The sequence below is a fragment of the Cyrtonyx montezumae genome, unplaced genomic scaffold (genome assembly GCF_038088225.1).
Source record: "Cyrtonyx montezumae isolate F1298 unplaced genomic scaffold, pur_monq_1.0 scaffold_2, whole genome shotgun sequence".
In the NCBI taxonomy this organism is placed as follows: domain Eukaryota; kingdom Metazoa; phylum Chordata; class Aves; order Galliformes; family Odontophoridae; genus Cyrtonyx; species Cyrtonyx montezumae.
The window spans coordinates 51,522,549-51,594,119 of NW_027071936.1; the positions used below are offsets into that span (position 1 = coordinate 51,522,549).

General features: G+C 40.7%; 2 protein-coding genes across 3 annotated transcripts; one reads left to right on the forward strand and one right to left on the reverse strand.

Moving 5' to 3' along the window:
* Positions 1-1,448: 1,448 nt before the first annotated feature.
* CCDC149 (coiled-coil domain containing 149) lies at positions 1,449-51,408 on the forward strand. 2 transcript variants are annotated; one of them, XM_065735717.1, is made up of 13 exons: positions 1,449-1,522; positions 9,331-9,492; positions 10,011-10,049; positions 20,708-20,815; positions 26,149-26,265; positions 27,596-27,768; positions 29,232-29,304; positions 30,541-30,625; positions 32,317-32,461; positions 38,759-38,835; positions 43,856-43,963; positions 47,856-48,449; positions 49,036-51,408. In XM_065735717.1, exons 1-12 carry the CDS (start codon positions 1,475-1,477, stop codon positions 48,446-48,448), a joined length of 1,728 nt encoding a protein of 575 aa, XP_065591789.1. In that variant the 5' UTR covers positions 1,449-1,474; the 3' UTR covers position 48,449; positions 49,036-51,408. The 2 variants fall into 2 exon arrangements, with proteins under 2 accessions (XP_065591789.1, XP_065591790.1); XM_065735718.1 differs by having other exon boundaries at positions 47,856-48,356.
* Positions 51,409-52,607: 1,199 nt separating this feature from the next.
* On the reverse strand, positions 52,608-54,083 carry SOD3 (superoxide dismutase 3). Its single transcript, XM_065736137.1, has 2 exons — positions 53,952-54,083; positions 52,608-53,521 (listed from the first exon to the last, which is right to left on the reverse strand). Exon 2 carries the CDS (start codon positions 53,494-53,496, stop codon positions 52,780-52,782), a length of 717 nt encoding a protein of 238 aa, XP_065592209.1. The 5' UTR covers positions 53,497-53,521; positions 53,952-54,083; the 3' UTR covers positions 52,608-52,779.
* Between the last annotated feature and the right edge of the window lie 17,488 nt (positions 54,084-71,571).

Genomic DNA, 71,571 nt, shown 5'->3' on the forward strand with positions numbered 1-71,571 from the left:
GTGCAGGACTGTGATGTGCTGAACACGTGACAATGTGTGCAATAACAGACCACAGAAAAATATGATCAGAGAGGAAAGATGAATGTACCCTCTAGAGCACTTAAGTTACAGAATGCCTAGGGATGACAAAAAGCTAATTTAGAAGAAAATGGACTATAATGTGGAGAAAATGTCTAAGTTTGATTTACAATTTGCACCTAAAATGTATGAACTCTGCGTATTTCCTGTTGAACTACAGCTCCATACTAAAGTCAGCTATATATATATGTATATGCAGGTAACCACAGATATTTATTAGACTTGTTGATCTTAATTCAAAGAGAGTTCCCATTCAATTTATATGTGGCCTGTTTTTCTTCCCATGTAAGCTGCTAATTACTCACCTGGAACAGAAAAAAGCAGGACCAGAAGAAGGCCATGAAAATGACCAGAGGGCTGGAGTACCTCTGCTGTGAGGTAGGGCTGAGAAATTTGGGGTAATTTAGTTTAGAGAAGGCTCTGAGGAGACCTTTCAGTGTCTAAAATTTCCCAGTGTCTAAAGAGGACCCACAGGAAAGATGAAGAGAGCCTAGGGATAGACAAGGGGCAATGTTATCCATGTTGAGTCTGAGGAGTCATCTGCTTGAAGGGCTGTGAAGTTGTAAAACAAGGACCTCTTGACTTTTTTAGAGAACAGAATGACACTGTTACTAGATGCCAAACCACAAACAACATCCTAACAATGGAGATACTGAGGTAAGGAATGATATGTGTTATTGTTTTGCCTTTGTTTGTTTGCTGTGTTATTTAAAACAAAGAATAATTGTGGGGGGCAATCCCAACATCAGTACAGGCTGGATGACAAGTGGATAGAGAACAGCCCTGCTGATCAAGAGTTGGAGGTAGTGTGGAATGAGAAGCTTGATATGAGGTGGCAACCTCCCACTCTGCTCCACTGTTATAAGACCCCACCTGGAGTGCTATGTTCATCTCTGAGAACCCCAAAATAAGTGGGACAGGGACCTGTTGGAGCGAGTTCCCAGGAAGGGCACGGAGATGATCAGAGAGCTGGAGAACCTCTCTGACGAAGACAGACTGAGACAGTTGGGGTTATTCTGCTTGGAGAAAAGAAAGCTTTGTGGAGACCTTCCAGTGCTTTAAAGAGGACCTGTAGGACAGACAGAAAATGGACTCTTCATTGTGGATTGATCCGATAGGAAAAGGGGTAGTTGTTTTAAGCTAGAAGAGGGTAGACTTAGATGAGATGTGGGGTTCAAATACTCAATACGATGGTGGTGAGGCGCTGGAACTAGCTGCCCAGAGAAGCTATGGATGCCCCATATCTTGAATTATTCAGGTTCAGGTCGGACCCCGCGCGGCAGCCACACAGCGCGGAGGCGGCCCAGGCCCCGCTCCGCGGCCCGGCCAAGGCCCCGCCTCTCGTCGCGGGCTGCTCGGCGGAAGGCCGCGCCGGGCGGAGCCGCTCGCCGGAGCCATGGGCTCCCACCGCAGCGAGAGCGACTGGCAGGGGCTCGTGAGCGAGGTGAGGCGGCGGGAGGGCTCGGGGCGGCCCGGCGGGGTGAGGGGCAGGCCGCGGTGCGGCGGAGCGACAGGGATGCGGGCGGGGAGGTGCGAGCCGGGCGGGGCCGCTGCGTGAGTCCGCTCGGCGCTGCCTCCTCCGTGCCGGGGCCGGCCCCGCTGCTCAGGTCGCCTGCGTGAATTCCCGTCCGATTGAAATGCAGGCGGATCTGAGAGGCCTCGGGCCTAAGTGAAGCGGCGAGGTGCGGCACCTGCAGCCAGCGTGGCACTGCGGGCGTGGGGCGCGGCGCTGAGCGGGCACTTGGGTGTTCGCAGTGCCGTGAATGGCAGCTTGTCATCCGCGGTGCCGTCGTGCAGCTGCAGCGTGGATGTTCAGTGTAACGATTAGCAAGCGCTAACTGTTGTTTCTACTTTAGAAGTTCCCCGGTATCTACAAGCACACGTGAGATACGGCACCAGGATCATTTAAAGGGGTATCATGAATGATAAGCCTGTTTCATAGGCAGTACCATGCTGTTCTGAGCCGTTTTGCTATGGAACATCAAAACACTATTTTAACAATATAACTTTGTGTGAAAGGCTCGTGTCTAAATGAGAACCTAACTGTTGTACAGTACTACCCACGTGAATGAACTTCCTCCTGCCAGAGGGCTTTGCCTCAGTTATGTTCTTAAACATGGCCTGAGGCCCTGACCTATCAGAAATACATGTGTTCAGCCCCAAACCTGACACGTGTCCCGATGAATTCAGAATTCATGAAGGTCAACACTGTGCACTGCATTCAGAACTGGAGTCACTCTGTGCACACCATGCTTTAAAACACAGAAGATAACCCATAAGAAAGTAAAAAGCATACTTTCGGTACCTCGCTGTACAGTGTTGCACCTGACATCTCCCTTCCCAAATGGGAGTTTTGTTTGTGGGTGGGGTTAGTATTGCATGATGGGGAAGGGTAAGAACTACTGATAGAGCTAAGAATACATCTTGTGAACTAAATACCATCTAGAGTTACTGTAGAACTTTCTGATTTTTGTTATGATTTAACCTAGAAATCCAGAAATTGAATGCTTATTTCTGTTTTGGGGGTTTCTTGGTTGTAGCAAAGTAACAACTGTGCTAAGTGATGTTCTTGCAAGTACTGTAGCATACCTATAATTCCTGTTTTGTTGTTGTTGTTGTTGTTGTTGGTTTTCAGAAGCTGTTAGAGACACAGTGACTTACATTCCATTTTTTCCTTCACTTCTATCTGTTGCTGCAGCAGGATTACATCCCTTTTTTCTAAGTGAAATCTGTGGAGCAGAGTGACAGGATGTAGGCTTTCCTCTTTTGTCTTGCTACTTCTTTGATTGTTGTGATTAACTTTGTGTGATCTACCCATTAACATACTAGGGGGTCTGAGAAAGTGGCACTAACTTATGATGTAACTAGTAATATGTTTTTCTAATTTACTCTATTTCTCAGCATGAAATTTCAGGGGAAGTTGTGGAGGTTAGTTTCCAGACATTTTGGTTTTAGTTTGGTAACTGAAGATTTGTTCCCCACACATTACCTGAACTTTTTGAAACATTGTCAAAGTGTAGGGTTTAACATTGGCAAGAGCTCTAAACAAACACTCTCACATATCTGATGGACAGTTAAAACAGAATGGGATTTAAAATCTTGACCTAAAAGACCAGAAGCCAGTGGGTTCAAATCCTAAATTTGAAAGCTAGAAGGCACTTCAGTTGAAATACTTGTCAAAGCAACTGTAAGATTTTTAAGTCTGGTGTTGCAGGTGTTAGGAAAAGTGGTAGCATGCAGTTTTGGTCCTTACATACACACATATTATATATATATATATATACACACTCAAATGCTTGTACACACAGCTGTATATCTCTGTAGTTTGGTTTTTCATTCTTCATTAGAAAAAAGAATGCTTGCATATTTTGGAGTTTTCTTTTTCTGTGTTTACGTTTTTTGTCCTTTTTACTTTTGTTACACTTTGGCACCTTTTACTGTGTGTCCTTTCACATCTCCTTTGCTGCTTTTATAATGCTCATCACCAACTTCTTGCATGTGTTCAGCCTCCATGCTTACAAGCTGTTCCCACTTATGCTACAGCCTTTCAGGCTTAGTGTGCACCTGGTTCAACACTCTTTGTGCCACAAGTACCTTGAATAGTCTTTAACTGAATAGGTTGACATAGAAAGGCATACTGGGACAAAGCCAACTTTGCAAATATTGAAAGAACAGAAGGAGTCATTCTTTCCACTGATAATCTTGCAAACTAAATACAAAAGAGAGAGCTGCAGGAGTGAGAATCTACATAAATTTTGCCCACTCCTGAGCAGAGTTCAAGTATTCTTCATGCATAAATATATATAAAGGTGAAGCTCTCTGTTATACTACAAGATAATTTTTGCCTGGAGTCTGGATTTTTGTCTAACATTTGCATTACTGCATAGCTCACGTTTAAGATATTTAAAAGACAATGTAAAGTTGTAGGATTAATATCTAGTCAATAACTGACACGAATGCCATAGCATGAATTTTCTTTCTAAGATGTCTCTTATTTAGGAAACAAACAAACAAAAAGCCACACTGAACTCCATGATGCAAACAGGTTATCTGTCCTGCCAGGAAGAGGCTGAAAAAAGGGAAGTATGGAAGATATTGTTTGGCTGAGTGCTGCTAGAAAGCAGTTATGGTAAGATGTTATACAGAACTCTTTGCTGAAAAGAATTCTTGAAAATAGTTTTGATCATCAGAATCTTCATTAAGTATTTTTAAATGTTCATATTTACTTCTCAGCCTGACTTGGTGTTTGTGGATAAGCTAAGTTTCTAACTTAGGCAACTCATGCAAGTCAGTTCCTTACTGGCTCAATTCACTTCCCTGTATAGGAGAGAGGAGGCATAACTAAATGTTATTAATAGGAGTGAAAGCCATGATATATGGATGCTGTTTGAAGATAGATGAGGTAGTTATGTTTTGAGAGGTTGTAGAAGCTTCTGACTCTAAATGTTCTGCTGTAGAGAAGAGTGATTTCAGTTTTTGCCTGAGTTCCATGTAATCTGCCTTGGAATCATTTGATCTAGAGATAATGACAGAAATAGCGATGGGGAAATGACTGTTAGCATGGTCATGGGGCGGTGAGATGAGCTGAACAGTATCAGAAGATCATATGTGATAGGGAAAAACTGCTTTTGCATAGTCCAAGACCCCCTCTGTCCTTGCTCTAGAGAGCTGACTTCTGTGAGTTTAGTCTGCTTTGTCCTGAAGTCAGTGACTGTTCTCCCATTAACGTTCCTGAGAGTTGGCACCAGTTGCAATGTTATCCTGTTTGGAGAACACGTGCTTTTGGCAGTGTTTGCCACTGAAAGCAGGAAGGTTTCTTAGGAAACTCATTGGTTAGATTGGCTGTCCTCCCTTCTTTCTGTTGGCTTCCCTCTTGCATTTCCCAATTTTTAGAATTAAATTCAATGTCAAAATGGTACTCTCCTTGTTTCCTCCCACAAATTGCAGCATATACTTTATGCTATTACAGCTACTCATACATGACTGTGCTTCCTAAAATTAGCTGGAAGAAATTTAGTCTCCATTTAATTTGTCATTCTCAGGAGGCTATTTCTTGATTATTAACTGTGTATGATCTTTGGCACTGTGGAGGGAAGTAATATGGATGTGCTCTTGAGCTTCCTTCCCTAGTAAGTACGAGCTTAAAACTTGGAGGAATAGTTTTGGGGAATGATTTATCTAAACTACAATTATTGAGCAGTATTGAAATAGCTGCACGGACTGAGTTAGTCATAGAGCCATAACATCATAGAATCCTGGTCACAAGGATACAGGGGAACAAACATGGAGAAATTCGTAATGCAGGTATTAGTATGCAAACGTAGGGCTGGGTCACACTGTGAAATGGTTCTGAATAACCAAATCAGATGACTTGACATTAATTCTTCAAGGATCAGTGAAGATGGTGTGGTGTAATACTGTCACCAGGACAAGATCTGGTGTTCTGGGCAAGCTGCTCACATTGCAGTGAATGATACCAACTTGCATCAAACTTCAGCAGTTAGAAGGTGGCAAGAGGAGGAAGTGCTGGGCAGCAGGAGTTGGTATTGTGTTACAACCAAGGTAACTACTTTGTTTTGGATTTTATTGGGGATGGGGGAGGCAAATAGACAGTAATTGTATACTGCTTTGACTTTGAGGGCTTGACTCTTGGAGACAACTTCAGGTTAAACTCTTCCAACTTGAGGAAAGCAACATTACTGAAACCTGACCGGCAAACACCCCAGACATTGATGTTGCAGTGCATCCTGGCACTCTTCAACTTGTTGCTTACACAACAAAATTGCCTCCAAGAGCACAGTGGAGGAAATATCTTTGCCTTTAGCCTCGGGTATTTTCCTTCTTAGCATCGATTGCCATGAAATAACCAAGTAGATGCCAGTAATTTGTACAAATTTAAATTATTTTGTGATAGGAATTTGATGTGTTTGTTTGTTTTAAAAAAAGAAGGTTGAAAACCTTGACATGTCCCAACTTCATTTGATTATTAGGCCACGTCTGTGGTGCCATTAATGAGATCTGTCCGGATCTGTCACTAAAAATAGCAGTGGACAAATAGTAAGTGTTTGATGTAGAGTCACCTTGGAGCAGCTCCTCTCTCCTGTAATGTCGGTCTCTTTTTACTCAATTTCACTAAAGTAGTTATCTGGCTGTAAAGCAGTTCAGGCAGTAATGTAGGATGTCATATATATTCTTTTAATTATTATGATCTTCCTTGTAGCAATTATAATTTGCTTTATTACAGATAACAGCAAGTTGGTAGATAAAAGTCACTAGACAGATATGAGAAGTTGTACATAGTAGCTTCTAGATTGAAAGCGTAGTAGCTGGTTCTTGTTTAACTTTGTTTTTTAAATTCAAAGATTCTTTTGAAACGTCAGTTGAAAGGAAACAAAAAATAACAAGAATATACTGTATTCTTACGATAGATAACAGAATGCACTTGTTTGTCTCTCTGATAGGCTGTATGTGAGACACAGCCTTCTTTTGTCAAGTGCAGAGGAAGAAATCTGTATCTGAATGTCAGAAGCATCTGTTGAATTCCTCTTCTTAGATTGTTTTCCGTAGTGCTTGCATTGCTCCATACTTCTAAATTCCTCTGTTCCTTTGGAAAGCATACAAGCTAGCTTTGCTGCGCTCCTTTGCTCATGTGTAGAAGACTGTTGATAGGACTCAGTTATTTCTTGAAATATAGTTCTTTTCTATTGCACATGGGTTAAGTCAGCTTATGGTCATTGGTACATTTTTCCTTGTTTCTTTTTTTTCCTTCTTTTTTTTTTGTAATATATATTCTGAAGCATATCCATATTGAATAACTTCCTCGAGGTCTTTCTTTGTATAATTTGTTTTTCTTTCAAAAATGGTAATTGGAATTGGAAGCATAACTCTGCTGAATAATCAAATTCCACAAAAATGCAGTGACTTTATTGTTTCTTGTACCATAAACCCGTGGAAAGAAATTACTATACATTATTGCTATTTTTATGCCATTTATTTGGGAAAGTCAATATATGCAAAAGACAAAAACTACTTCAAAAAGCCCACTGGATGCTGATTTGTGTAGTAAAATCCGAAGTGTATCAGTGAGAGATGGTAGGCTACTTTCTTCTGCATGGTGCATCATCAGCATTTAATTCACCAGGTTAAAACTTACTTTAGGAAATGATTATTGCTCTTCCTGTCGGCCCCAAACACCACTGATCCTGCGGTCTGCTTAGGGTTCAGCCACTGCTGACATAACAGATAATGGAAGGTCTCCTTATCCTCACCAATGCTGCTGTGACAGATGAAGCCCCACTGTTGTGCCGTGGAGGTGTGCATCCTAGAGGCCTGAGATTTATGGCAGAAGCAGGTTTTGTTTATCACTGTGTTTCCTGCCTTGTAAGGATTCTGTGGCCTTGCTCACAGTCCAGGTCAGTTTCTGACTTTGACTCAGCATCCCATGAACAGCCATTTGTAGGAATGGGCCTCGTTCAGGGTTTGGAGTTTTTGCTTTGTTCTGTGTGTTTAAGTGACTGGGGAATTGTTGGTAATTACTGTGTCAGGTTGGTCTTATTTACAGAGAGTTTAGTGAGGGCATATTTTAGAACAGTCTGAGGTGTAAGATGAAACTGGAAAAAGAGAAAATAGATTGTCAAAGACAAATATTTCACTGTAAGTGAAAGAATGATTTTATCAAGTTTAGGGCATTTTACCACGTCACTATAATCTCTTGCTGACAATATTAAAGTTTAGCTTCTGATGCCGTTCCGTGTTTTATCAGGGGACTTGACATTTATGTAAGGTATCAGTAAGGACATAAGTACAGAGTTACAGTTGCCTTTGTAAAGTTGATGTGAAGGCATCATAATCCAGAAAATTTATGGCAGGATTTCAACTTCAGTAGTGCCAGAAATAAAATTAATCCAAGGTAGAAGTGTCCTTTTTGAGAGTTCAAATCCTTCTTGGAATTGCTTTTCTCATTCCCTTTCGACTTTTTTGCAACTAAGCATTTACCATTTTTGGAAAATGTTGTCTGTACTACTGTACTAAGCTCTCCTTTCCCTTTCTCATTTCCTTGAAATTGAGGTTAAGAAAGTCAGTTCCAAGTAAGTACTACATGCGGGTGATGATTTTTATCCCGAAGAGTGGCAGTGACTTCAAGAGTAGGAAAGTGCTAATGCTTTTGCTTTGTGCAAGAGCCCATAATGACAAAGTATTCTTGTCAGAGTACATAATGAAACTATAAATTGTTTTCATGAATGCTGTGATATTTGGTCTCTTGCAGAGCACATTCAGAGTGTATTTAGTGCCACATCTCACGTGAGTAACATCAGAATTAGAAATATTACGTAGCATGAATAATGTCAGGAGGTGGGTGAGAAGAATCTGCTGACTGACCACTGTGTTAAATGGAAAAAGTTGCCTGAAGCTTCTGATAGGTAAAATTCAGCTGCTGCAGGAAATAGTGATGTAGATGGTGCTCTCTCTTTCTCTCCACAGGGTAAGGCAGTAAAATAGATGAGATGAATGTGGAAGATCTGAGATTTGTAAGCTCAGCTTCTCTTTGTGTATAAGCCCTACACGTACGAGGTGGTGAAAGGAGAGAAAGTCTCACTTCTGTCTTCTCTCTCCTTCCAAATGTTTGCAATATTCCTGCATTATTTCACATTCTTATGCCTCAACAAGCATGTGTAGTATTGCAGCACACTGAGGCACTGAAGTAATTTCTTTTATCTGCACCTATAGGTTGCACACTAAAATTGATTCAGGTTATTTTTTTGGTAGCCGCTCATACTATTCTTTTGGCCACAGCAGGGCTCTCTTTCATTGCTAGGAGAGAGAATGAGTCCAGAGGACATCTCTGGTAGTTGGGAGGAGAGGGAGGGCAGGGAGAAGGAGGTGGGAAGAGCTGGTAGTTAGCTGGCTCTTGTGGAGGCAAGTAGAAAAGGGCATTTGAAAAAGGCTGCTTCTTCCTGCAATCTTCCTGAGCTTTCAGGCCAAATTGTGAGACTTCTCATACTATTATATATCAGGGAAAAAAAATGGAAATATGAATCGCTTAATTTTGTAACTCATGGTGATTGGGAGAGCATGTGGCCTTGCAAATGGATTTTCATGATTCTGAAGTAACAAATTTCTTTCAGTGTTCAATAGTAAGCTAAGAAGCTTTGTAACAGAGTTATATTCTGTGCAGTGAAAAACTGGAGGCTCTTGAATCTAGTACTGGCTGGAGTGGCTTCTAACAGCCCTGTTGTTTTTTCTCCTCTGCAGTACCTGGTGTGCAAGAGGAAGCTCGAAAGCAAAAAGGAGGCACTGCTGATCCTCTCCAAAGAGCTGGACACTTGTCAACAGGAAAGAGACCAGTATAAGCTCATGGCCAATCAGTTACGGGAACGACACCAGTCTCTGAAAAAGAAGTACCGGGAGCTGATTGTAGGTTGTTCTTCTTGTATACCTCATGAAAAGGGGGCAAGAAGCAACTTGAAAATCAGAAGCAGTCTGTAATGAGTGCTGTAAAAAGCATTTAGGTACTTGTTTATAGTAGCCCTGCAGTCGTACAGTCCTGATCGTATTATTACTCATTTGTTCCGCTCTGATGAGGTAGTGGCTGTTATATAAGACACAGAAAGACAGTTTGTGCTTGGAGAAAATTAGTTTCAGTCATAATTCCATTTAAAAACTGACTGCAGTATTATTATTCCACAGCAACTTAATGTACCGTTATGAAAAACAATGCAAAATAAATTTGTAATGACCTGCTGTTTTAGAAAGACAAAAATATCTTAAGCTTTAGAAAAGAATGTAAGGTGAAATTAATATTACTGGTATTAATCAAGATGCAGTATTTTTGAAACAATTTTTAAAACATTTTACTTAAAATTATGTTTTAAAAAGTGATCCTCAAAGCTTAAGAAATAAGTTGCCAATAAGATGTATCTGTTTATTTGTAGGATGGGGATCCGTCCCTTCCCCCTGAAAAGAGGAAGCAGGTAGGATTTATTTTTCATTTGACATTACTAAATCTGCTTCAAAATTTTTTTGCAAAAGTATGAAAATGCTAGCTATGAAATCTGGTAAACAGCAAACATTTCTGCAAACCAAAAGGTCAGTTTTTAAATTGAGACTTCTTTTGCTTGTTCTAAACATTTAATCCTGAAATATCTGAACTATCATTAATTAGAATATATGGTTATTGCTTTTATGTTCACCTAAGACTGAAATTGGACAATGTATGAAGATGTGAGATTGTTCTCCTCGTTTATCCTTCTTGCACTGAGCTCTAAAATGGGTTCATGGCTGAACTTCTCATACTTCAGAAACAGATTGGGAATGTGTTGTCTGTATCCCGTAATTGTTAATTTATTGTTGTGGGTACTGTTTTCCATTAGGTACTCTCCCAAGTCATTTGAGTTCTATGGGTTTTAAGTGGTAAGAACAACAGTAATTGGATTTTATGGTTCCCCTGAAAATCTTAATGCCTATTCACTTTTTCTTTCTTTTTTTCCCAGAGATCTATAAACAGTGTCCCTGTTGCAGGATGTTGTTTGTCACACTCTGATGTTATCATAACTTGTAGAAAAAAAAGTAGTGCCCAAAGCAAAATATGTGAGAATGGAGGATAGGAGTATCCAAAAGGACAGAAGTTGTTCCTGTAATTGCTTGTCTTTAAAGACGCAGACTTGAACTGCTTAAACCATAGATACTGCATGCATATTAGTGGCAGAATTTGCACTGATCATCTTTTCCCTTAGAGTTTGAATGTACTTCTTTCTGTTTTATTAAACTTCCAGGGTCGTAGAGTTTTGGTTGTTTTAAACTAAACTTTCAGAGGCAATGTAATTACTCCTTCATGCTCTTAAACAAATAGCTGCTGAGAAGTTAGTGTCTCAGTGCAGAATCATTTAACTTGCTTGTTATTTTGCATAATTTATTTAAATTCTATTAACACAGTTCTAATGAAAGTTTATGACCAGATGTGGGTTTGAGTATTGTAACTACTCAAATTGGGACTGAAGAATATACAATAAAATGAAAAAAAATAAAATCAGCAGTGTAGTATATGGGTCATTACAGAGATGAATAGGAAGGGAGACTTGGCAGCATCCCATAGATGCTGTTCTAATTCCTCTTAGGTTTTTTCAAAACAAATAAAGCTGACACTTGTTTCTAAAGTACCAGTAGAATTTATTCTTAATTCAGATGCTGTGACTGTGTTACGTTTTGGCAAATTTCATCATGATGCTTGGAAAGTCATTTAATCTAGCTAGGAGTCTTTTTCTGGGAGGAAATGATGTATTATTGCTAGATGAGAGAGAGAGAAAGGAAGAAAATCTTGTTTCCAGAGAGGGTCATTTTAGAGTTTTCCCCCAGGGACAGTATAGGCTGTTAGAGCCCTTCCTGAGTTTTCCTTTTCTCAGGAATCATGTCTATAGCATACAGGGTTTGTAGTCTAAGAGTAGTTAGGCCAACCTTTCTCAGGGAGAGAATAGTTTTACTTTGAGAAATGCACCAAAGCATAATAAAATAAAGCTGTATTTTTTCCACTATTACTGTAAATGCCTTTATTTGAATACATTTTCTTATTCAAGAAAGAGTTACATTCTCTGTGCTCTTCTGGACTTTTCTCATCCCTTTTTTTGCTCACAAAATCTAGCTGCCTGCTGGGAGAAGTTTGTTACTTCCCAGCCACTTTATAAAAGATCCTGATCGCGTAATGAATTTTGTGTGACACAGCTGTACATGCTGTTCTTGTGGTCAGGAGTGAGATGAAAACATCACTTGCTGAACAGTTCACTGTCTATTACGTTTCTGTACTGCAAATGAGAAATTATTGTTAAAACTTCAGTCTACAACCCGGTGTAATAGGTGGGTTGGATTTGCTACTTTCTTCTTCATTTCTTCGTTTTTCACCTTTATTATGCTTTGTAACTTCTTTTCTTCAATTGCATGCCTTTTCTCATTTGTCACAATGGAGTTCTCTTGCCTGGAAATCTCATGTAACTGGGCAGTTTCAATCAGCAAGCAGATACAGACTACTTTCATTTAAAAGGTATCATAATGTGCAACACTGCATTGTTTTCCCTCTTGAAGCCATGTGTGTGGTGCTACACATCTGTGACATAATCCAAACATCAATCTAGATGTATACCATTCTGGCAAGCAGCAGAAGTGGGAACAGGAAATTCTGTTGCCATAATCTCTTCTCCTACAGTAGGTGTTTTACCATTAGTAGTGCTATCACAGCCTATGAGCTATAAATGCATTCTTGATCCCTCTTTACACCAAACGTTCACTATTAAGTTCTGTACCTGAAGTTAATGTAGTTTTGTAATGTCACGTGATGTCAAATGTAGAAGTAATTTCTGAAGAGGTGGTGGTGTGATGAAATGTTTCAGGAAGGTAGGAATAATGAAGAATTGATACTTGATGTTAGAATTCACCAGAGATGGTAAACAATAGACATTTCCCGTTTTGAAAGGCATGTTAAAATATTACTGTGCCTACAGAGCCTCTGTTGTGTATCCTATGTAAGTTGAAATTCTCCTGTTCTGCAGTGAAATGCATTTATATGCATTTGCTGTGATACAGAACGTTTTGATGATGTTGACATTTTGTGACAAATACTGGAAATCTGTTGGACAGTGTAGCAGGGCTGGAAAAGTTAAAGAAAAAAAGATCAGTGGGATTTCTAACTTGATTTATAATGGGTGTTATATTCTTCTATATTATTTAAATTTTCAGTATAACTTCAGTCAGAGAGAAGCTTTGTTGTTGTGTGTCAAGAGTAAAGCTGCAATGTATATGTTCCCTGGTGAGGTCTTATGTTTATATTTTAAATGTGTGAAGTACCAAATTAAATTGGAATAAACATCTCAGAATCAGAATGGTTGAGGTGGGAAGTCACCCCTTGAGATCGTCTGGTTCAACCCCCTGGTCAAGCAGGATCATCTAGACCAGATTGCTCAGAGCCCTGTCCAGCTGGGTTTTGAACATCTTCATGGAGATTCTACAGACTCCGGGCACCCTGTTCCAGTGTCTCACAGGTTTTGTGTTGAGGTAGAAATTCACATTTTAAATTGTGCTCATTAGTTCTGGCTCCTTTTTCTTCATTTCCTCTGTTGTGTATTTATAGACATTGGTGGGATCCTACCTGAGCCTCCTCCAGGCTGGATAGTTCCACCTCTCTCAGCTTTTTCTCATGTGAGTGTAAAAGATGCTCCAGCTTCTTAATCATCTTAATGCATCTTTCTTTCGTGGTTGTTGAGTACTCACTCTCTCTCCCCTATCAGCTCTGCTTTAGTCAAGTGGGTCTGGTGTTTTCCAAGCAGCTCTTGAGCCTTGGAGAGGGTCCTATGCACGCAACACCCTCACTATTGCAAATCTTGTAACTTAGTGGTGGCACGGTGTAGTTAATCTCTTTGTCAGATCAGAAGGCTCATCAAGAACCTGTGTGCCTCTTCCCTGAAAGGTGTGGTGCTTTATACTGTTATAGGTATCCATAGATCTCCCAAGGTGATTCATTCAAGCCAAAACTCACTGCTTCAGCCATGATTGACATCATGGAGGCACGTTAACCACTCACTGGGACTTTGTTTAGGCAGCCTGACTTCTGCTAATGTATAAATTAATGAACGTGGCAATTTGAGCCAAGCAGAACATCAGAAGGGCTGGAGGTTCCAGACAGAAATATGTTGTGACATGCTGCACATGGGCCCATTTCGATCCTTTTCACTTCTGCTTCCAGCTTAATGTACTCAACTGTCAGTGCAGTTTCAAAACAAACTTCAGGGATTGCCTCATGACCGTTTTTGACATTGTTGGAAAAAAATGATTACTGCAACTGTTTGTTCATTAATGAATTCAGGAAGTTTTGCTAGCCTTGTGCTGAGGCACAAAAGCTGCATTCAGACTCCTGTGAGATAAAATCTTCAGATAAAGCACTGTACGGGGTAAGCAATCATTTTGTATTTATCTCACACGAGTGCTGTGAAGATTAATGTGATTTCCTCCTTTGTTCAGAAGGTTTGAAGATGAAAAACATTATGCATGTGCCAGATTGAGACCTGCGTGCTTTGCTGTGGTTTGTAGGTACATGTTTGACTGCCACGGTGTGAGGCAGCAGGTGCAGAACAGTGAGATCGCTCGCCTCTGCAACACTTCAGAGAACAATATTCCCGTGGATTTCAGAATGCAAGAGCATGGTCGGGGGAGAGAAGCTGTTTTCTGCGTGCTGACATTTGGCATTCTGTTGATTGGAGCAGGTGACAGAATGCAAAATCAAGGATTTCCTGGACATGCTGTGAATTATGTTTTTTGAAATGACACTGTTGTTTCTTCAACATGTAGATCTTGCAGCAAGCGTGGGGCTAGGAGAGATGAAATGCTGATTCTGACAGATGCGACAGTCGCTCTTTAAAATGTTGAGTGCTATTCAGACCTGATGTTTATCACATGCTTTGCTCTTCTGATTGCTGTCTTGCCTTGATGGAATAGAGATACTTGTCCACACCTCTGCACCTGAATACTCTTGATAAGTATTCTGTTAATTAGTCAGGGCACTCAATGTGTTTAAGAGATTTTGATTCTTTCTTTGTCTGCATTATAACAAAGTTTAAGTTGTCCCTAGAGTCTCAAAGCAGCCATTTCTGAAGCAATCTTCTGTCCTACTATGGTAGTCCTTCTATAAGTAGAAATTAATCATTTCTCTTTGAATACATTCATCTACTGTCAACAAAAAACTGACTCTCTACTCTTGCCTGTATGAAGTATGAGGGAACTGAAGAGCATTACTGAAACTTCACATTGAAGAAATTTCTGCCAAGTAACTTCTCATGATATCTGAGAGGTGAAGTTGTGAGCTCACAACCCATGATTTTGGGAGAGCAGACTTTGGCATCTTCAGGGATCTGATTGGTGGAGTCCCTTGATGCATCCTAACACAGAGGAAGCCAGGGAAAAATGCCAGGAGGATTTTGTGGATGAAGAAGGAGGTCCTGGACAAACTGAAGCACAAAAGGAAAGCCTACAGAGAGCAACAGCATGGACAGGTAACCAGGGAGGAGTATGGACACGTTGTATGAGTAGCTGGGATGAAGTTAGGCAAGGTATCAATTCCACGCGGAGTTGAATCTGTCCACAGGTGCTAAGGGCAACAAGAAAGGCTTTACAAGTATATCTGTTAGTTAACACTAACACCTGCTGCTGCTGCTGCTTATGATGTGTGTTAGCAAGTTGCTTTGCAAAAACTGTCCTCTTAAGAGTCTGTAGCTAATGGTAACATTTCTTTGTCTCCCTTCAAGTGTGTGCCTTAGGTTTGGCTGGGTGATGTTTGATCCTGTGTTAACACTGTTCTACGTAGAAACCACACAGAAAACTCATTGTAAAGGAGGGTAGGAGTATTTGGTTTATATGTCTATTGATACAATGGCTTTCTGGTTTTATCAAACAACTTGATAAAAAAAAATCATAAGCAAGAGTGCTGAGTGTTTTGTAAGTATATGAATGTTAGCAAGCTTTTCTCGTATAGCAAAGCCTTGACAGGTTTTGACTGCTGCACTTCTGTGGTGGGATTTCTTCCTGGTTCTCAGAAGTGCAGGTACTCAGAGCAAGAGTTATTCCTTCTTTTTTTTTTTTTTTTTTTTTTTGACTGCTTGGCAAGGCTTGACTTTAGCTGTTTTTCTTGGGGAAATATGACTCATTTTGTATATTTTGTTTCATGCGCCCAGAACCTATAAATGTAGAAGTCTTCTGTGCATAATCTTTCAACTTAAAAAGAAAGACCATTTTTGCTTCTTTATTGTAAGGAAATCATAGTGAACAGCAGTAGTTAGTAAGCCAAACAGGTTTTTTCTGTATTAATTCAGCCACTGCAATCATATAAAAGCTCTGCAGGAGAAACTGCAGTTAAATTTGTTATCAGTCACACCAATCAAGTGTGCTTAATGTTTCATCACACATTTTTTTTCCACCTGTCCTATAACTCAGTGTTCTTTGTTCAAAGGTGTGGCTAAAAGAGACAGTAAAGACAGTATGCTGTAGTATAGAAATAATATCTTTTTGTATTTTAAAATATTTTTAACTGTAAAGGTATTTTGGAAGTTCTCCCCTCTCCCCCTTGCCAAATTACTTTTTCAGACAGCATCTAAAGGCAGAAAGTCTTTTATTTTTTTTGAAATGTCAGATAAGATTTATGTGCAAGAGGATTGAGAGGTATATTAAAGACTGTGTTACTATCCATCATTTTTTAAAGTGGTGTGAAGAAAAATAACACTGTGTGTGTGTAGCTAGATTTGCAAAATTGTTAAAGGATCCAAACTCAAGGGTAGCGTGTAATGCCAGAGATGACTCTTTGGAGTTCTGTGTTATTTGTAGTTTTTCTCTGGGGTCATCAGTTCAAATTCTGTGGGTCAGTAATGCGCAAAGATCTCTTGCTGTCTGACAGCTGTTTACTGGCTTGCATCAGTAAATTTGTATTTGTAGGTATTTTTGTCAGTAGTTTCATCCATAGCTGAAAGTAAGGCTGTCTTCAACCTTCTACCCTCAAAGTATTGAGAATTTTAGCAGAGGTCTAAGTGGAAAAGCTTTGTGATCCCATCCCATTGAATCTTTTTTCTCTTTTGTTTGCTCTGATTTATGGTTTTTTTTTTATTTTTATTTTTCCCTAGTTAAAAAACAATCAGGTGCTTCCCAAGGGGCACTGCCACATCACACTTTTCCTCTCACCTTCTAGTGGGATCTTTGCCATTTGTTGCGCTTCTTTTTGGTTAGCAGAAAAAGCAATATTGGCACAGTTTCTTCTGTCCACTACTATAATGTGGGGTTGGACTGTGCACGTACAAGAATGCTGCAGAGGCTCAAGAAATCAGTGTTGAAGTCAGGGGCGGACATACTTGAATGAAACACTGTTAATTAGTAAAACAAATGGCTGCACTGGGAGAGGGTAGGAGATGCAGTTTCCATTCTTTTGGGTTGTTGCAGAGGCAATAAAAGATGAGGCTGCAGAAAGATATCGACCTTTGCATCTTTCCCTTTCTCTGGGTGAGGAAGATGATTGTCTCCCTCTATTCTGCCCTCATGTGGCCCCAGCTGGAGTTCTGTGTCCAAGTCTGGAGCACCTGACACAGGAAAGAAGTAGAGCTTTTGGAGGGGCTCCAGAGGAGGGCCATGAAGATGATTCAGGGGCTGAATTACCTCTCCTGTGATGGCAGGCTGAAGGAACTGGGCTTGTTCAGTCTGGAAAAGAGTAGGCTGCAGGGAGACCTCATTGCAGCCTTCTAGTATTTAAAAGGAGTTTATAACATGAGGGAAATCAACTTTTTACATGGAAGAGTACTAGTAGTACAAAGGGGAATGGTTTTAAACTAAAGGAAGAGATTAGATTAGAAATCAGGGGGAAGTTTTTTACTGAGTGAGTGGTGAGGTGCTGGAACAGGCTGCCCAGAGAGGCTGTGGATGTCCCATCCCTGGTGGAATTGAAGGCCAGGTTGGATGGGGCCCTGGGCAGCCTAAACTAGTACTTGATCCAGTGGCTGGCAACCCTGCCTGTGGTGGTGGGGGTTGGAATTTGATGATCCTTGAGGTCCCTTCCACCTCAAGCCATTCCATCATTCCCTTCCTTTAACCACAGCTTATAAATCTGCCTACATCATTTGAAGATGCAGCTTAGGATGCTGTGAGTGAAAGAAGTGAAATCTCTAGCAGTTACAGGATATTTTCTAAGTTTTCACTTAGAATCAAACTGTTGAAGAAACTGACAATAGGGAAGCTGAATTTGAGAAATTTTCTGGGAGTTCTGTTTTACAGGTAAATGAAACAAACTTTAGCTTCCCTACTAAAGTAGCTTCTCTTGAATTTCTAAGTAAATCCTATATTTGTTCTATGAATATTGAGAAGTTGCCAACTGGAAAAATGAATCACCTTTCTCCTTCCTTAGATTACTATTTCTCCCTTTTCTTCACAAAATATATTCTTAGAGGTTCTCCATTGTTAATTTTATCATCTTTCAACCATATGGTATGTTCTTTTCTATGTGCCAAAGTATTGGTAGCAAGTCCAGGTGCTGTTCAAAGTATTTTTTGGCTGGCTCTCTTGAAGCCCAGTAGAGCACCTGAAAATCAAATAATTCTCCTTCTACCCACATTTAACGGAGAGCTTTAATGAGGTCTTGCCAAAACCTTTAAAACTGGGAACAATCTAAATTACATGTTGTATGGTACTTCTAAGCCAGGGAAATGAGTAATTGCTGGAGACTACTTCTGTGACATAGCTCAGTTGTTTTAGTCTAACACTGGTACAATAGAAGCTTTGCGTTAAAGAACAAGTCTATACTTAGCTTGTTGTAATGCTCTTAGTATGCTTAAATGAAGCTGTTTTATTTTGGTGTCTGAAATCCTTCGTTTAAAGTTTCTTCCAAAATACCTGTCTCAAGTAGAAAGGTTTTTGTCGTGTTATTTATATGACTGAAAAATAAAATTCTGCATGGAATCACACTGCCAGAGAAATGGTTTTAAAGGAAATAAATCTGAGCAGGACGATTTCGTGTAGGCATGGTAATGCATTCCTGGAGTTGCTGGAAGCTGGGTCTTGACTACTGACTGCTGCAACCCTGGTGTCGTAGCTGTAAGCACTGATTAGTAAGTCTGAGGTCTTCCCAGGTGTTGAAATATGCTGTTGCAGTGTTAGGAGTTGTTCAGACTCATCGTTAAAAGGGACTTTATGAATGGGATTTTTTTTCAGAGAGGTTAGTGCAAATAGGGTTCCTTTCAACTGGTTCGGGGTAATGGTTGGATTGAGCTGATTGAAATTCAGCTTTCTTCCAAAAAATGGCATCTGAGCATAAGCTGGGGATACTTCAGATTAAATACTATTTCCTGTAAGCAAAGGGATTTTGTTCTATTTCTTCTAAGCAGTCATTAAGAAGTACCTCTCAGAACGCTGACTGAATGCATTCTGAATTTCCTTGGTTTATTTAGTACATAAATGACTTATACTCATTTGTTTAATGCATAGGAAAAAAAGAAAAAGAAAAATCCTACCTAAGCATACTTGAGGAACCGTTTATGGTCCTTAAGTGATTGTTGTCTTGAAAATAAAAGAACAAGCAGGTAATACTGTCCCTGCAGGTGGATATTTACAGTTTTTACAATTATACTCATTTCTCACATCATTTATTTGCAGTCTTTAGGTTTATCAGTAAGTTACAAAATGCTTTAATCTCTTCCGGAGTTGTGGGAAAGTTACTTTCTTCTGAACCTTTGATCTCGGAGCAACAGAAAGGCAGAAATTGTAGCAGTGAATCAGGCTTGAATCACTGAATCTAGTAGGAGATATCACCGTCCTATTTTTCCTGTATAAAAGTTAGAAGCTATTGCTATTTTAGGCCAGTTTGGAGCTGGCTTCTTTGTGTACCGTTGTACAAAAGTTCTAGTTCAGTGGTCTAATCCTGGGAATGATCAGGTGCATGCATAGCTATATTTGTGTTAATAACTGTCTTAAACAAAAAAAAATGAAGAGAGATCAAAATGGAGATATGAGGGAATAAAAAGAGCAACAAAGAGGGTCACGAAAACTGAACTTAAATATTCAGAGAGAACTGGGAGCAGTCATTTGATGCACTGGCCTCAAACCCGGGGATTCTGTGTAGGGATAATTTAGAAATATTGCCTCAGAAAAGCTGAAAACTCTTATTCCATTTCTTTTTATACCCTTCAGATTTATGACAACAGTTGACATACCTAGCTGGCACAGGCCATGTTTTTAAAGGCTGCATATTAGCTGTCACAATTATAATGCTCTTAGAAGAGATGTCATTTTGATGGACTTCCTGTGCAAAGTCAATATTTGTGTATTTCTGAGTTATTTTGGGGAAAAAAATACAGATAATTCATTGGTAGTATAGTATTTGCTTCTTTTCAGATATCCTAGATAGGAAAGGAAGATATCACTTGCTTTTTTGACTAGTAATCAAGTGGGTGGAATTGCAAAATTTTAGACCAGATTGCTCACCTTAGTGACTTTGTAAAGTAACGTGCATGATGACTTTTGACTTAGTTGGGAAGCTTTCCCCCCTCAGGTGAATTCATCTCTAGCTTTCATTTCTGCTCTTCATGAAGTCTCTGTGCTAACTAACACAACAAATCAGGCCACGTCTGAAGTTTTGTGCTGCTAGTTATGGAGCAATTCCACACAGGGGCAGTGACTCTGGATGGCATCTGCCTTACTGGATAGGAATCTGCTTTAAAGGCTATTAAAGAACATAATTAGATCATAATTATTTCTCAGCTATGCCATTTGTCTAATTGCATGTATGTTTAAAACTATAATTTTGGCAGCTTTCTATAAATGCTGTCAAAGTACTCTGTTTTTCTCTTGGCACCAGCCAAGATACCACAACTAGTGTAAATATTTTCATTTTATTTTGTTTAGGTTTTGCATGCAGTTCTGGAAGAGCATATGCATGCATGCTATGTGTATTTTCTGCTATTAAAGGTGAAGGAGCCCTGGTGACTCTCCAGTGAAGCATGAAGTCTGAATACCAATAAGTGTAACAGTAAATATTGTTGGCAGATAAGGACTATACCTAGTGTTTCTTTGCAATCACCACTTAGAATAGGCACTAACTTTTGACTGATCCTTGCTTCTTTTCTAGGCAAATCTTACTCAACTGCTGAGTGAGGCTCAAGATCAAAATAAACACCTTGGAGAAGAGATTAGGGAGCTTCAGCAGAGACTCGGGGAAGTACAGGGGGACAATAAGGTATTGTAAACTTAATTTATCAGTAAATGGACTGGAATGTTTAAACAGGACTGGAGTTTTACATTTGCTTCTTAGGAAAACAAAGAAATAAATCAAAACAATGATTCATTTCTAGCACTTCTAGAATATTTAAATTGCAATAAATGCTCAAAACAGACAAACAAAAGAAGCCTGTATAGGAGACTACTAAATGCAGCTCATTAGTATTTTTATTTACTGCTTTGGTTCATTTGTCCTTAACTGTAAGTATTGCACCCAGCCTTGCTTTAATAATTTCAGGGTTATTTTTTTAATATATTTTATTAGTGATGTTTCCTCTTACATGCATAAGCATTTCATCTTCACCATGTGATGTTTTTCACTGCAATGAAAATGGAAGATATTAGTTGATAAAACCAGGAAGGTGTATTTTTCCCTGCAAAAATATGGAGCAGGTCATGATAAAAATATATATTTAGCTTTGTACTAAACCCTCCTTCTGTTACATAACCAATTTATTTTATTGCTATTTAGCAAGTTATGTGGAACGTTGCTCAAAATCTGCCATTTGGTATTAATCAATCTCCTGTTGTCTCTGTTAATTGAAATATTTAAACTCAAGCCAAATGTGTGTAATATTCACAGCTGGAGCATATGCAGAAGTACCTTCAGAGATCAAACTAGTGAAAGGTTGAATTTGAGACCAGTTGAGTCAGTTTGCCAAGTAAAAAATGAAACGTGGGATAACTGTCCTTCCTCAGCTGAGCTTTTGAAGTTACAGGGTTTAAAGATGTGCGTAGAAACAGTTTTCTTTCCGTTTATCAGGTTAGATTTGTTCTTTCCATTTAATTTTATTTCAAATGTGATCTGTGATAAAGCAGTTTTATGCATTGTTTGTCACTAAGAACTTCTTTAGAAACGTGAATGATGTTGGTGAAATTGCTGTATGAAGCCTGAATTTTTCACGTGCATTGCATTCAGTATAACTTGCTCAAGAGTTAAAAGACCTTTTCCCCCAGGTACTTTTTATTCGTATATATAGTCCTCAATTGTTAACAAGTGTTTGTTAATCCAAAAAGAATGCAAAGGTCGTACAATTAAAGCATATTTAAATATCAAAGTTATGTACTTATTCTAACTCCTAAAGACATGATCTTGGTAACACGGAATCTCCTTCTTTGTGCTTGAATTGGCTTTGATCAAACCTGCCTTTCCAAGTTAACAAGTAGCTGGTTGTCTTTGTGATAGCTGTATTCTCAGAGTGGGTTATAATTCACAACCCTCGTAAGGAATGGAATACAAAGAGTCATTCTGCCTACTGTGTCCCTGTTCAAAAGGTGCAAAATAGTGCATCGCTTAACAAAGAGGGGTGGGGAGTGGGGATCAGGAATTACATCAGACAAGGATGAATTTAGACTGGGACTTTCATTTTTGGAACACGTTCTTTACTTACCTAATAAATGAGAAATAAAGCTTATTTTCAAGGCAGGTTACACTTTTTCATGTTCCTAAAAAAGCACTGCCATCCCTCTGAGGGGTTTGACATTTCCCTCCTGTATCAGATTTTTCTTCCTTCTAACTCTGGTGATAAAATTCTACCCTTGTTCCTGAAGCCATTCTGTTTTGCTCATCAGTTCTCCTGTGCTGGCAGTTGGGTTACTTCAGACACCGAAGTCCAGATAATACATGGTACATGAAAAAAAACAAAGAACTATAATAATTTGCTTGTTCTTACATTCTTCTCTGCATTCTTCTGTCTGCTTTTTCCAAAGTGAGGGAGGGCATCCTGCCCAGCTGGTCTACGTCAACCTTACTTCTGGCAAGAGATGAACAAACAGCTGCTTTTGCAGCAAGTGAAGCTGCTTATGGATGAACAATTCTGCCTATGTCTGAGCAGGGATGACTCATGCAGGCTTTGTCACTGAATGGCAAGAGCTTTGTAGGACTAAAAAAGAAAGAAAAATCTTTAAATATCAAACATTAGCTCTATTGATAAAGAAATGTTTTGATGGCTTGACTTGTTTTTGACTGCTTTCATGTTTGCTGCTAGTAGGGTACAGTTACTGGGATCGGCAAGAAGATCTTACAGTGACCACATTTTACCTTTTTTTCCTATCACGTTAAGTGTGTTATTAGGCAATGACAAAGTACTTGAGTTTGACTGAAGTGGTCTAATTTTTTTCCCATTTATTTTCAACTAGAATCAAATAGGCAGAAATAAAACTTCTTTAGGCAGTCTCTGGAAGGGTTTGTTGCTGCGGTTTCAGAAGTAGAGCAGTAGTCAGACTGCAGCACTCCAGCAGCAGATATCTAGGACTATTATTTTTATGATTGATCGCAATCTCTTATCAGCTCTGACACATGAAAACTATTCTATGTTTACGATACAATTCTTTGTAAGTCCTTTTCCTTTCTAATATTCTGGCAGCAATACTTGGAGAACGATTACTGAAACTTGGAGGGAGGGTAGGTAGGAAATTTTTTCTCTCATAAGTGGAGAAAATGGAAAGCATGAGAGAAACTGGAGGCTTCTGGAAGACTAGATGACTCAGTTGCCTTCACTTGAATTCCTACCCACGCAGAGAAATGATGTAGGCTGTCGAGAGCAGTGCTAAGTGAGAGGAAGCTGCATGGGAACAATAGCTGTGGTATTACTGACAGTTTGTTATTGTAAGGCAGGAACAGTGCAGAATGTTAAATGTGTTGCATGTGTTTTGGCAGAAAGGGGACTTAAAGTTGCAATTCTGCATAGTCCTGGTCTGCTTCTTAAGATGTTACAGGCAACGTGGGAAAGGTAACGGTTGTCAGTGACTGTAGCTAAACGTGATGTTTTCTGCCTTCCATGAAGAATTTACTGTTTGTGCTTATTTTTTTCCCTTTGCATGTTTTGTTGATAATCAGGGACATAAAACTTTGGCACAGGCATTATCTTTTGTCTCTAGCTGGCATAGCAGCTCTTGCAGTTTCTAGGGCACTGTGTTAGTGCTATGGAACTGCTGCTTTATGAATAACCATTTGAGCTGACACTGATCAGAAGAGAAGTGTAATATATATATTGGTGGTATATATATTGGACTGGTGGCTTGCTGCACCAGAATGTTTGGGTTAACAATGTGTTGTTTCTTGACAAACAGGAGCTATCTCTGGTGAGGTGCTTCTAACTTAATTCTGCTGTGCTGTGAATGCTGTTTGCAGGTTCCTGAGGGGCAGCATTAACCTGTTCTGTGTCTGCAGAATGAACTGGAGTGATTCTTTACTCAGTGATTTCTGAATGATAGAAATAAAAATACAGCAGCCAGAGGACAAGTGCATAAAAATTATAATAAAGCACTAAAATATGAAATAAACCCTTAACCCTCTGGCATAACACTTAGTGTCTGTTTGGGTCACAGAGTTTTAAGTGGGAATTTTACAGCAGGTGGTGCTGCCTCGTGAGGCTTTTGCAGTGCAGCATTAAAGGACTTGGCCTGTTGTGCCCTGCCAGCTCTCTCATTGGCCAGCTGTCTGGGAGAAGCACTGTCGTTTTATGGCTTATGTTTTACTTTGCTTTATGTAAGTTTGTAGTGCTTCTTTTACTGACAGAATATGGGGTTGTGAAGTATTCTTTTTGTGAGACTTCATGCTTTTTTTTTTCTGTATCTCAAACTTCTTAGTAAACAGTTTTCATTTTACTGGCAGACTGTTTGACATTGCAAGTACTGATTGCTCATGGATATAATTGCATCTTATGGTCACCCCTCCTGTGCAGGAGGAGAGTTGCCCTTAGCACACAGTCACGGCCCTGATACGTTCCCAGCCTGGTGCTGCTGTGCTGCAGGCACAGTGCACTGAAGCAGCAGGCACCAAGGCCTCTGTAATCTGCAACCCTCTTCCAGTTGTTCTGAACAAGGTTGAGTCTTAAAATGTTACTGTATTTGTTTCTTACTACCTTTCTCGCTGATTATCTGAGAGAAAGGTGATAGAAATGTAATTAATGTAACTGCATTAAATCACATTACCATGACTTCTGCTTATTGACCTTCTGGTATTTAAAAAAATAATCCCCTGGCTTTGAGATCATTCCAGAACTTGCTAGTTGCCTGCTTGACTTAATACTTGTTTTTATTTTTATTTTTGTAAAGAAATTACCAGGAATTGTATCTTCTATGATCCATTCATCCTTCCTGACTGTGCAGTAGTTTCTTTATGGGGACAGGGAAATATATACCCCGGAGTTAGTTCTGGGGGCAGTGCTTCTCCTGAACAAGTGAGCTGCCTATCAGATAGAGTTGTACAAACTTCACTGGACTGCACTAAACTGTAGCTGAAATAAGCAGGGAAGGTGATTTTGCTAGCTTGTCTTGTATCAGCAGGATTTTAATTGACATGTTGTACCTATGGTGACTAGCATCCCATAAATACCAAAGGCAAATTTTAATGTACCATCTTCTACATCAGAAGGTTTTGGTTTTTTTTTGTTTTCTAACTTTGCGCTGTAGTGAAGTACATTATTTGACTGTACCAAGGAATTACAGGGAAACTCAGGCTGGTTATCATAGTGAGCTTCTGCAGTCTCAGTGGAGGGCCTACAAGTTAGGCCCTAGGGAGGCCACACTTTTGCCTGGCTGCACACAGTGTAAGCAGCTGCAAATGCTGAATGCCTTATAGACTCTTATTTTAATACTTTATAATTCTCAAAGGTAGTTGCTATCTGCCTCAGATATTGCCTCAGCTGTGTATTAATTCAAGACAGGCTATTTTCAGCAGGCGCAAAGCTGATGAGTTCATTAGCTACTTGCATATCTTGGCCAAGTTGTTTGCTGTTGGCCCATTTCTTTGTTAGTTTTAGCATGAATTAACTTTTTTGAAATAATAATTTAAAAAAAAGCAGTAAAATATAAGCAGTTGTTAATGCGAATTTTGCACTAGTGTAGCACAGTGGGATTTTAAGTGGCACAGCTAAGGTGAAGCTGGGCAAACTACTTGGTGTCTTTTTTTCCCTTAACTAGGAAGCCTACATTCTGCTGCAGATAATTTTATGATCTGAAGATGAAAATGGCTTTATGAGAATTGTCTAGAATTATTTCCTGTCACGTCTAAAAAGCATTGACCACATTTTTGTGTTTATTTGGTCTTTCAGTCTTTGTGCTGACTAGTTGCAGGATGTAATGCAGCACCTGTTATGCTGAGAGTTTGACAGGAATTTTTTGCTGAGAACAGAATTAAGCCCTCATCTAGAAATTCCATCTGGTTTAAATAATACCAGCTATTTGGCTTGGAATAGATGAAATCTAAGCCTTACTTTCTAACCTAGATGTACTCTGATGCTACAGCCTATGTTCTCTTGCTAATGGAATATGTCTTTGTCATCACAGCTCCTTCGAATGACAATAGCAAAGCAAAGACTTGGAGATGATGAAGTTGGAGCTCGACACTTTGCAGCACACGAACGTGAGGATCTTGTTCAGCAATTGGAGAAGGCTCGAGAACAAGTAATAACAACATGGACACATACTGTTGTGTTTTATAGAGCTTGTCTTATTGCAAATAAATGACAATTTCTCTTGTGTTTTGGGGCTGGTACCACTACCTGCTACTTCAAGTAGTGATAAAGGTGTTGGGATTTTTACTGAGGCAGTTCTTACTGAGCACTCATTTAAGCATACGCACATGGTGAGTTTCCCGATCTCAGAAATTGCTTCTAGAGATTATGGATCCTCTTTTTTTGTCACATGCAGCAAGAACAACTTGTGACAACTCAGTATCATCAGTGGAAAAGACTTTTTAGAGAAAGCTGTTAAAAGTGCAGTATTCAAAACAGTATGCAGTGGCTGATGTATGTCCCTGAATTGAATTTGCTGTAGAAGATTTGTTTCCTTTTCCTCCTGTATCTTAGCCATTCCTTTCTCCCTTTTGATAAAATCAGATCTCTTCTTTCTACCTCAAGTCTGTGTCAGTATCACATACCATGCATTATCCAGCCCATCAGATTCTTTCCCTAAAACTGATAAATAGCTTTCTGAGCAGTTCTGGATGTTTATGTTTTCTGTTGATCTTGTGTTCATTCCTACCAATGGCTGTTCCCCTCAGTTTGCCAGGACTTTGGCCTGCTCTTACTCTTCTTCCAGTACGATTCTCTCTGTGATGTCTGTCCCCAAGTTCTTTATCTGTTCAGCATGTGCCCTCATTACCTGTTTTTCTGTTGTCCTTTTCTAGTCCATCAGCTTTTTGAGCAGCCCATGGAGACTTCTCAACTCATTGCAGACTTTATTCAAGATTTTTTGTTTCATCTCCTTGGAAATTTGAGGCTCTTTGTCCCTGAGTGTTCTTTTACTCCAGTTTCTTTTACCCTTTTGCTTAATAGCAGAGCTCACCCTGTCAATCCCATGCATTATTTTTTACTTCTTTCGTTCCTTTTGTTACTGTGTGGAGTTTTATTGCTGAAAATCCTGTAAGTAGTACAAATTCCCAATTACAGACTTTTTCTATTTCATCTTCCAAATTTGCCAAGTTACAATTTGTTTCAGTTCATTTTCAGAGACCTATGTTTGTAGGAAGACTATTGTATGAATTAAGATTTCTGTTGCTGTTATGTTTTAGTCATTTTGTAGAAATTTTGTAAAACAAGTCAAACTGCTAAGGTTATTTGAATTCAAATTAATAGAATAGTTAAAAAAACAACAGGGTAAAAGTACTGGAGTTATGAACTTTGGAGAGACTGTCCAAAATCCATCCTGATAGTGCTTGATTGTAGCTGCTTTCAGTTTGGACACTGTGCAGTCTTTTTTCTAGATATGATATGACTCTTTCCTTTATTTTCAGATTGAGGCTCTGAGACACGATCTTCAGTCTGCACTAGATGAGTTACATGATGTTAAAGAAGAGCGCTCTTTTTATCAAGATAAGTCTGACAGATTAAACCTAGAACTTAATCATGTCTTAGGAGGACATGAAAACCGTATCATTGACATAGATGCTCTCTGTATGGAGAACAGGTGAGTGCATGGAAAACCTCACTGCTTCCTTAGAACTAGTAGCATATTGTTTCATCAGTAACACCAGGAAGTGAGTTGCAGCAAAACCTTGAAGAAAACACAACCAAGAATTTCAACTAAGGGATTTGGTCCTTTGTTTTGACTATTTTGTTTCTGCTGTAGCTAGCCATCAAAGAATACTGGGGAAGCTATGCTGCAGGAAGTTACTGATGCTGTTCTGATTTGCTACAGAGATGTAAGCGATATTCCCAATTACATCTTATCTTGGACAAGGAAGAGAAGTGTAGACCTTTTATTCCTGTCATTGTGTGGCAGTAAAACCAAGAGTATTAAAAATCAGTGCCTTAAGGAATTCACAGTGAGCTGAAGTGGGCTAATCCTGCATTGTAAATTTGGATTTCAAGTACCCTGAGTTAACATTTTTGGACATTTTCTCACCATAAGGAGTGATTGTCATCAAGGTGTGATTTTCCAACAGCACTGTACTTGTGAAGTCAGACATGTAGATATTCTTGCCACTTCCATGGTGGAGGGGAAAAAAAAGTTTTATGGTCTCCACTAAGGAGAGAATAGAAAGAAGAGGCACTGGGAAAGCTGTGGCAAGTACCTCCCTTAATGTCAACAATTACCTTAAAGTGAAACATTGCTTGTAAGGTACTTTCCATTTACAGCGACTTACACTTCAGGTAGGAAAGTATAATACTGAATGCTTCCTCCTAGCATTTTCGTTTTGTTTTGTATAGTCCTAGTAGACTGTATCACTTTAAGACTCCTTCTCCAAGTGTTGAGCCCATTTTTTTCTGTAAAATAATTTAATTTTTGCAGACTCTAATACAGGGGTGGCTGAACTGCATGAAAGAGGATATTATGTAAAAAATGTTATGCATTAGAAGTATTTCTTCTTGTGTGAAAAATTACTGTCTAACCACAGTGCCCAAACTTTACAAGGAAAAAAAATACTGTTTTAGTTTATGTATATCATCTTTCATCTGTTAAATTTTATATTCTGTGATTACTAACAAGAAGTACAGTGTGAATTGAGTGATGCTGCAGTGCAAAAGCTCTGCATAGTTGAGTCTTGTTTTGACATAAATATGAATCTTAAGTGTTCAACTTATAGACTTTCAAGTTCAGAGGAGTAAAGGTTTCCTGACTATTTCCTCTAGGCATAAATATATTGTTCCAGCTTCCCTCCCCAAAATCTTGAGCAACTATATAAAATGGTTGTGCAGGATGCTTGACAAATGTAACAGGACAGCCTACTTTTTTGATGCAATTTGTTTCCTTGCCTAAATTTTTATGGGGTCAAGAGCAGTAAGATTTTGTTATTTTATCCCTGAGAAAGTTGTAATGGGAAAAGCATTCTCACTAGCTAAAGGAGAAGTCATTCCAAATAGTAAAGAGGAACATTTATATCATGTTACCTTCAGTACTACCTCAAAAGAGCTCTTTTTTTTTTCCAGGTACCTTCAAGAGAGATTAAAGCAAATTCAAGAGGAAGTCAACCTTCTTAAGTCTAATATTACTAAATATAAGGTAAAATCATCTCAATGTATGTATCATCTAGTCAGTGCTCTGGTGTTCATCAAGATTATTGTTCATTCTCAAGTTTATATGTATTTAACGAACAAAATTGTGCTTTCAAAGAAAAATCCCCCATTAACATTCTGACAATATTAGCATGTATGCATAGCACATGCTCAGTTATCTTCCTTATAGACTTTTCGGCCAGTGTAGTACAAAATTGGTACCCAGTAGGGGTACTTGGAAAAGAGAATGAAATAACCTTTTTACGTTCTGTGGCTCCTGCTGGGGAGGATGATGAGCCTTCCAGCCTGCTGTAGGCAAAATGTGTATGGGGAATGAGCGTGGCTGTGCTCCCATTGTAAGCAGTTCTTGTCTTTCTGTTCCCTAACAGCACTTCATTATTAGTTCCAGGTTTAAGGTATATATTCTTTTGTATTAACCCTTCAGGACTGAACTCCAAGGGCAAAATATACCTGCTCTTTCCTGCAGTCAACCATTATATCAACTTCTGATGTGATTTTAAAGCATAGGAGGGGAGATCTGCTTTTCACAGGACTGGATTTGGTATCTCAGGACTGTCATTTAGGACTGCTTAACCACTTAGGTCACTGTGAAACAGCATGCATTTGCTCATGAGCAAAATCCCTGAGAGTACTACCAGGTTCATGTCAGTGTCTGTTCATGTTTATGACATGGGTATCTCAGAGTGTAAGCATCTGGTATGGTGGTATCATGGACTTCACAGGACAAGCTGAACTCTTGATTCAGGATTGTTCTATTGTTAAGTCCTGAAAGTCTTTTTTTTTTTTTTTTTTTCCCGTAAGGCTTCTAGAAGTCCTGGTAATGGAGTTTTGAGTTTCTCCTTTGAAGCCTATCCAAAGCTGGGGAAAGACCAATTTTGTTCCCAACTGGTACTCTCTACAGAATACTACAGTATCTTCACTGGCACTTGTGAATTCAGAAATAGGCTAGTATGAAAAATGCACGAGGGTGAGGGAGGGATGGAGAGACTACAGCAATGTGATTTCAATGTGACAGAATGAGTCTTTTAATGTTGCAGAGACAGTTTTTGCTTTAACATTCCAGGAAGATCACACTGCCGTAGGATACTGTTAGTGTAGCTTCAGGCCCTGTAAAGTTCTGAGACCCAAATCCAAAATTTCAGATTTTTACTCCTAATAAAAGGAGTAAAGGAGAAGTTTTGGCCTGCTCTTGTACTGAAGGAGATATTTGTTGTTTCCTTAGAATGCATTGGAGAGACGAAAAAATTCAAAGACTCATAGTCGATCCAGTAGCAGTGCTCTGACTGGAGTCCTGTCTGCAAAGCAAGGTATTAATAAACTCAGCATGGTGTTGCATGTTTCATTGAATTCTTCCCTTCTTTCTTCTCAATTTCAGTAATGCTTTACTTACTGACCAAATGAAAATCTTTTGTGTTTATTATCAGATGCTAATTTTTTATTGTTTTCTCATTTGACTAGATTAAAAAAAATCACCTCTTGAGTATGGCTTCCACTTTTGTTATTCTTTTTCTATTTATTCCCTCCCCAGTCAATTGGATCAGGTGCATTTTTGTCTTATCTTTAAGCCCATTTGCAACTTTGACCTTGACTTTTCTTTGGCCTCACTTTTATGTTCAGTCTCTTTCCTCTGCTAACAATGGCAATCCCAATTCATACTCCAATGAAAAATGTATTGCTGAATAGAGGAGGCCCTAAATTAGGTTTTCTGCTCTTATTTTGGGGAGGTTTTACATTCAGGTATTTTGCAAGAAGGTTTTTTTGTTTTGTTTTGTTTTGTTTTTGTTTTTCCCCATATTTCTTTGTTGGATGCAAAGCGATGTAATCTCTCACTTGCAACAACAACAAAAAAAATTGGGGTTACAAGAGAAAAGCAAAGTGCTAGAGAAAATTCTCAGTGGCAAGCAGTATACCTTGTTAATATGTTCATATATGTGCAGGTGAGATCAATATTTTTTGTCATGGTAGTTAAAACTCATTTTTCTTTTTCTTCTTTTTGACTCCTCTGATCTCTTCCATGTACCTGCACAAATATAAACAGGTAGAGCTACATTCTAGTTATAGATGTCGATGGCACTAGTGAACTCCCTAATACGACTGAGAGGTAAACAGGCACTGAGCTACAAAGAAAGTTCTTGGATGGCTGTTTTCATATCAATTGAAAATAAACTAAAGTATGTAGTAATTCCAGAAAGTGATGTAAAAGTTTCCTTGTGGGCTTGTATTTGAACGTAACTCAGAGAGGAATACTCAGCTTTGTCAATCTGTAGTTCTCAATGGCATAGCAGAATGAGTTTGTTTCCATCTGAACTATAATCATTTTTTTTCCAAAATGGAATTAAGTTAAATCATAGAATCATGGAATCGCCAAGGTTGGAAAAGACCTCTAAAATCACCCAGTCCAAGTGTCCACCTATTGTCAGTATTTCCCACTAAACCATGTCCCTCAGTACAACACCTAAACGTTTCTCACATGCACTCCAGGAGCAGTGACTCCAGCACCTCGGTGTGCAGCCCATTTTAGTGCCTGACCATTTCTCAGAGATGAAGTATTTCCTAGTGTCCAACCTGAATCTCCCCTGGTGCAACTTCAGGCAGTTCACTCTAGTCCTATCGCTCGTTACATGGGAGAGGAGGCTGGCCCCCACTTCACCACAACTTCCCTGCAGGCAGTTATAGAGAGTGACAAGGTTACATCTGAGCCCCCTCCAGACTGAATAATCCCAGCTCCCTCAGCTGCCCCTCATGAGTCTTGTTCTCCAGATTCAAAATGTTTCTGCCTATTCTTATTCTAGCAATTGGTATGGATTTTGAACAGTCAGTTCAGAAAGCCACCATATTTATGTCAGCTGTGTGTTACACTTCTGGTCTTTTGGATTTGTTAGTTGAAGGAAATATATTCATTTAAGTAATAAGAATGATCATTTAATGCTGAGTAAATGTTTGTGTAACGTCTCTGTCTTTGAGAAGCCAAAACTTATTTGTGTTTTTAATGTTACAGTCCAAGAGTTGTTGTCAGAGGACTACGGATGTAGCCTACCAGCCACACCACAGTCCATTTCAGATCTCAAATCACTGGCCACTGCATTGTTGGAAGCTATCCATGAAAAAAACATGGTCATACAACACCAAAGGCAAACCAACAAGTAGGTAGCACGTCAGAAATTACCAAGCTATGGAGAAGTCATAGTTTTGGGGGAGTTTCAGGGAAGTGGGAGGGAATTGCCACAGAAATTTTGTTGTCATTGCTAACAGGTGGGTGGGTTCTTCAGAATTTTAGAACTGAAAATTAACTACATGTTTAGGGAAAATAATAACAGTTTAAGGAGACCTGCCTGCCACTGCTAGGCAAGGACTGATCTACAGCTCAGGTTAAAGACAATCTATAGTAAACCGTTTGGTTTCTTAAAATGAATTGGCATTTCTAGCTGGTAAACTGTAGGGTGGGCTAAAGAGCAGCCAGGAGGAAGGACACACTTGAAACGGAGTAGGTATGATAGATCAACTGTTAAACATTGGTTTGAATAGCAAATATACCTAGGAAAGAGTCTGAAAAGTTTTAGTGTTACATTTGTTACAGACTAGTAGCATATGTGTTGTGGATGATAGCTGTTGTTCCTATAGTTATTTGCCAAATTTTTAGGAGATAAGCACAGTTGTATTGCTGCTATGTGAATTCTTAAAATCTGAACTGAAGTTTCAAGGAGAATTCGTTTAGCCTTAGCTGTTCTACGCAACATTAGAATTCATTGTAACTTGTATAACATCTATTGTGGCAGAATATAATCATTTTTGACACATTTTCTGACATTCTGATGCTATTGTCCTTAAGTAGCATATGAAAAACAAAGCAAGGAAGTGTTCCTTGATTCTATGCTCAGGTTTTTTGTTTGACTTATTTTTTGGGGGGAGGTTTTTCCTGTTCTGTTTTGTTTTTTATTATTATTATTTTTATTTTTTTAAAGGGGCTTTTTGCAACACTGAGTCACTACTGGTAATCAGAGATCATTCAGGCTTCTCAAAAGCACATCAGGACCAGATGTCAGAAACAGGCAGCTATCTTCATGAAAGGAAGGAGTAGCTCTGAAGTGAACTGTATTGCGCTAGAATAGATGATTCATTTTGAAAATCTGTAACTATGATACCAGGCAGACTCCAACGCATAGTTCTTAGGGACGTGGCAACAGAAGTGGAGGAGCAGTTTATAGCCACTCTTGAATACTCTTGAGAAAGCAAATGCTGAATCAGCTAAAGGGAGACTAAAGCAGTGAGAATGTAGCCTGGCTCCAACTGATGGCAACTCAGTCAATTCATGCTTTTAGGGCTGTTGTGAAATGCAAGGGGAGCTCCTGCACTGAGCAGCGTTAATGAAGAGTCTTAACATCTGCTTATTCCCTCCTTGCTGCTAATGTAGCATCAGATGCAAAATATTAAGAGAATCACTTATTGCCTTTTACGTTCTGATACTGCGTCATTTCCTGGTGCTCTAATCTGCATATTCCTGACTACAACTGTAGCAAGCTTCTTTTTTAATTTTACATCTCATGCAGTCCTTTACGTCTCTCAAATGTATGGATGGGATAATGGCTTTGCTTTCTGATACTAATGTCTCTGTTTTCAGCTACTGAGTATGTGTTATCTGTGTGCCCAACCAGTGTAGCCATTGGAGTAGAGGCTGAATGTGTGCACAAAGACATTCCGAGTTGGATTTTGTGACCAATAGGTGATAATACCTTAGAGAGTGATGGTAGTCCATCTCTATCCCAAGGAAGGGGCATGATTAGTACTACAGTGTGCTTTGAGTGCCTCAAAGGAAAAAACGGAGTGGTAAATACTGGGCAAGTTGAGTGAAGAGCTTTAGGAACACTCTTGCACAGTGTGTTCATTCTTTTTTTCCCCCACCTTTGGCTTTTAGTTGCACTAAAGAAGTTTTTAAGGAACTGGGAGGAATGGGAACAACTTAATGTAAAAGCACCTGAGTCACAAAAGGGATGCAAGTAGGACATCAGGGAAGCACATCCTTTGTTTCAGATACGTTAGCTGGTTGTTGAGGACACTTATTTACTTTGGTAAAAAACCGCTCATTTAATTGGTGCAGATTAGATTTGAGATTTAGGTCTCTGCACAAGTGAACAGGCAAGTCCACAATCTGGCACTAGTAGAAGATCCATTTTTTGTTGCAAATGTTACTGCATTCAAAGTAGGAAGTTGAGAAGCGAGTGGAGCTAGAGAGAGATTTAATGGCAAAAGAGTTTATATAAATCAGAAGGTTGAAGAAGGCTGAAGTATTTTCCTTCAACCCTTTTACTGTGTTTGTCAAGCTTTCCTTATTCAGTGTTTTGAGAACACAGTTAATTGTCCAGGTTATCGTGTGAAGAAGATGCAGGTGGTTAGAAGACGTGAGATTCTGGTGGGGTTGTATTATTCAGGGAAAAAGCTGTACATTTGGTTTGTGATAGATAATTAATCTGTTAGTGATTCTGTTACCAGTAAATGGGACTCTTCAAGACCACATTAACTTATTTCCTTCCCAACAGTTAACCAGTTCCAAATAACCTGTTTTGTTGCTTGAAATAAGGCTATTTCACTTCACAATAACAGTAAATTAGTGTTTTGATTAGTGGAAACAATAGCAAGACAGTAGAATTTTTTTCTAGGTGGACTGTAATTTGGGTGTACTGTTGAAGTTAACTTTTTGCTGTTGGTCTGTTTTAAAAAATATATCTGTTTTCACTTGTTCTTGGGACAGACACACTTTGATTATTGTTGTTTTTCTAAATACTTGGTGTGGGACTCAGTGCCTACAAATGAAAGAGCTAGGTCCAACCAGTAATATTTTTAGCTTTGTTTTTACAAGAAGGCGTACAAGAAAGATGGAGATGGACTCTTTATCAGGGAGTGTTAGTGACAGGACAAAGGGGGACGAATTTGAAGTAGAGGGTACATTAAGAGTAGATACAATGAAGACATTCTTCACTGTGAGAGTGATGAGGCACTGGCACAGGTTGCCCAGAGAAGCTGTGAATGCCCCATTCTTGAAGGCTCTCAAGTCCAGATTGCATAGGGCCCTGGGTTGCCTGATCTAGTGGATGGCAACCCTTCCCATGGCAGGGGGATTGAAACTAGATGGTCAACTACACTATGATTCCATGATTTAAGAAAGATACAAGTTATTTAGAAAGAAGATGGGTCAGCTTCCCTATGTGATAGGTAGCTACTGCTGCTAAATTTAAGTAACATCCATTGTTTTTCCTTACAAGGACATTAGCTTAATTTGAAAAGGAAGTATTAAATGGGTTCTGTATGCAGTAGTGTATTGCAAAATTAAATAGTTAAATAAATGTGAAAAAGAAACGTTCTAACCCTTCCAAGAAGTGGATAAAAATCTTTTTTGCTTTCATTGGCAATAAGCAGTTTATTACATGTTATTTTTTAGTGCAGTTTGTTCATGAAATTGCCAGCACTTGTGCTAATTCTAATATTTCTAAGGAACAAATAAGCTTGTCTCAACCTGTGAATACCTGTTTCCACATGATGTGTAAAGCTAGGTAAGTTACTGTGACAGACTCTGCTTATGGGTGTTTGGAAGATTGTGTCTACATGAGAGTATATGCCTCCTGTAACTAAGTCTGAGTTAAAGATGAGATGGAGTGGAGCTCAGGTGCTGTAAATCAGCACAGCTCCCTCAAGATTATACCTATGTGTGTTGGGAAGAGTTGGAAGTAACCAGAAGGGAGCTTCGATATTCGGGTGGGAGCTTTGTTGTCGTCACATGAACAACGTATTTCTCTAAAGCCTTATCCTGGAGGGAGGTTTGGATGAACTCCCTTGTTGCATTAAGCACATAACCAGAGAGCAGTGGGAATAGCTATTGGCGTCTTTGTTGATGACACAATCCTTCTGTTTTCTTCAAAGGATCTGGTCTGTTATCGCTAGAGAGGGGAAAATAGATTCGGGAATTGGATGCTAGCAACCCACGCAGCCCCTTCAAAAATACCTGCTGTTCCAGGCTTGTACAGCTTAAACTTTTCCAGGGCATATGCGGAGGTGGCAAATTATTTGGAGGGGCACAGGGGAAAGGAGAAACTGGGGCAAACCACGTCGTTTTCAGGATTTTCATTAAATGCCCTCATTAGCATATGCAGCATTATGTAGGATTAATTACTCTCATACTTCTCTTCCAGTGAGGTGGTTTGGAGCAAACTAGAATGATATTTTCTATATGTGCTCTGTGCCTGAATGAAAGCAGTATGCATAACTATTGTCCTCCCTTCCTGCTGAGCAGCATTCTGAGCTGCAGAATGATCCTTTTACATGAGAACCTGCAACGAAGATTAAAAAAAAAAAAAAAGCTAAGCATCTCTTCTGAGGCTTCAGGAATTACCAGGATAGGGTTGCACCAAAATCTTTAGAATTACTGTGGTACAGCAGATAAATGAATTATAAAGATAAGAGAAGCAAGAGAATTGCTTTTCTCTGAATAACAAGAGAGTAGCAGTGACTGAACTTAATGTTAGAGGGTCAAGTTAGTTTCAGTTTGTGATACAGCTTGTAGATGTCTTTTCCCTCTTTTCTGTCCTGCACTTATGGTGAGACACTTATTCAAATAAGCAGTTTGTTGTTTTTTTCCTGGCAAAAGTGCAAAATCATTATACATTTGTAGAGACAACTATTAGCCATATCAGCTTTGTTTTGTTGGCTCCCTCGCAAAGCTAACATGTACTGGAAGGAGTATTTCACAATTTGTCTTTCTTCCCTATCCTTAAGCCAGGGGAATTCCATATCCTTCAGCTGACCTTCAGAGGGCCCTCTGGCCAGCAAAATACACAGGGCTATGAAAACAAAGTAAATAGGACTGAGTCCCTTGTATCAGAAGGAAGTGTTCTGCAAGCAAAATCCAGTCTTGAGAAGTTATTGGAAGAGGCACTAATAGATCTATCATAGCCTTGGTGGCCTGTTTGGTTGCTGAGTTTCAATGGAGAAATAACTACTGCCACATGTCTTTTCTCCTCTGCTTTTAAATGTGATGGGCTGTTTGCTTCCTAATTGTTATATACCCCCATACCGCCCCGTGCTTGCTTTGATGTTCATGCTAAGCTTTCTCTTTTACAGTCTCCCTCTCAAACCTCTATTTTTGTAGTCTTTAAAATACTTAGAAGCTTTTATTTATTTTATTGCAGAGCCCTCACATTAGAGATTTCAAAAATACATAGTCCTTGTTAATCGATTCTTCAAGCCTGTTTAATATTTGCTGGTTTTGCTGTCCTTCATGACCCAGATTCTGTCATCCTGTCAGTAATGACATTCTCAGTATGCTCAAATGTTTGCAGCATAAAGCCCTAGGTGGAGAGCATGCAGTGCAGTATTACACAGCTTTGGTGAGCTTGGGAGGATATTGTTGCCTTGCTGTGTTGTGATATACTTCTTCTCAGCATTCAGTTCAAATTTAACTGACTTATCCTGTTGCTGTAATTTGATGAGTAAAGCTTGCTGTCCATTATCTCTGCTGTCATGTTTAGAATTGCTGTCTCGTCTAGCTTTGTCACTCTGTTGAGTATTGTTTGGGATTTATTTAAAGACTTTTGACTCTAGGAGACTTGCTGAGCCTGTGAGAGAAACATTTTCAAAAATTCATTAGAAAAAAAGAGCTTTCTTTGCAAGATACAAATCTCTCATTTGATCTTGGGAGAGAATTAAGTCCAAAAGTTAAATCCAGCAGGAGAGCTAACTGCAAATAGTATTTATTTAGGAATCAGATATAAAAGAAGAGATGACCCAAGAAATGCAGTGAAAACTGAGAGTGGCTGAGTGATAAAGGCACTAAAGAGCTTGCAGCTTTTTAGTAAAGAAGACAACGGTTCAGCACCTAAAAGAAAAGGCATAGAAGCAAGACTGTTCTTTGCTCTATTAAGCAATCTTACTGACAGACAAACCCTTGTGAATAAGAGTAAGCCAGAACTGTGTCATAGGACATCTGAATCAATCCAGATGTTGTCTTGAGTTTTGCACGTTTTGATTGCAGAGCTGTTATTTTCCAATTTTTAGCTGCTGAGAAAGTGAAAGTAACCAAGAAGAAATAGTTGCAAGCAAGAAAATAGAAATACTGGGAGCTGCTATTCTTGGTCATTAGCATTATGCAAAGATTGAATGTCTAGCATGTCCAAGATTTTTTTTTTATCTTATTTGTTTTTATTTTTAATCATGGTATAAATTAGACAACTCTATTTTGTTCTCTTTAAACTCTGGGGGAGGCTGTCTGATGCCATTAGTAAAAATCAGTTAAATTGTTAACAGGTTTACTGCACTAATTAAGTAACAAGTGCAAAATTCAATTGCAGTCACACAAACGATTAGGCTTCGGTTACCTTAATATAACAGGGAATCTCATTGCAGCTGGATGTTCCTGACTTCTGTTTTTGTTTTCTTTTTTTTTTTTTTCAAAGAATTCTAGGTAATCGAGTGGCAGAACTAGAAAAGAAACTAAGAACTTTGGAAATTGCTGGTTTGTGGAGTCTTCCAGGTCAGTAAAAATTCAAGAGATCAGCTGATGTTATTTAGTATATTTGTATTTAAGATAAACTTGGCTCTAGTATTTTAATGACAGTTATTTTGTGAATGCACTGTTCAGCACACTTGCAAAATTAGAGGCCTTGAATATATGTTAAGTTGAAGACAAAACTCTCAAGGCTCTTTAAGCCTTCTTTCAAATACAGGTACTACAAATAAATTAAGTTTTGGAAATAACCAAATTTTCTCCATAGTTTTCAGGTTAAAAAAAGAATTGGAACTATTTTATTTAAAACCCTGTATAAAATGATACACGTAGGATATTAACCACGATGTTTTTCAGCAGATTTATATATTAATTTTGTGCATCTTATAACTTCCATGGATTTTATTGCTGTATTTTGTAATATTTTTCTGTAGAGTGTTAGTCTCAGAGAAACTGGAAATGTAAATGATCTGAAATTTTGTAGTCTGTCTTTCCGGAACAGGATTATTCCCTGTAGCATCTTAAGCATTGTACTTGGTTTTGAATTACACAAGTAATGGGAGATTAATCTGCTTTCTAATAGACCTTCCTCTTAGGAAAATGAGAGCAATATTTAATTCACATTTACTGTTTGCTTATTTTCTTCCCATTACACTTAATTGTATCTTTCTTAAGCACTGTAAATCATGTTGCTCCATTGTTGATCTTTGCACCATTAGGCACTGTTGTTTACAGCTTCCTATCTGGGGGTGGGAACTACCGTGGGTTAGACTTCTGCTTATTTGACTCTCTGTTTTTGTACCTAAACATTCCATCCAGAAGGAAACATTTGACAAAGCTGAAGAGACATGGTGAAAAACTAGTGTGGTCCAGCCTAATGTTGTGGGCATTCTGAGTTACCTTTCTGGAACTGGCTCTCTGTCATCGGTGCTTTCCAGAACTGAAGGTCCCAAATTTCTTCCCATGGATTGCTCTTCAGTTAGTCACCTAACGTGCATAGAGTGCTGAATGCCTTTGTCCCAAGGAGGCAGGTGTAATATTTGTCAAGACTCTGCTAATGTAGTTTCACACATCAGTAAAAATAACGTGTATAAGCCTATGGGGTTTTATGTACTGCAGGGTTTTTGACAAAAACAGTGTTCCATGAAGTTAGTAGCTAACAAAAACAGTGTTTCTAATCTTTATACAATTTATTAAAAAACCAAACCAAAAACAGCAACAAAAAGCAACAGTGGGAACAAATTGCTCCATTGTTTATCTGTGGAGGTAAGACATCAATTTAATATTTATACAATAACAATTGTTTCTTTCCTTCCTTTCTTTTGCTGCCTGAAGGCCTGAGCTACAATGTCTCAGTGGGATTTGGGAGTAGGTTCTGCTTGACGTGTATATTTTTAGTAACTGATTTTAGCAGTGCATTAAATATTATCTCTGCATGTAAATAAATGGAAATGTTTTCTAAACATTTTTCTATCTGTCAGATTAAGATATTCAGTCAAGTGAATTAAGATGACCACAAGAGAAATAGAGGCTGCTCTACAGGGCATTTTGTTTCAAGTGAGGAAAATAGTAAGAATAAATCATCATTTTACAGTGGACGGTGTGTTCTGTTGAACACCAAGTTTGGTTTGTTGATCTGATGCCTTGCTTTTAAATCAGGAGTGTAGCTTTGTTTCCAAGTGCACTGTGGTCCCAAGGTGATCACAGTGGGCCTTGAGACCACGTTTCTTTTCAAAGTGTGGAAAGCCACTGCTCCATGAAAAGGCAGCATGAAACAAATAGTATAGGAGCTCTCATAGTGGGCTGTGCAGCTGAACTCTAGCTTGGGCAAGGGGCAGAGCATGGAGGGTATCTCATGGAAGTTATCTAGGCAGTCTTAAATTCAAAGGGGAAGAAGCTTTCTTTGGCTGTGAGTTGAACTTCTTGTCATTGGAAAAATATGCAGATAAAAGCTGATGTTCAGTCTACCACTGAAAGAAGCACACATTATAAATCACAGAGTTTTAATTTGAAGTTAATGTTCCTACTTAAGCGTCATTGTCCATATAACATTTATAACATCCACTGATACTGTGGTATTAATATCTTCCAAATTATGTTAATAAATGATCTTAGTAAAGGAAGAGCTTGACCGCTCCTATTATTTTCATTAGGTGACGTATTTGTCATCCTCGAATGAACAGCAGGAAAGCTAAATCAAGAGGGAATGTGTATTTAATTTTTGAAATGGAGAAGTTGGTCATGTAGGTTCAGTTTCTGTAAAAGTTCTGCCTATCACAAACTTCAGCTTCCTTTGTTTGGAAAAATGGGCTTTAATTTAATGAATCTCTTATGAGATTCACTGCCAAATAGAAAGTAATCTTGGGCATAGATATATCTCTGGTTTTCATTTTGTGAGCCCACTTGCCTTGAGAAGGAAGTAGAGAAAGCGATGTTTGCAGAAGCGTTTAATTCTTTTCCTGTTCATCACAGCTGGTCCAAACATGCATGCATGATGCGTTTAGTACATTCTGCATTAATGCAGAATAGACATAGCTTATTACTTGTACAAAAAGATGCTACTAGATGCTCAGATAAGTAATTCTCTATTTTTATAAAAATTCTAGATTTACACTAAAAAAAAAAGACTGAAAAAAGATTCAGCCATGACTCAGCCTTTCTGTCTGGGATGACAGGAAAGTTTCTGTGCTGTGAGCAGTGTGAAGCAGTGACAGGGTCGAATTAACAGGCTCAGCAGCTGCTGTGGTGTAGGGCAGTTTACAAGAGCAGAGGTTATGAGAGGAAGCATGGGAATCTTGTAGAGATGTGTGCTCCTCCTGGAGGTGAAAGCAAACGTATTTATTGGTTTTGGAAACTTAATTGTCTCCTTGTTTTGAGATCTCTGTTTTCACCAGAGCCCTTTTAAAATCCATAAAACAGGAGAGCTCTGCACAAAGCAGTATAGGTTCTAAAATTGGGCTTACATTGCAGCTAATTGAAATTCCTCATGTGTAATCCAACTTCAGATAATGATTCACAGAACATACTACCGCATCAGCCATGTCCCTCCTTCATGAATGGATGTGAGTCACTGTTAATAAATAATATGCATTGGATTCTTTGGGCTGCATCTGTTGCTGAGCCATGTGGATTCTGAACTTGGATCTATTTTCTGTAACTGGGGTGGATTTCAGAGAAAATTGTGAAAGTGAATGTGTTTCCTGTGTAAGTGCTGGCTGGAAGTCAGGTTGTTTCTTTTTTGAAGCTTATGTTGCAATGTTCTATCTCAGGCTTTTTACTTTTTAAATCAACGCCCAAAAAAAAGACTCTCAAATTTTTGGTGCTTTCCACTTAACAGTTAACAATGCTTTTCCCAAATGTCTTTATTCATAATCTTCCAGAGTTTGACCTCTGTTGGACACTTTTGGTTGTTTGGCTTTGACTATGTGTATGAGTATGTATAGGATATTTTATCCTATTAGTTCCCTGTTTGATTTAGTTCTACTTCCAGCACAGAATTCCTTCACTGTTGTAAAGTGCATTTTTCTATGTTTTTTTTTTTCCAGTTTGAAATTGCCATCAGATTTCTTTTGGCTTTTTTTTTTATTTCCTTTTAATTAATTTTACCATATACTTAGATGCAGGGGCTCTATTTTGTTGTTAGTTATAATTATTATTTTTTCATTACTTGCTATAGTGAAGGCAGAATTCTGATGCATACTTGATAGTGGGATCAAAGCTCGACAAGGTCAATGTTTTAAAGCATTAATTACATTCGTATCACTGTAGTATATAGCCCAACATATTAAGGATATTAAAAAGTCATTAATACCTTCAGTGTCAAGGTATTTACAGGCAGTGCTTTCAAAAGCAGTTAGAGACAGAGTAGCTGAGTTTGACTCTGTGAGAACAGCTTGACTTTCACTCATGCTCAGGAGGTACCAGAACTTTCTCAGTGAAGGATTTATTCGGGGTATCTCCTGACCCCGTGCCCTTTTGAAAGTCTTTGTCTTGGATGGGTGATTAGATTTAGGATGTTGCCTTAAGGTGAAATGTACAAACAGATTTAGAGGGGAGAAGTGGTTGTTACATAAATGTCCATTGTTATGGAGATAAATAGAGCTGTAGCTTGCCACCTTTCCAGCCATCAGTTATCAGTTGACAGTTGTTCTGGAGGCCACTCAAGCACCATGCTTAGCTGATCTTGCAAATTTCCTGCCATCTCCCCTCTAGGTTTAAGGTAGTGTCAGTCATTACTGCCATGAGTATCCTGAATAGTGGAGGACTTCCTAAAGGGTCTGCAGGTGTTGCTTTCTGTATTGCTAAAATATGTAAAGACTAGGCATATACAGCAGAGTCCTTAGCTGAAGAGTTTCTTGCACAATTTTCTCTGCAAAAGAGCTGGAAAATTGCCCTCTTGCATTTGGCTTTAAACAAAAATGCTCAGAAATGTTTGGAGAATTTTCAGATTAAAATCCCTCCTGTTCCCAGCAGTGTATGCTCCCTCCATTCTGTTCTGTCCCTCATTTAAGCTAATCTTTTAATTTTTATTTATTTATTTTCTTTAAGGAAATGTTGTAGGACAATGTGTGTTAGCCTAAAGAGTAAAATCACATATGTGATACGAAGCAAAGTGGTAAGAAAGTGAAGACTTAGTGCTGAACACCTCTGGCAGAGCAATTGATCCACATATTGGTATCTAGCCTCACCTAAAATTTATTTTTCCAAAACTTTTAGTATGATTTGATTTGTAATACTCTGAATTATATGGCTAATGCAATTGGCTGAATGCAGTACCTGCTCTTCTTTCAAAGGTTGTCCTCTGCTCTGTATTAAAGGTTTAAAAAAATAAAAGTCTTTTTCAGCATTTAACTTGCATGTTCCAGCTCCAGGACAGAGCATTTTTGTCAGTACTGTAGAAGGATCATTTGAGATGCTTTTCCTGTTCTGTACTTCTTTTCATACCACTGCCAAAAAAAAAAAGAGAGTTAAATTGTAGGATGTGTTTAATTAGTGAACAATGAATGTAATGGGCGAATTAATGTTTTTAACACACTCCTTGTTTCAGGTGGAAAGGATACCATAACGTTCAGTGACGCAGCCTTGCCCGTTATACAGCGGTCTAGGTCACCACTGTTAGCATTTACTGACAAGCCACAGCAAGCTGAAGTACAAGGTGAGCACCTGGAACATAAGGAACGCGATGAAAGCTGGGCACACATTTCTTTCCAAATAAAAATAAAACTTCATGCTGGGGTAGCAGAAGGCAAAGTTTCAGTGCTGATGGAGATAGAATAAATCATCCACAAGGGAAAGGGATAGCTGCTCCCAGTACAGACAGCAAAGGAACCACTGGGAAATGGCTGCTGAAGAGATGGCACGGTGCTAGGCGTCAGGTCATACACCTTTTCATGCCCTATAACTTGATACTGTGAGAAGTTATTCATGCCATCTATGTTAGCTGCCTGCTCTTTCTGTTAAAATGCACAGTAGGAAAGCAGCCTGTGGAACTGGTGTAGCACTCTGCTGCATTATAGCTGATATCTAGATGAAAGGCTTCCTGATTGCGCCTGTTAAGTTGAAATATCCCCCTCGTTTTCCTGGAGAAATTGACTGCTTTTTTATAGTCTTGCATGTGTTTTGTTCAAAACCTTCCCCAATAGCAAGCTTTCACATCTCTCCAAATGCAAGCTTTATGTGACAGTAGCAAAAAGACAGTATTTTTCAGATAACTTCAACTTTTTCCTGAGTTTTTCATAATAGATGGGAGATGGATTCTTATGCTTGCCTTTCAGGATTTTGGTAAGCTCTTTAATGGCATAATATTTTGGTATGCCCAGATCTTGCTCAGCTAACCATGAAGCATCATAAACAATTTATTCATTAGTCCTGAAACTAAATAGAATGTGGCCTAATTTTGACTTTATTGTCTATATTATCATCTCGTAAAATTTCACAGTCACACTGATCTTTTTATAATCTTGATCAGCTGATATTTTTGCTAAAAATAAGGTGAGACTATAACAAATAGATCTCCTGTCAGTAATAACAGCTCATAAGTATTCATTTTTTTGCCTGCTTAATCACTGATTTTTAATTAAATCTGCAGTTATTGAAAGTATTTACTTGGTGGTGTTTTTTCCTTCATGTGTTTGTCCTAGGTAAGGTTAGTATAACAGCTTTGATTAAAGCTGCATGTCAATTCTCATCAAACCCTATTTCTCTTGCTTTGTTACACTGCCAAGCCTTACCTCTAGGCTGAAGCTTTCCATGCTGTGTTTTCTACTTCAGACGATTTTCTAATATCAACCAAATAGCTTTTTTATGTTTAATTTTGATGACTGTGCTATTGTGTTTTAAATAATCACTTAAGAGTTTGTGTGTCTATAATTAATAGGCAAGGAATTTGCAAGCTAGAGAAAAGGTTTCCACTCATGAGAAGATAGGTTGGAGTTTTCACCCCATTCTAAATCATTCTTGTCTGCTAAGAACAACAACAAAAAAAGCAGAAGTGATTCTCTTGAGCTTTCTTTGTGCTATCAGCATAGGTAAAACTCTGCACACGCTGTTCCTTCTAGGTAGCATAAGCTTGGAGGGAACAAAACTTGGAGCAGGGAGGAAAGGAAGGCTGTAAAGTGATGGGAAGGATAGAATAGACAGGAATTGAAAGAGGTGAAGTCTGTGTGAAGAGGAACTAGCTCAGAGCACAGGAGTGAGAAATCCAAATTCTGACAGCGAAAGCAGAATGTGGTGATAAAGACCAAAAGGAGGATGAGAAATGGGCAGAGAATGTGGAGGGTGAACAACAGGATATCGGGCAGAAGCAAAGAGCTACACAGAGGAAGAGAACATGAGAAGAAAACAGTCATGGAGAGTGGGACGCAGCCAAGGATTAGGACTGTGACAATTGCTCTGCCTGCACAAACAGTTTGTTTTTAATTTGCATGTGGCACAGTATACCTGATAACCTAAAGCAGGAACTCAAACTTAAAATCCACCTCACTGACAGCTTAAATAAATGAGGACAACGTTTCAGTTGTGCTCTGCACAGAGGAGGACTGCCTGTTGTTGAGTTCCACGAGTTTGGTGCATATTGCAGTTTTTAATCTCCACAGAGTGTTTCCAGAATGAGGAACTAGGTGAGCAGGAAAAACACAGGAATGTGTTCATCAGCCTTTGCCTACCAAACAAGCAGGGCCTTTAATTTAAAAGTATTTCAGAAATAAAAACAAAAAACGCTTTTATCTTACTATTAGCTGAAAGATCAGTTGAGTGACAACAGATACGTGTATTGAAGCTAAATTCCTGATCATTAAATACATGGCCTGACGTTCTTTAAATGCTACCATTGCTATTTGGTGCATGTTTGTCCCAGGAAACCTTTTCAACCTCTGAGTTAACATACATTCTTCACCAGAAATTTCTGTAATACATCGAATGTTGCTTTAGCTAGATCTACAGATAATCAGAGGGTTTTTTCAGGCTTTTTTCATCTAATCTGTCTGCTTACACTGATCTCATCAAGCCCCGCTGTAGGCTGTACTTGTTATCATCATTGCAGTTAGGGTGAATGGTGGAAGTCTGTAGGATATACCGTGCAGTTCCTGTGAGAAAATAATTGATCATATAGTACAATTGTATGAATTGAAAACTCTCTTTTGCCACATAGTCTCAATCCAATCCGCCCAGTATCTCGTGTTGTGTGATAGGCTGTACTTGAACACCAGAGCTGTTAATGAACAGTTTCCCTTCTGTTGTCATTGTTGAGCACGTTATTTCTGATGTATTGGCTGTGCACTGTATCAGACGTTCTCTGAAGACAGAAGTGTTGTTTTGCTCTGATTTTTTCTCTGGTACTGTAGTGCTTTGGAACAGTTTACCTTCACAAAACGGCAGCAGAGTGATGGGATGATGTAGGAAGAAACTGAGGTGCACAGAGAGCAGTGTAGCTAACTTTGAGTGCCAACTCGAGGCACCTATATTTTGGCTGTTTTTCAAGCACTTTGAGTATGAGTGTTCACATATATAACGTGAGCACAGCGGTGCTGCAAGTCAAGCTCCTAGTTGCTAGCTGAGCACTCAGATAATGAGGATTAGATCCAGTGGGTGATCACCTTTTGAAGTTTAATTTATCCCTGCCTTTTCCACAGGCTTAAATCCCAGCTTCCTTAATGGTAGTTAGACTGTCCCCTTCGTGCCAACCCTGTCTCTCTCGCTCCAAATTATAAATGAGGCAGGTCTAACAGAGGCAGTAGGCTTCTTTGTTGTATAGCTCATGTCCCTCCCCATGGGCACTCTTACACTGAGCAAGGTGGAATTCCTGTGGGAGAAGTAGAGTAAATGCTCATATACTGAAAGGTAATGCATATGCACTGCAAGAGTCATTTGAAGCTGTCAGTGCAGCCACACTTCTGGCATTTCCTAATTTTTCTTACTTGACTTCACAAGCTTATTTTCAATGAGACTCTTTGTCCTTAACAGAGACGAGGACTGATTCTTCCTCTTTTACAGAGCTGTTTGTTTGCATATTGCTGTTTCTGCTATTCTGACACGTTATTCAGTGTTTGGCTTTCTGTATATTTCATATTCTCCTACTGCTGCTTTGTTTTACGATGCTACTCAAATTAGAATAATCTTTTATGTTAGGAGAAATGTGGGATCAATAACAGATTTTTTTTTTTACTGGATGAGAGCCTGAGAAATGAAGTTTGTGTTATCCCATAAAAATGGTGCTGGTTTGGGGATTCACGTTGGGCTGTGCCAGAACAGTTCTGCAGCTGAGTGCCTGGATTAAGAGTCAATACTCCTTCAGTGCTGTTCTGCAGGATGGTATCAGGTATAACTTTGGAAGCTGTTAGTGTTAGGGGAAGACAGCTCCTGATCCAGCCAGATCCTTGTGTTGACTGCTTATAATCTTAGAACTGCTTATAATCTATCTGGTACAAGATAGAGATTCACTGGAAATTCCTCAGTGAGGTAAGCATCTGTGTGGTCTGATGGCATTATAATGGTCTCCCGGTCAGATATGTAGATATAAGTGGCATGTTGCTGTTCTGTTTCTCTCTCAGATGAACAGAAGAGGGAACGTGAAGAAGCTCATACTGTAGCACGCGATTCCACGGCTCCAGAGGAAAGAAACTTGAATAACAGAAACCAAAATAAACACTTTTATCCTTCATTACCCCAGTTACATTCTGAGGAAGGAGAAATAAACAAACTTGGAAGTCAAATAATTAAACTGACAAAACAGGCAGTTGCGGAACTGGAAGGGAAAAGAACAGAAAATTCATCTGAAGAACAGAAGACTGTGATTAGAGAGGAGCTTAATGGTTCATCTCAGGGAGGGTTCCCATTGCCCAGCCCGGACCCATCTGACCCCACAGACCCCTCAGCCTCTGAAACTGAGCAGACAGCTGAAAGTGAGGCCCTAAAGGGTGATGATGAAACCTCAGAGAGTGACTGTGAGATTACACGTGAAGGAGAGAATCAGAATGGCAGCCCCGTGCATGCGGTGTGTAGTGAGGACCCTGGGAGGCATGGGGGTCTCAGTGCTACGGCTGCACACACAAGTATGGGCTTTGAGGAGCTCCCTGAATCTGAAAACAAGGAGCTGTCTGATCCTGCTGAGAACTGTGAATATTTGGATAACAGTTTGGCTTGAGGTATGAAATCCAAGCCCTCGAGCTTCTCGCTGTAATCCTCTTGCAAGTGTGTATGCTGCTGTATGAGCAGAGCAAGTCTGTCAGACAGCTGATTTTTTACATCAGTCTGTTAACATTGGTCTGAAGACAGCATTCTGATAGTTTTGACTGCAGTATACCAAAAATGCAAATTGTTTAAAGGAAAGAACTTGAAGCTAATGAGGTATAATCATTCTGATGCTGTGTGATGATTGATATAATTGACAACAGTGTAGCAGAGAGACAATAATACATACAGATAATGCTGTTTCATGTACCTGTGAGGTGTGTGGTCTTAGTGCTGGACCACATCTTAATGCTTAGAAGCGTCTTCCAAGGATGGAGAATTTGGAGTGATAAATTGAGAAGTATCTTAAGGTGGCAGGCTTTTGCTTGTTTTTCAGACAGCATTCTGTTTCCCTTTGCCAGTGCATACTTAGAATATAATTACTATTACTTTATAAGGAAGCAGAATCCTTTCTGTAAACCATCCCTGCACATACATCATTATCTCATTTCAAACTTTTCTGTCTTCTCAACTGTACAAGTTTTTCCCTCCCTTTCCCAGCTCCTCTCATGAAGACATAGGAAGTTATTTCAGCAGATGCTAAGAATGCAAATGGATGATGCTGTGAAGAAAGTCTCATCAGAGGAGCCAGAAATCTTTCAGTGAGAAACAACAGTACTGTTCCAAGGCTAAGAGAGCAGCAAGAAGAGAACCAGTGATGCCCTGTGCTCCTCCTCTGTGCTCTACATTTCCAGAATTGCATCTCTCAGCCCCCAGGAGCTGGAGCAGCCCTCAGACTGAGAAGCGGGTGGTTGATTTCAGCTTCTTCCTTATGTGCCCTCCTTTCCAAATCTGCTTATTTGTTTTATTATGTTTTAGAAAACATAAACGTTTTTCATATGTTTATGTCCTCCTCACTTCGCCCCTCTTTGGTGTAGTAGAAGGTTTATTTGTGTTGTTGCTGTCTTTATCTTCTGCCTGCGTTGATATTCAGTCGTAAGAAAACATTCCTGTAATAACTGTGGGAGAGGGAGGCTGCTGTGTCATTCCCCAGCACGCTCCTGATGCTGGAGCTGTGCCACTCTGCTCCAAGGAGGGCAGCAACAAGGGAATACTTAACGGTGAAGTTAGCAGCTGTTGGAGAAGGGGAGGCACGTCCTTCCTCTCCTGCTTGTAGCATAAGGAACAGTCTCTGCAGCTGTGGAGCTTCTATGGGCCAGCAGCCGTCAAGGCAATTTTTCTGCTGGCTTGGGACCTAATTGTCTGTAAATGTTCATTTCTCACTCCTAGAACTTGAAACCAATCAGAGAGAATTAAACCAAATTTAATAAAATACTACTAATAAAAAGGAAAATCCCTCCCAGATTGAGTTCTCCTTTGACAAATAACTGCCAGCTGCAAATTTTTACAGCCCACTTGTCAGCTACTGAATAAACAGAGTTTTTATTAGCGATACTGACAAACTCTGCTGTATATGGAAACTGAGCTAGCAGGTGCTGCCATAATCAAGGTGTCAGAGTCCATGAGCAATTTGTATTCAGCAGAAGAAGGGCTGTATGTAAATGATTACATACAAATATAAGGAATGATAGAGGGAAGGTGAGAAATGTGTCTTGTCACTGTTCTCCTGTGCTTTCCCTAGCAGGTGCACCCAGGTAACCCTTTCAGTGTCTGTGCAGGCAATGAAGCTGTAGTCACAGTGCTCCTCAAATAGGTTTCCTTTCTCTTTAAAGGTAGTTTGACATTGCAGCATTTTGCTGATGCTAAGCAGCAGCCCTTAGGGAAGAAAACAGCTGTATATTTAAGTGCGTTAGGAACATGAAGCAGTAAAAAGTTTTTCTTTCATTATCCTGATGACAATTTAAGCTCCTCGTCACCTGAAAACCAAGCAGAGTTTAAGCATTTGAAAGATTGTTTCGTTCTTCCCATTAATTGGAACCGACTGCACTATTGACTCATTTATATGGCAGTACTGACAAGTCAGAAGAGAAATAGCTGCAGAAACTGAGATCTCCAGGAGAATGTGGCAGATTTTTTTTCCTTTACTGCTTGAATGTTACATCAGGTATCACTTTATTTGAGATGCATTCTTTTCTGTCTTTCACTGATTAATCCTATGCAGAGCTGAGTATCAGTGCAGTCAGAACTGATGCAAGCCAGTAAAAGGGCAGGGTTTCATGTAGCTGAGCTCTGAAATGTTCAGGGTTGTTTTTGGCTTTTCTTGCCTCATCCTGTATCTTTCCTGACCCACAACTGTGTGAGCTGACATTTGCTCCTGGTCCCTCAACAGCTAGTTGATGCTGTTGTTAATGAAGGGCTCGGTGCACAAATCTGAGCGGGTGTGGAAGTGGCTGTGGACCAGCAGCAGCTTTTCAGCACCTCACTCACTGGTTCTTTTAGCATGGTTTTTCTGTGAGAAGAAAACTGGTGTACAACCCAACAATTAGCTCATCTTGATAACTACCCTCCCTCCATTTAGCCCTCGGTCCTTAAACTGCAGTGAGAGAGCTGGATTCTGGAGAGCTCGTTTACAGTGCCACATCTCTGCTGCAGTGCCAGTCCCACCCCTTCTGCCAGTGCACGTGTCCTCAGGCTGTGGCTGCTCCTGGAAGCACAAGGCTTCCATCCCAGGGCTGCTGGAAGAGTGAGACAGCACCCCGTGATCTCTCATTGACCAGCCTTGTCAGTAACCTTCTTACATACTGATGGAAGGGATGCTGCTGTGCTATTAGAATTACGTGGGTTTTTTCTTTGTTTTTGTTTTATAAAACCCGTTCCTGTTTTGCTGTGGCACCAGCACGCCTTTGTTGAGCCTTTTAGACTCGTGTTCCCTTTCTGTAGGACTTCAGGAACGGAGAGATCGCATCCAGATGTAATCCCTTCTGCTGTTGGGCTCTGGGGACGTAAACTGAAAAGGGGAACGCTGTGCTGAGGATATGGAAACTGTGTGAAAACAAGAGGGTAAGAAGCATCACGGCGGACGGTGCTTCTTTTCTCAGTGAGACTGTTTTTAAGCGCATGGTAATTTGTTTAATAAAGACAGCAGAATTTGTTTAATCCATATGAGCTCAGGAATGTACTTTGGAATCGTAACTGAGATTGAGTTGAAAGTCTGCTAGGCTCCTAAATGCTAGCGTTCTGTTTGCCAGCCTTGGCTTGCGGTTTTACTTCTTAAATGACGCAGTACAATTTATTTGCAGACCTCCCTTTTGTTGCTGCCTGGATTAACTGTGTGACATAGTTCAGCTGTATTAATATGTTTTGTCATCTTTAATAAAACCACGCGTTTCCTTCGCGCTTGTTCTACCACCTGCTTGTTTCCTCCTCTCGGTATCAGATGAATGGCAGCCACGAGTGAGTGTTGTGGTATTTTCAGAGTTGTTTTAAATGAGAAAAGTAAAGCTTTACTGAGTGAGACTTGTAAGCCTGTTGAACATTATCTGCCTGACGTTTTCCCTGTGGCTTCTCCCAGTCTCAGCTGGCTGATTCACTTCCCAGTTTTTTTTGTGTGAAGATATGAGCTTGGTATTTTTTTGATTTTGAAAGTGATATTACTGATCTCTGCTGTTCTTATTTTATCATTTTTGTCCAAGCAGTATTAAAACTCGAACGCAACCCAGTTATTAACCATCGCAGACTGGAGGCCCTCGGGAGTTTCTGGGTTGTGGAAAGCTGGAATACTGAAGTCTGCTTTCAGATGTAAACACGCTGTGGCTCAACTACAGTTGTGCGTAGACAGTCCAAACCATTTAAGAAGTTTAGACATGTTTGAGAATAAAACCTGGAAAGCCAAGTGGGATAACATCACAGACCCAAAGCTTAAAATAGAAATGTCTGTACTTTCCCCAGGGAAGTCCATTACCAAAGTCTTAGGGCACAACACCCAAAGCTGTTGGAAGCAGAGATCTTTTTACCTTTCAGATTTGCAGCTAAATAAGGGACAGCATCTAATCACAGGCAATTCCTCCCTTACTTATTTATTTCTGTCTTTTGCATCTAACTTACGGTCCCTGAAGAGCCCCTTGCCACGCACAGCCTCTCTATTGGCTGTTCATCTTAGCACTCTCCCACACATTCAGCTCCCAAACCGCATAAAAGGGAATCTTCTGTCTTCAAGAAAATATACTGCAGCGTTGAGTTGATGCTGTTTTTATTGATCAGCTTACAGAAAGGTGGCTCTACAAAGTGATACACGTTTCTCAGAGAAGCAGGAGAATGGAAATGGGAACGCCTTTGCCATCTAAGTGGCCAACAGTGCCCCCTAGGGTACTTGATGCTGCCCGGTGGTAGCTTGCCCGCACATCCTCAGCTGAGCCTGGTTCGGAGCCATCTCTTCTTCTTGTCCGTAGCCTCAAACTGTTTCTCCTCCCACAAGTTCTTGCTGCATATCCCGATCACGCAGCACGCCAGCCGTTTGCCAGCGTTCCCATTTTCCAGACTGGCCTTGTTATTGCCCTTGCCCATGTCATCTTCCTGCTCGTGGATCACAACGGATCTGCCCAGGATGGAGTACGGACCAAACATTGTGGCGAAGAGATTGGGTTTGTATTTTCTGATTTTGCCATCTTTAGGAGAAAAGTTGCCGAAGTCCCCCGGGTGCCGGGGGTGGTTCACTCTGAAGGGGTTGTAGTGTCCTCCCGTGGAGTCGCAGCCGTTGCTGAGATCTCCGAGCTCGTGGATGTGTATAGCTCTGCCAGACTGGTTGTTATCCAGCGAAAACCCATCCAAGTGAAAAATGGCTTCTAATCTTCCTTGTGAGTAATGCTGCCTGAATAAGACTTGTCCAGTCACTTGTGGCTTGTCAGCATCTACTTTGGAGCTGGGCTTCATTTCACAAGCGGCGTAGGTCAGCCCGTCGGTCTCGTTGTCAGCCATCACTGGGTAGAGCAAGCTCTGCCAGAGGTCGTTCACTTTTCCCTGTATGTCATGAAGCAACTCGCTGCTCGGCTTGGCTCCCGTTTCTGTCACAACACCAGGGGCAGACAGGGCCAGTCCAGTGACCAGAGAAAGAAGCAGAAGCATCGTGGTGACTGTGAGCCCGCACAACCTGCAAGGAGCCACAAAGAGTCAGGGACTTTTTGCAGCCTGGGGGCAGCACGCTGGGACAGAGCAAAGCAGCTGGAGCAAGTCCCCGGGCACCGCTGCTTTCTGCATCCAGCCGACACGCTGAGTGGAAACCAAGTCAAAATGCACGCACATTTAAGCACACGCAGTTGACACTCACGCCTTAAAAAAAAAAAAGCAGTAATTCTGTATTTCACGCTAGATTTTGACCTTAAAAATCGCCTCTCTTTCCCTGCAGAAACCAAGTAGTACGAAGCATTGCTAAATCTGTTTTTGAGTTAGCACGGAGGCTTTTCTCCTATTACAAAGTCCAGCAGGACCGCTTGCCAGGAGGCTTATTTTGGTCCACCTAGTGCCATGCTGGCTAGGAGTTCAGCATTACAAACAAACAGCAACAACCAAGGAGCGGTTACCTGCCCGCAGTGCCGCTCGGCAGCAGCCCTTCACCTCCAGTCCCGGCGGCGAGCTGGGATCGGGGACCACCGCAGCTGCGTGGGGCCGATGTGAGCCGGAGCTGCGTGTTGTGAGCCGGGTAACAACGCACAGGGGAGGGGTCACCGGCAGTGCTGTGGGAGGGACGGAGGGGAACTGAGTTTGTCTCAGGCGGGATAAGCTGCTTGTCCTTGCTCTGTGGGCCTGTGGGGGAAACTGGCCAAAACACAAGGAAAACAAAATGAGTGAGTGTTAAAGCAACCTTCTCTCCAATGTGAGCGTCCAGCCGAGTGCCCTTCCGCACAGTGAGCAGCCCTGGGGCAGGGCTGGGACTTCCAGTGCTGTTCGTCACCGAGTTGTCTGCTTTTCCATTTCTTAGTCAAAACTGAATCGAGTCCTTTAGCAACATGAAGCGTACAGCACATAGATGTGCACCGAAGTTTCAGTGGGTCTAAAGCCAGGAAGGCATGGCACAGCTCAGCCCATCAGATGTTGAGGTACGTCGCAGTGATGCTTCCCCCTGAAGCCAACAGGCTGCAGTCTGCGCTCTGCCTGCCCACTTCCCTGCCCCAGTGAAGCCTTTTATCCCTGTTTCCCAAGCAGCAGCGAGGTGCAGACGTCAGTGGGGGCCCAATGGGGCTGTTTCCCAGAAGCTGGGGTGGTCCACGCAGAAGGCATTATGAAATAGGAACCAGAGTCAGGATTGTAGCTGCGTAACTGTAGTAATGCTGCTGAAGTCAGTGGTGTTTGTGCTGCTGTGCACCGCTGGGGTTCTGTCCCTGAAGCCTGGTGGGCCCCAGCTGCATGCTGCAGGGCTCCTCTGACGCTCAGCACAGGCAGGGCAGGGCAGAAATGCACAGAACCAAGAGGAAACTGTGTGTGGGCTGCTGCCAGAAAGACGTGCTCTATGAGAAATGCAACTGCTAGAGTGGTTTCACTCTGGGTCTGAAGGGCAGCAGTAGCTGAGCACTAAGTAGGTGTGTCCTTGAGGCCTACTGGTGCCCACCACTCAGGTTTTAGTTTCCTGCTTGAAAAGAGACAACAAGTGATGGGCTAATGGTCCCAACCAACCAGCAGCTGCTGGCTGGAGAAACACCAACTGCCTGTGTACACTGGGATCGCAGTCCCTGCTGTGCCCTTCTGGGCTGGCTGCTTTGGGAGCGGCAGTGCTGCAGCACACTGCTGCTTGGCTTAACTGGGTTTGATTTGTCTCATACAGAGTTGAGTGTGATGAAGGAGCACTGTGTCCTTTCATAGGAGCATAGCAGAGCATCCTTTCCTAGGAGGCAGCAGCCCTGCTTGTTTCCCAAGCACCCAGCCCTGCTCTCAGTGAGTGCGTGGTACTCCGGGTGATGCCCCCTAAAAGTGACAGCTGGCCAAGGCAGCCTTACATCTTCCACAGGAGGTGGCAGGGCTGGCTGCTGCTCTCCACATCTGGCTGCTGCTGGAGGAGCTTAAAAAAGGGATCACTGGAAACCTACTGCACTCCTTCCGTTGGGGGTGAGCAGTGTGTGCCCACACGGTGCTGGGCAGGGCAGGCACTGCAGGATTTGAGGTGCAGGAACTCATTCTGCTATTGCTGTAAGGTGCAAAACCGACAGGAGAAGAACAAGCCTTGCTCTGGCACAGCACAGCCTGGCACTGGCCGAGGCTCTTTTCCTGTTTATTCCCATTCCTTGAGCTGGTGGTTCTATTTAAAGGGATGTTTGGTGCCTGAGATAAGCATCCATTTATAATCTCCTTGTGAAAGAACTATGTGCTTTTCAGGGCATTACTCGTAAAAAAAATCAACTTAAATAAAAATTCAAAAGGGAAGCTATGGGGACTAGTCTCTCTCAAAAAATAGAAGAATCGTGCAACTGTCAAACAAGCTGGTTTGAAAACTGGAAATTCTTCCTCTTGAGAAAAAGCCATATTATGAGAGAGGGGCTGTGAGGAAGCTTTCTGAAAAAGCTGTGATCAGAAACTCCTTCTGGTTCTGTCAGCCTGATTTAGCAGAATATCATCCCCACACATGGATGTAAAATATAAAAACATTACGTAGAAAGCAGAGGTGAAACCCAACTATTAGATAGTTCAGGTTATTATTAGTGTTTGCATTAACTCCCCGTTCCTTTACTCAACACTGATCCTTCCTGCTGCATAGCATTAACCTGGAGAGGGTTGTGCTGTTGTGAGGAAGGCCCACACACAGACTGTGCTCCCATTCAGCCACATGTGGGAAGATGTTGAAACTTCACATCAAAGTGCTCATAGTGCAGCACTGTGCACTCATAGCACTCTGGGGCTGTGCGGGCTCTGGTGCTGTAGTATTGTGATGTACTCTTTGCCTGCTCCTTTTTTGCAGGACTGCTGCATGTGCAATTGCTTCCATTCTACATTTCTTCAGTCTCTGCTCTTGCCAAGCATGGGATTTTACCTTTGTCTTGTTTTGGTAGAATCACAGAATGGTCTGGGTTGAAAAGGACCTCAAAGATCATCTATTTTCAACCCCTCTGCCACAGGCAGGGTTGCCAACCACTGCAGCAGGCTGCCCAGAGCCACATCCAGCCTTGCCTTGAATGCCTTCAGGGATGGGGCATCCACAACCTCTCTGGGCAACCTGTTCCAGTGCGTCACCACCCTCTGAGTGAAAAACTTCCTCCTGACATCTAACTAGAATCTCCCCTGCCTTTGTTTAAAACCATTTCCCCTTGTCCTATCACCATTAACCCATGTAAACAGTCATTAAGAAGTTACCTCCTTTTTATTTCATTTCCCACACCCCTTATTGTTTCTCCAGTCATGAATATTTTGAATTCTAATCCTTTCCTACAGCATATTTACGGCCCTTCCAGTATGGTATCAGCTGTGAATTTGATCAGTTTCCTTTCTTGTTCTGTCATCCAAGCCATGAACAGAAGGGGTGGATGCAACCAAACCACAGCCAGGCTTGTGCAGCCAGGGCAGACTGTCCTCCTGCTGGGAACACACGGCTTCCCAGGAGCAGCACCCCCCCCCCCATAAACAAGCCTCCACCAGCTTTATAAACCTTCAATCCCACAGGTACCAGAACCTCTGCTTCACCTGAGGGAGAGAAGGTGTGCCTTGTGGAGACTGATCCTAGCTGGTCATGCTGTGGGGCTGGCTGGCAGGGAGGGCTTCTTCCAAGCAGGTATTTCATAACAAACCTTGGGATATCTTTTAGCTAAAGGAAAGGCTAAAAAATAAGGCACAGCTTGCTGCTGGATTACCTATTTCCTTTATGAGTCACAGTAAGTGGGACAGGGCCTGAATGCTTGAGTGTTTTTGGGGTGGTTTGTGGTTACTCTGCTGTACAGGACATTGTCACACCAGCAGGAAACAAAAGCATGGGTTTTTCTGTAGAATAAACACTGGTTTTGTGGTCAAGCGGTTACCTACTTCTTTAGCCAAATTTATTCTAGTGAGTTGATCTTGTAAGTACAGCTGGGACCCTGGGAGACTAACAAAATTTAATACTGTGTTAACTGCATCCACTTTTCTTGTCTTGGTGAAAACACAGGGTCCTAATTCACATTTATGTACTGAAAGTTCTGAGGTTCCAGGTCCCCCGTCTGACTTTAGCATCTCCCGGTTCCACACAGCTTTCCTAAGCTTGGATGCAAATTTCAGTTTTCCTATGGAGAATGTTTTTTGAGAACAGCTGGCCAGGGATTAGCAAAACGAGAGCTTCCTTACCTTACTGAAAATCATTCTGACATTTCACTGCAAGTCATTGTTTTCTTGAAACACAGTGATTATTATTGTTTAAGGAAAGCTAAAGAAAAGCACAAGAAAAGGACCTTTAAAGAGCATCTAGTCCAACTCCCCTCAGAGGTCTCTATCTGAGGTAAATATTTGCACCTGAATTCCTTCCTTGGACAAATAACTTCCCGACCTGGCAACTATTTGAAGCCAGGGCCATCCCAGGGTGGAGTGCACCAGAATGGTGGCCTCCACCTGAAGACGCTTTCAGGGTTGGTTATATTTGTATTGTCTTTCTTCTTTTCTCTGAGCTGTGCAGAGGAACCCAAATGCCAAACCCAGAGTTTCTCAAATGCTGTCGGATTTTGGGATCCCTGCAGAGACTCAGAGTTGTTCTGCTGGTTCTGATTTCAGTCCAGCAGTACAACAACCCATGTGCATCCAAAGCTGCACGTTTGCTCTAGAAAAACAGAGAACCAGTATGAGGCAAAACACACGATGGGAATACATTTACCAGCTCCAGTGCATGTGTTAATAAGCAAGACTGAGAATGCCACCTGCGTACAGGGAGGTTTTCAGCTCACGGGGCATGGAGCTTTGATAGCATTCCATTAACTGTAATGAGGAAAGCTGGCGTGGCCCTCCCCCAGGAAGACGGTCCCATTTGTACAAGAAGAGGCTCCTGCTGGGCTGCTTTATGAATGCAGAGGCCTTCAGCCCTGATTAAATTGGGTAACCAGCTGTTTTCCACAGCAGACAGAGAAATCCTTGGATAGGTACTGTTTCTCTTCTCAGTGTTAGGATGCATGTAATAAATGAAGGAAAACGCAGTGTATATTTCGCTGTGGCCTTGTAGAAGAGAAAGCAATCCTTCACCTGCGTTGGAAACTGCTCTAATGGGGACAAGAAAGAAAAGCAAAGGTAAAGATCTATTTTCTCTGAAGCTGTCCTTTCTATCCTTTGTTTTACCTTCTACTTCCAGCTTCCAGGGCTCCCTCCCATGAGCCATCAGCTGTTGTGTCACTAGCAGGGCTTTATTCTCAGAGCCTGCAGATGTTATTAAAACTGAGGATTATAAGGTTATGAAGTGTGTTGCAGAAGCTGGAGACAGATTAGGTGTTTTTTATTAGAGGATTAGCAAACTTCGTTAACTGGGGTGAGCCTGAACAACTCTGCAGGAGGTTCTGCTGTGCTGGTTATGGAACATCTGATCCCAAGCAGATACAGAGCTGCCCCTTAGCCAGGCCCCAGGCCCCAGCCATGCTTCTTGTCATGGTGTGTGGAACTGGGCTGTCACAAGGTATATGCCTCAACATTAGTTTTAAATATACTGAAAATATCTATCACTTCTTGTAGCTTGTTACAACTTGCATGTTCCTGCATGGTGTTAGGCCATTGAACAAATGTGCTTCTTGTAAGGTATGAAGATGTAATGACCATACAACTGACGTTCCTAATGTCAAAACCAAGTGTGATTTGGGGGAGAGAGAGGGGCTGGCCCGAGCCAGGGAGGCCGAAGAACTTCTCACTGTGTGAGAGGAATGCTCAGCCACAGCCCAACTGCTGCATTACCAGCACAGTTCTGGACACAGATCCAAAACACAGCACCATATGGGCTGCTATGGAGAGAAGCAACTCCATCCCAGCCAGGCCCAATACAGCTGCAAAGCTGGATGCTCACATAGGCCTGTCCTGGAAAGGAAGAGAAAACAGATTGTTAAGTTGCAGCTAATGCAGTTTCCAATTCCAAGAGGGAAGAAGAAAGCATTGAATAAGGACCTTGTGTTGTACTTCCATGTGCACCTTCCCTTCTGCTACAGGGCTGAATTACCGCTGCTGTGATAATAAAGTCCATTTGATTTGTCCAAGCAGACTCCTAATCGCTTAATAAATCACTCAGAAAGTTATTTGGTAGAGTAAGAAATTATTAACTGGCTGGAGCAACAGCAAGCAACAGCTGCTTGGTACCAGAAACTGGACTGGGAGAACTGGCCCAAGGCACCAGTGCTCATTGCCAGACCTGTGATTTTTCTAAGTGTTAAAGTTATTCCCTTTTTGTATTAACAGGGAAAGGGAAAGAATTGGGGTCCAGCTATACAATTTTAAGGTATAATTAGTGGTTTTAATAAGTGTTTGATATTTATATGAATGTCTATGTATTTTCACTTGTAGGTGAGTTAGTCATACAGACCCCATCCCACTCTGAATCTATTCACCAATTTGGGTTCTTGCAGTTATTGAATTTATTAAGAATCCCGTTGTACGTTTTTGCCCACAGGAGGAGTATCTTTTGCCACGGTAATGGATATTTACTTATACTTCTGTCTAGATGTAGGGCAGATTCTTAGTTTTGATCTAATGGATAACTTTGAATTTTAAGGTTGCTCCCACAATATTCTTCTGGGTGTAGATTTTAAAATCAACCCGGAGGGAATTAATCCAGAATTTCAATAAGAAATTCAGATTTAGAAGCCATCACACTAGAAGTCTGTATGTAAGATAGAATAAAGGATGTACATTATATGAAGTGTGTAGCTGCACATGCCTTATTTTTCAGACCCTGAAAAGGAATCTGTGTTCTGAAAACTTTTAGTTTGGCGTTCCTATATAGTTAGATAATTGCTACATGTAGTTTTATCAAATACTGTTGTCACATCACAACAGGAAATAGTCCTGGCATTAAAAGGCCTATTTAAATTCTGGATGCATTTTAGCCAGTGACTCTTTTTAATTTTATCTGATGTGGAATAAGACACCTAACCCCCTACCCCTTCCAGTTCACCCTTTTTTCAGTGTGATGCTGACGATGACTCACTTCCTCACAGGGGTATTTTGAGGTTTGGTTGAAGCCTGAGAAGTTGTTTCTGACCCTGAGAAAATTGATGTCAGAAATTGCAATATTGGAATACTAATCTTTCAAGGCTTGGATAAATAATGGTTCACAAATGGAGAGCTATTTTCTCTACATTTTTTTTTGTCCCCCTCTCAATATTCCTTGAATCAGTAGAGTCCCAACTTAATACAGATAACAGAGGAGACAGTGGACACTGCTTGCTTAAATAAACAAGAGCCAGAGCCCAAATTATTAGTAAATATCAAGGCTTCATTTGAGTTGAATAACGCTGCAATCCAACAAATAAATGAGCCATCAAGTTTGAATTTATGTAGCATACGAAACACATTAAAGCCATCTGACCATGACAAAGGCCTTTTCTGCTGTGAATAATGAGGCCAACGCATTATAATATCCTTGAGATGAGACATTAAACCCAAGGTCCTTTCAGTTTGGTGGCTGTCCAGGTGGAAGGTAAAGGCTCCATGGCATTTTGCTAAAAACAGAAAATCTTCAGACCTCGATAGTAATACTTTATCTGTTTTAAAGAAAATGGTTAGAATAACCAGTGCTATATATGAGTGAATTAAATATCATCAAGCTGAAGGAAACCTACCTTTCTCTCACCCCCCTTTTTTTTTTTTTTTAATGATAATAATATGTAGGGGAAATGGAGAAAGTTCTCTTTCTTTTATGGGAGTAGTTTAGCATCCCTGTGAGCAATGCTGGTCTTGGAAAGTCCTTTGGAATCCTGAGACTGTGAAGGATAGAAAATTATTTAATTCTTATCATTAACACATACTGTGGTAAGAAAGAATATGTCCATGCAGTATGTTTACGTATGCCTATGCTTGCATAACTAGATGTGCACATTTTCACCTGAAATTTCTAAGAGGAAATGGTTTGGAGACAAACTGCGAGTAATTATGCCAGGCAACGTTTCTTACCATAGTTTGCATGTGTGATTCACGTGAGGAAATCCATCCCAAATTTCAGATTCTTTTGAATGGTCCTTGTGATTTTGTATCACTTGAGATACTTTGGATATTTCAGCTATTATTCTTGATAGAGTCTTAGTTTGATGTGAGCCTCAGTGAACTTTTATCTAGGTGAAAACCAGGTTCTTGTTCACTGAGCACGACTTATTTGCATAGTTTCCCACCAAATTTTCTCAGTGTTAGTCTCTCTTAATGGCATGGCACAAGGTCATATGAAAGGTAAATTTCTGAATACTCTCGTAGGTGTGAATCTATTATCTTAGTGTCATCAAGCTGATTGAACTCACTAATTTGAATTTAAAGGAAATGAAAGACTGAGAGAAGAAGCTCCTTGAAATGAGTTTAAGAATCATGCTGGATCTGCACCCCATTACGGCAGAGATGATGAAACTTTCTGTGAGGAACTGACTGATGAATCAGGGTGTCTTTCAATTGTCTGAATAATGAGCCCACTCTCCCCTCTTGCTGAGAAACATATGGAATGTGAGGAAAACAGCTGGAAACCCAGCCACGGCTCTCGTTCAGCATCCCCTCTGCTAGTGGTACCTTATGAGAAAGGATGGTTTGAGAGAAACCTTGGTATTCAGTCAAAGTAAATTTAATCCTGGTGAGTCCTTTACCTCTTGATGTTTGTTCCTCTTGTATTGGTCATCAGTGGGAGTGCCACAGAAAGCTGAGATGCTTGTCCAGCAGTGATTAATGCTGGTTGGTCTACGGAAGCTGGTTCCGCTTCCTTGTTTTGATGTGTGTCAGCCTGGATCTCCTGACCTGCGGGAAATACCCCACTGGTCATGTCTTTCAGATCCTTGTGTTTGAGAAAGGTATTTTCTAAGAGAGGACAGGAGATGTGAGGGAAATATCTTGTTGTGACACATCTTAATATTGATTTCCTTGACCTTCATTTCATTCATCTCAACATCAGTAACTTCACCGTCTGTTCAGAGCTGAGCCACCTCTGTGGGCAGAACCCCTAGCAGCTGCCATCCTCAGCATCAGCCATGGCTACCTGTAGGATGCTGCTCACGTCTTGCTTTGAAATCAAGGCAAGCTTGAACATCTCTGCTCTGCAGTGGCAGTCACTGCATAAGTGAGCCTCAAAAGTAGCATAGGTGGTCTTTAGAGCAGCCAGTAGAGATTCCTTTTTGCTGAGGACCTCCCTTGGATGCAGAAAATAAGTTGTCCCTTCAAATATAGCTCACTGACTTCTAAAAACAAGTTAAATGACCTGAAGTTTGTCTAATCTTTCATGCAGTTTGATTTTCTAGCACTGTGTAACCTTCCACAAATGACCTATATCACTTTCCTATGTGGCTTGAGTCTATAGCTTAAGATACACATTTTAAATGTATGGGAATGGAACAAAGCTGAACCAGGTGAGGTTCAGGCTGGATATTAGGACCAATATGTCATGAGCATGACCGAACACTGGAACAGGTTTCCTGGAGCGATAGTCAATTCCCCATGTCTGTCAGCCTTCAAGAGGCATTTGGATAATGAATTCAATACCATGCTTTAACTTTTGCTTAACTGGGAAGTGGTCAGATGGTTGGACTTGAATTTTGTAGGCCCCTTCCAACTTTTCTCTTCCCTTTCCCCACTCCTCTCCCTAGTATTCAACAGATAAGTTTTTAAAGATGCAGGTTCCCAACTTTCCTCTTTGCTTCCTTGCCTGCAGTCCCACAAAATGGATGCTGGCTGCCCACACCACAGTCTGTGATATACAATTGGATACTTTGGACTCCATCCAGCAGAGGGTGTTGACAGATACTTGCCCAAAAAGTAATTAATTGCAATGTGTTTGAAAAGACAAAATAATCCAGTGGTGATTTACCACCTCCCGAAAAGATTTGTGGTAGAAACAGGTTGTTGCTTATTGCAATTTTTTTTTCTTTTGGGAAAAAGAAAAGAGAACTTGCAAAATATTTTACCATATAACAAAGACAGCAATATGTAGAAGTAATTAGTAGGGACATTTGAAGGGAAAAAAGGGTCGCACCATTAGCCCCTACTAAAATGCATTGGAGTTGATAAATTATTTTAATGGGACAGAATGACAAAAAAGGGACTGTTTCACCTAAGCAGGGACAGCTGGTCCCCATGACAAGGATACATTGCTGTCTTGTTGAGTCTGCCAGCCAGCAAGGCTGAAATAATAGCACTGAGAGAGGTGTGAACATTCCCCCGCTCACCTTAATTGAGAGCTAATATGAAGTCTAATTATGAACACTTCGTGTTAACTGCTTCACGTCTGAAGGCAGCTACCTGATCAGCACCACTCCATCACGTCCAGGGAAGGACTGCTTTGATTTTCTGGACAGTTACACATCCTGATACTGTGATGTGGGCTGCGTCAAACCGCATCCAGCTAGCAGCTCTCACCACTGATGGCACTGGAACAGGTTGTCCAGAGCAGTGGTGGGTGCTCCACCCTTGGAGACACTCAGGGTCAGGCCAGACGGGGCACTGAGCATCTGATCAAGCTGCAGGTGTCCCTGTTCACCGCAGAGAAGTTGGACTGGATGACCTTTAAGCACCCCTTCCAACTCAAATAATTCTTTAATTCTACGGGGTTTGACCCTATTTCTGTTACTGGGCAAGGAGATCTTTGGACAGAATGTAGACCTGGGGACCACAGCACGTGCTTCCCACAGGCAGAGTTCCTCCCTGCATAGAGGCTTCAGGACCAGGTGGCAGCCTCAAGATGAGCTGCATCTCTACAGCATCCCCCTTGCTGTGGAAAGCAGCAGCCCCAGCGCTCCGAGGATTTGGGCTCACCCCATCCTGTGTCCACTGAACCAAGTGCCAGGATTCAGAGCTAGACAGGTGGGATTAGAGGATTTAGGTGACTAATTACAGAATTTACTTTCACACAAAATGTTTGTGTGAGAGGGAGAGAGAGGAAGATTAACTTAATTGGAGAAATCTCTGGCAGATATTTGAAAGGTGGTTGTAAAATGATTATTTAATCTTGCATCTCACCTGCTTCTGAGAACAAAAATTCTTGAATTGAAAAATACCAACTGGATGGGGACTGGGCGGCTGGGGGACTGAGAATAAAGCTGCAAGGCATCCAGTTTTTGTAAGCCACATAATGGAGGCTTGTGAGGAATGAAGGCAGCCAGCATTTGCTGGCTCTTATGTATTGTGTTAAATCAGAGCAGAGACAGTAGTCCAGACCCAAAAGAAGTGTGGGCCAGGTCCTACTTCTGCTTAAAACTGTGGTCCAAGACTGACGCACTGCATGGCAAATCCTCAGTGCTGCATTTAAGGGTCCTATCCCCACAGGTCATTCACTGGTGATATTGTGAGTTCTCATCAGGAAAAAAAGAAAAAGAAAAACCTGTGTGGGAGAGAAGGGAAGGGAAAGGAGTTAGGGAAACAAGCTGAGACAAACAAAAGAACAAACAAACAGAAAACCCACACCAATAACAAAGCCCTTGGTCCCTCTGATCAGAACAGCTTTGATCAATGCATCTATTCTCAGCAGCTCCTTATTTCAGAAGGCAGCTAAAGCTTTCTAACAAATAAAGAATTGCTCTGTGGTTTCTTTCCAAAGCTCAAATTCAACTTTCTAGAGTAAGATGAAAAGCTAATTTTCTTGAAGTTTAACATATTTGTGTAAGCATGTCAGGTGAAATAAATGACATTGATATTCAGTGTGTATATAGGTGGCACCAGCTCCCAAAACTCTATCTCTTTTTCATCTTACTGGAACATTAACTTATGCTCCTGAGGGCTATGCAGCATGCAGAGTGAGAGCACAAACTTAAAGATAATTTATCATAGCTCTCTCCTGTGTATCACTCTCTCTCTCTCTGAACTTTTCCATATCAGAATAAAGAACAGAGGGAGTTTGCTTCTGCCTTAGCTGCCTCAAACTGTGCCTGTGTAGGGTCTTATTCAACACAAATGTTTGTATCCTTCAGATTGATTGCTCAGTGGTGGTCTTGAACGTTTTCTTGCTAAGATAAGAAGACACCTTATTGTAAGAACTGGGTCACAGGAAGCTCAGTGATGGATCTTTTGAATAATTATAGCAACAGTAAAATACATTGAGAGTTGTAGTTAGTATAAAGGAGGGGGAAAGAAGGGAAATCCATGGGAAAGCCTGTCATCCTGGCTAGTAGAGCTGGTGGTGAAGATGTACAAAACACTCTGCTCCAACTAACCCCGGGCAGCATCTCTGGAGGAACTTGGAGCAGCCTTTAGTAGTGCATTTACAGCCTGACCAGTGGGCAGAGGTGCTCTCCTACCAAAGGAGCTCTGTGAATAAGCACAACAATTAATATGAGAATAGAAATCTAATTCTAATAACAATCTGGAGCTTGTAGGACCGGTACCCAATTTCCCTTCTTCATACTGATATTGATGAATTACACTGCATGAATTACTTAAGCTTATAATTTTTCTTTCAAGCGGAGCTCAGTTTTGCAATTCACATACTGCAGAATGGGAATCTGAAGCCACGCAAAGGTTACACAATGTTTTTTCTTCCTGATCTACTCTCAGTTTTTTTAAAGAAACATCTGCTGACTTCTGCACCACAATACTGAGCTGCTGTTCCTATTTTTGTATAGGAACACTGATGTGTTAGCTAATATTGCTAGTGGGGATCAGCGTTAGAGATGTTTGGAGATGGCAGATTACATAGTGTGAGATGTAATACATCTTCCTCAGTGTTTTTCCTGTTCTTGTTTATTAGTGCATGATGTGAAAGGCAGACAGCAATGAGTGAGGATGCACAGCTCTCAATGAGATGTGATCCAGACTGCAGCAATTTCCCTGCATATCAAGATCCAGATTCATTTGTCTTAAACTGTGTCTATAAGAAAAAAGGGATTGGATCTTGCCATAGAAACACCCCTTGCAAATTTGCTTCCAAGGCCTTTGCCTCCACCCATCTGAGAGCCAAACCACGCTGTGAGTTTTGAAGATAAATGTGACTACCACAGTAGACAGTATCAGATGGTCCCGTGCAATATCGGAGCAAAAATAGGCACTACAAAGAAAAGCCTGCAAAATGTAAACTGCAAGGACCTATGTGAGATTATGTCAGATTACATGGTGACTGTGGTTCCAGTGATACATGGTAAAACTAAATGTGGAAAACACAAGTTCCATGGCTGGCTCAAGACGTCGGGTATTGATTGCAGAAGACTTGAAGAGCATTCTCAGTAATGTTTGCTGCTCTATTTGTCCTGTTCTTGGAATTCCTCTTGTATGCTACAGCCCACAGGAGGCTGAATAGTTTGACTCGCATCCTGGCTTAGGACTGTGAACTAGTGTTCAAGAGGTTTTAAGGATTTAAGAAAATGTGATTGGAGGAGCCATGATGTAACGAGACTTCCAAAAAGAAAGCTGTCCAGAGAAGCTGTGTGTATCACATCCCTGGAAATATTCAACGCCAGGTTGGTTGAGGTCCTGGGCAGCCTAATCTAGAGGAAGATGTCTCCAGTGATGGCAGTGTTTGGAACTGGATGGACTTTAAGGTCCCCTCCATCCCAAGCCATTTTGCAATTCCATTATTCTAGGAAAGTAATGCCAGCCACCAGTACTGGTTGTTCTATACAACATACACACTGTGCCTGTAATAATTACGCTGGTATGGAATAATCTGGCTGTTCCTAAATCCTTGCAGCAAGAAATACTCTGTCTGCTGTATAGGTTACCTAGATACGGAAAAATCTAGACTGTAGTTCAGAACTGTGCACATAGCACAGGATGACCTCAACAGAGAAAAAAAATTCATTGGATGCTTTCAAAAAAAAAAAAAAAAAAAAAAAAAAAAACCAACAAAAATAGCTGAATGAAAAACCTGGGAGGACAATTCCAAGAGCTGTAAGATTAGCCTAAAATATAAAGCTGCCACAGGCTTCTTCCTTTCCACTGGAGATAAATATGTAGTGATTTGGGATTATTAGTGCCATTGGCCAGAACTGCTTTGTTTGTGAAGACAATTAAAGATAGGTAATCTCAGGTGGGTTGCCAGAAACCACTTGCAGTAAGAAATACTGAGTTGTAAGTTGATAGTTCTGTGTTTAAATATTTAACAGAAGAACATGATGACAGACATTCTCCTCCAAGGGGAAAATAGCCAATGATTCTGTTGAAGATAATATTGACATGGTAAAAATAATGCTTTAAATAAAACGCTAAGGAATTCAGTACCCGTGCATGCAGAGCTGTCACCTGCAGGAAATGTTGCTCAACAGAACAGTTATTACTAAACAGCCAGACTGTGTAAGCATGAACATTAAAAATAAGGAATTGCAGATTCTTTCTAACACAAGAAGTAAGCATACATAAAACATATCATTTTGAAGCATAAGCCCATCTATGCTGTGGCAAAAAAAAAAAAAAAAGCATATAAATATAGAAAGTAAATGTGGATAAAAAATCTTTCTCCTTTTAGAGTTGTTTTTATGGTTTTTAAGCCAGAACACAATAACAAAAGAAAGAGGATAGGCCCTCAGAGAAGGAAAGGAATTTGGACACTAATTCCTAGAATCAGAAGGTCGTGGAAAAGATTGACATCTTTAACAAGGGACAGCTGAGAAGGACACAAAGAAGAGAACACACAAGATGTTTTGCAGCTCTAGAGAGGTAGAGCAAACCAACTCACAGACTGCAAATACATAGAGTATGTGTATGCGAACTGCTGAATCACGGCCTGAACCTCTGATTGGTCACCTGAGGCGAGCACCGAGTCAGCCACAGGAGCACAGGTGAAAGCAGTGTACCTGTGTGACTGGAAGGGGTGGAGCTTGGCTCCACATGTCCCAGACCCCATTTAAGGGCTGACTGCTACCGGGGGAGGATCTCTTTCAGGAGATCTGTCTTTTTGGAGTTTTTCCATTGTGAGCCTGGAATGTGGGTGAGCATTCCATCTCTCTGCTTATTTCCATCCACTGTGATGATCTTTTTCATTACATATCTTTACTACCATGCTATTTGAGCTGCTTATTCTGTTGACTATACAGTAGGGTATCTCAGCCTGTGCTCTATCCTTTCCCTTTGGAGGATGGCACTATAAAGATGAACAGTTCTTCAGTGTTTTATACTGAACCATGGTGTTCCTGGTGTAACATCTTGGCCCAAACCAGTTTGGGGTCTGGCAGACTCAGGAATATCCCTCTTTCTCTGCTGGTTATTTAATCACTGACTTATCATGGCTGTAGCTGATTCTCCAGCTGGAAAGATCTGTTGTAAAACAGGAACGAGCCACCGTGACATTGTTACCTTCTGCTTCACCAGAGCCAGCTCTCTCTGAATGTTTCTTGAATAGTTAACATCAGCCATAACTACACATACCCATTGTATCTTAGACTTGTGACTCCTTTAAGATAATGTTGTTTTACGTTTTCCTTCTCTTTCCTATTTGACTAGGAGGCACAGTGTTAGAAAGTCACCACAAACAAGGAAAACAGCTGCCAAGCATTAATCATTTATCTAATCTGCTCAAAGAGCACTGATTCCCCTCAGCTTAGAGTTGTTTCTTGTTTGGGAAGAGAAGCAGCAGCCACTGGTTCTTGATACTGCAGTGAGTGAAACCAGTGCAAATTGCTAACGTGTTCAGCATGAAGAAATGTAGGCAAATACACCTTCTGTTCTCTAACATACACACAAGTTCACAATAATAGCTATGTACAGATACTAGTGCAGTGATGTATACTCAGCAGGCTTATGAGGCGGGAGTGGGGAGAAAGGTACTAAAAGTCCATCAGGGATGTTAGTTTTTGTTGTTATTTCATTTGTTGAGTGTTTGTGACATTTGCTTATATTCAAGGATCTGGATAGCCTAGAGCCTAGATACTGAATTAATCACTTAAGCTTGCTTTAACCATAGGTACATGAAAGTTGTTGCTTTCCACAGTAAAACTGTAGTAAGCAAGCAAGAGGAACTTAGAGAAGGAAATAGATCTCACACCATGCTTTTGCCTGGTTCCTGCACTGGCTTCATCAACCTTGCTGTCTGGCTTCTTATGAACCACTGTGATGACCAAACTAAGAACCAGGTATTCGGCATCTCTCTGCACAGGACTGGTGATGCAAGGAAGGCAATATCCTCTCCAAGCCAACAGCTGAAGCAAGATGTTGTTCCACCAAGAACCCATTAGAGTCATTGGCTTTGTAAGTCCATCAGTACTATCTGTTTATCTGTCTATTTATTGTTAAAGTAGGAAATAGGAAGATTCATGCATGCAATCTTTTTTTCATTGCTCCCCTATGCATTTCCTATAACATCAACAGATTTAACAAGGATCAGGCTTTTGTAGGTCTGTTTCTGAGGAGCACTATTCATAATGCCAGGATGATTTGCCAGAATAATAACCAGCAGCTGTAGAAAGTAAAACGCAGGTCTTGGAATGTGAACGCACTCATCAGTATGCTCTTTTGTGCTAATGGTAACAAGTGAGTTATATATCTATGTATATAGAGCCAGCTTTGAGAACTGTCTTGGGACAAGTTAAGTTCATATCAGCTACTGCTTAAAGTAAAAGTGGGAAATATATTATCAAGATGAAACAAAGGCAGCATTGTACGTGATGTATGTGTATGCCTTTAGAGCATTCTTGCTATTGATGCTTCTCTCATTTGACCTCCAGGGTGGCAACAATCCACAGCACCTGAAATCTGGCCCAGATTTTCTAAGTGCAGGTGGCAGTTCAAAACCCCATGGAGACTGCCTAGATGAAGATAGAGTAGTGGCTACTAAGGAAGAGGTCAAGTGAAACCTCTTCTCCATTCAATGCAAAGCAGGTTTGTCCCAGAGGCTTTCAACCAGTGTGGCCACCACCCTAAAATTAAGAGCATTTCTGTCAAGCCTATGTACAGCATGAAATCTCGCAGGTACTAGCTAAGTCAATTATCTGGAAGCCATCTAGAGATATATAAGCAGACAGAGTGGAATTCAATGGTGAAATGACCTAAGAGACAATTGCTCATTCCCTCTTACATGCAAGGGTTTTGATCCTCTAATCCTGCACAGGTAACTACAAGATCATCACCCCATTGACCGCTTTGCCACCTGAGAGAAGTTATCATTTTGCATCACAAGATAGACAGAATGGGTTTACCTGATCCTGGCTTGCACTCAGCATGAAGCAGTGATCGACAGTGTGTACTAAAGCAGTGATGGCTGAAATGAATACATCAGCCCATGCACTGCAGCCCTTAAAAGCAGACACAAGTGCCATCACTGCTGATCTCCAGGAGAAAGGCAGGATGAGTGCAGGAAAGTCTTCAGCTGCTGGACTGTACACCGAAGCCCTGAATGTGAGGAAAATGCTGAGATTTAATTTGCTGCTGTTTGAAGCATGGCCTATAAAAGCCATCAAAGAAAGTCCTGATACAATATCATGACAAAATACCTTGAAAAACAGAAGCAGTGAATCAGCTCAGAAGTTTGCAGGTTCAGTATTGCTTTAATACTGACAAAGTGCACATCTGAGGGAGGGAAGAGTTGTACTAAACATTTTCCACTGTCTGTAGGGTGCACCTCATTCCTATTGGTTCACAAACACCTGGAGATGGGACAGAAGGACAACCAACATGTCCCTCAGGAAGAGGTCAGTGACATCCCTACAGTGCTTCCTCCAGTGGCATTGCATTTGGGCCTTAGCTCTTGGGTCCTTGTCTCAAAAACTTGCCTCTGTGCCTCCCTTTTCCTATTGTAGATTTCCACCCACAGACCCATCAGAGTAGCAGATAGTGCTGGCATGTCCTGCAGGAGGAAGGGAGAGCTGTGGCCTTGCTTTGGGAAGGTTCCCAGTGTGGCAAAGACAACTGGCAAGTGGGCCCTTATCTCAGTAAGTTCTGAGTGAAGTGCAGATCCCAGCTCTGTATTCTCCCAAAAAGGATCTGTCTCCCATAGGCATAAGTATGTGATACAATAACAAAATACTCCAGGTTACATTAGCTAGGTAGGTTTTAGGAGACAGCAACAAGACTGAAAAGCATTGTTTCCAGACAGGGAAACAGGTCCTTTAACTGAGAGTACACTGTGGCTTTTTCAATGGATAATTGACATCAGATGAACTAGATAAGGACAGAGTCTGTGTAAAC

Excerpts from the sequence above, each read along its gene's own strand:
- CCDC149 (XM_065735717.1), top strand. The coding sequence starts at position 1,475 with ATGGGCTCCCACCGCAGCGAGAGCGACTGGCAGGGGCTCGTGAGCGAG. Across the intron at positions 20,816-26,148 it reads AAGTACAGGGGGACAATAAG|CTCCTTCGAATGACAATAGC; the intron begins GTATTGTAAACT and ends TTGTCATCACAG. Across the intron at positions 30,626-32,316 it reads AGTCCTGTCTGCAAAGCAAG|TCCAAGAGTTGTTGTCAGAG; the intron begins GTATTAATAAAC and ends TTAATGTTACAG.
- SOD3 (XM_065736137.1), bottom strand. The coding sequence starts at position 53,496 with ATGCTTCTGCTTCTTTCTCTGGTCACTGGACTGGCCCTGTCTGCCCCT.